The 61,497-nt window shown below is 38.9% G+C and overlaps 3 protein-coding genes across 3 annotated transcripts; 2 read left to right on the forward strand and 1 right to left on the reverse strand.

Annotated features, from left to right (window-relative positions):
• Positions 1-21,523: 21,523 nt before the first annotated feature.
• LOC122832735 lies at positions 21,524-25,322 on the forward strand. The gene is made up of 5 exons (XM_044119779.1): positions 21,524-21,564; positions 23,019-23,318; positions 23,621-23,989; positions 24,153-24,238; positions 24,315-25,322. Exons 2-5 carry the CDS (start codon positions 23,075-23,077, stop codon positions 24,405-24,407), a joined length of 792 nt encoding a protein of 263 aa, XP_043975714.1. The 5' UTR covers positions 21,524-21,564; positions 23,019-23,074; the 3' UTR covers positions 24,408-25,322.
• A 12,973-nt stretch (positions 25,323-38,295) lies between these two features.
• On the forward strand, positions 38,296-40,017 carry LOC122833011. The gene is made up of 5 exons (XM_044120305.1): positions 38,296-38,601; positions 38,678-38,977; positions 39,282-39,611; positions 39,814-39,899; positions 39,976-40,017. Exons 2-5 carry the CDS (start codon positions 38,734-38,736, stop codon positions 40,015-40,017), a joined length of 702 nt encoding a protein of 233 aa, XP_043976240.1. The 5' UTR covers positions 38,296-38,601; positions 38,678-38,733.
• Positions 40,018-45,964: 5,947 nt separating this feature from the next.
• ercc2 (excision repair cross-complementation group 2) lies at positions 45,965-60,652 on the reverse strand. The gene is made up of 21 exons (XM_044119735.1): positions 60,493-60,652; positions 60,346-60,408; positions 60,106-60,219; positions 58,288-58,404; positions 57,243-57,359; positions 55,906-56,029; positions 55,737-55,833; positions 54,647-54,780; positions 53,618-53,786; positions 52,296-52,414; positions 52,138-52,207; positions 51,950-52,019; positions 50,797-50,898; positions 50,657-50,720; positions 49,198-49,319; positions 49,024-49,116; positions 48,861-48,933; positions 48,707-48,777; positions 48,134-48,277; positions 47,172-47,315; positions 45,965-46,425 (listed from the first exon to the last, which is right to left on the reverse strand). The coding sequence occupies exons 1-21, from the start codon at positions 60,550-60,552 to the stop codon at positions 46,333-46,335; spliced, it is 2,160 nt and encodes a 719-aa protein (XP_043975670.1). The 5' UTR covers positions 60,553-60,652; the 3' UTR covers positions 45,965-46,332.
• Positions 60,653-61,497: the final 845 nt, after the last annotated feature.

Raw genomic sequence — 61,497 nt, forward strand, 5'->3', positions numbered from 1 at the left:
GAAATATGCCGGGGCCACTTGCGTTTCTGCTCAGGTGGGAGAGTCCGAAGCAAATCATGCAGGGTGCGATTAAAACGCTCGCATTGCCCATTCCCCTCAGGATGATAAGGGGTAGTGTGACTTTTCTTGATTTTATAAAGTTTACAGAGCTTTTGAACCAAATTACTCTCAAAATTTCGTCCTTGATCAGAATGAATCCGGCTCGGAGGTCCAAAAAGTTGAAACCAGTGTTTTACCAATGCCTCTGCAACCGTGCTAGCACGCTGATCTTTCGTGTGTAAACTTTGAGAAAACATCAGTCATTACAAGGACATTTTCCCTACCATCTGTAGCAGGTTCTAAAACTGTGAAATCTATTGCCAGAATCTCATTAGGTCTAGATTCTTTAATTGTGCCCATATAAGTTTTAACTTTTGGCAACAAAGCTTTTGACACCACACATCTTTCGCAGTTTTTACACCACTTTTCAACATCCGAGTACATATTGGGCCAATAGTACCGGGAGCGAACTAACTGCAAAGTCCGCTCCACCCCCTGATGGCCGTGGTCATCATGAAGTGACCGGATGACACCTTCCTGCAAACACTGAGGTAACACAAACTGTTCAACCTCAGTCTGCCCATCAGGAGCGTGAACGCAGCGATACAGGATGGATTCTCGCTCCCTAAGCCGATTCCACTGACGAACCAATTCCCGGGTGACCTTATTAAGTTCGCTCCTCTCTTTAGCATCAGGCACCCTACCCCTGGTCCAAAATTGCATTAAAGAACTGATGGTCGGGTCCTCATGCTGCAATGTACAGAGATCAGCTCTTGAGAGACCAGGTAACGCACAGATCTCTTCTTGTGCTCCAATAAACCCTCCATCCACACCAGAGCCAGCCTCCAATTCTCTGTGTGTAACATGTTGACGGACAATGCATCTGCATTAGCATTTTGAGAACCAGGGTATTTCAAAGTCAAATCAAAAGCTGCTAGTTCAGAAACCCACCTCTGCTCTGTTGCTCCAAGCTTTGCCGTTGCCAGATGACTTAATGGATTATTATCTGTGAAGACTGGGCATTTATTACCCAACAGATACTCTCTAAATTTTTCTGTAACAGCCCACTTAAGAGCAACAAGTTCTAATTTCATAGAGCTATAATTGTTCATGTTCCTCTCAGTGGGCTTCAAACTGCGACTTGCAAACGCTATAGGACGCAATTTACCCCCATGATCTTGAGAGAGTACTGCTCCTAACCCTGCATGACTGGCATCTACTTCCAAAACAAATGGCTTCTGGAAATCTGCGTAAGCAAGAACAGGAGTTGTTATTAATGCAGATTTGAGCTTATGAAAACTCTGCTCACACTCCTCATCCCAGAAGCCACCCAAAGGCTTCTTCGGAGTTTTGCCTCTTTTCCCAGGAGGAAGCAGCCTAGCAACAAGACGGTTCAAGGGGGAAGCCATGCTTGAAAAACCACCAATAAACCTCCGATAATAACTGGCAAACCCCAAAAATGAACGCAGTTCTGCCAGAGTATTAGGTTGCCTCCAATCACGTACTGCTGCTACCTTGTCTGGATCAGTAGAAACCCCCTCCTCTGACACTACATGACCCAAATATTTAACTCTCTTCTGAAAAAAATTACATTTTGACAACTTGACCTTTAGCCCCTGGGTTTCCAATCTGGAAAATACCTGATTTAATCTTTCCAAATGTTGTTCAACGGATGATGAAAAAACAATTACATCATCCAAATACAACAACAGTGACTGATAACGGCAATCTCCAAACAAGCGCTCCATAAGTCGCTGAAAAGTACTGGGTGCGTTACACAATCCAAATGGCATGCGATTAAACTTGAACAGCCCAAATAGAGTGCAAAAAGCCGTTTTTTCCTTGTCCTTCTCAGCCATCTCAACCCGACTATACCCACTTGCCAAATCTAATGTTGTGAACCATTGTGCCCCCGCTAAAGCATCCAAGGATTCGTCAATTCTGGGTAAAGGGAATGCATCCTTCCTGGTTTTAGAATTTAATTTTCTATAATCCACACACATACGCAATGTTCCATCCTTTTTCTGAACTAAAACTATTGGTGAAGCATATGGACTACTGCTTTCCCTAATAACATGACTTTGTAATAGCTGTTTTATATGATTGCGAACTAAATCATACTGAGAAGGGATAATGCGTCGATAAGGTTGTCGCACTGGTGTTTCGTCCAGCAGGGGGATCTCGTGGGTTACTAAATTTGTACTACCCACATCCAGATCACTTCTGGCAAACACTTTATTATATTTTAACAACAATTCCTTTGCCTGTTGTTTTTCTTTGCACTGCAGATTTTCAAACTGAGGCAAGTCCAAGTCTATGTTAGTTTCAGTGGTTTCATGACTAGCAATAAATGCCATACAACTATGCGAGTCAACGGAAACTTGAATCTTAGAATCCTCTGTCACCAGAGTAGCAGTTTGAACAGTGGCCACAACTCTTCGAGGTGTTAACCACACATCGGTTTTTCCTACATTAGTAATGGGAATGAAAGCACCACCCTTCTCTGCCTTCACTAAAGAGGGTGAAACCAACAGACCCTCTGGGAGACTGCCCCCCTCAGGACCAAGAGGTTCAACAAATAAATCCATTGGTTGGGGTAAAGGCATCTGTGGGCATGTCACTGGCACATAACAGAGACTACCAGCTGGGACACACAAAGGTTTCTTACCCTGCACTCTGACCTGATGAGGGTTGGGAGAGTTGGCCATCGCTTCCATCATTTGACAGTATCTCAGCATTCTTCTCCATCCGCGTGGTGCTGACTTGAGTATAGGAGCTTCCCAAAGGTCAGATCCCCATTGTCTATACAGTTCATGATAAAGAGGGTCAAACACATTCATTCCCAAAACACCAGGTACATCCAGTTTCTTCTGTCTCATGTAACTGTCTGTTGGGTCCTCAACTATCAATATACCTCGACGAGGAAGCAACACCCCCAACACAACAACATCAAGCTCCACGTAGCCAAGGTAAGGAATTTTTAACCCATTTGCGGCCTTTAAACCCAACCAACCACAGTCCTTTAGTTCTTTTTCCGACAAATGAGAAAAATTGTTTTTGAAAAAATTCTCTGTTACAGTGGTTACCATAGAGCCACTGTCCAACAAACAATTTGTCCTCACTCCAGCAAAATCCACCTCCCCCTGCAGACATTCACCAACTAGATTACATGCACTTGATTTATTGTCAATAGAGCCATGAAAACTGCCCACCAATGTTTGGCTCTGCACACTGGCGGGTTCTAGTTTTCCGTTTGCTTAGGCTCAGTGTTAACAGTAGCAGTACAATTTCTGGCAATATGCCCACTTTGTTCACATCTGAAACAAATTGGTTTACCATCGGCAGTTCGTCTAGGACGAAAATTGCGAATTCTAGGGGGAGGTAAAGTTTGAGGGGTCAAAGCCTTCATGACCAGTTCTAATTGGGCCTGTTGCGCTTTTAACAAAGAGACCAATTCCCCATATTCAGAAGAGCGAGAGATAGAGCTTTCACAGGAGGCCGACATTTCATTGAGGACTGGATTGTTAGATTTATATTTAGATGACTGATTTTCGTATTGTGCCATCCACCTAGTGGCCTCCCCTCTAACATCCCGAATAGTCCACTCCGGATTAACATGAATCAAATCTCTTAGTCTCATTGTGACGGAGGAGCCGTCATGAAGTAGGTTTTTTTTTCTAGATGGTGGCTTGATGGAGGCAGTCACATGATGACTGCCTGATGTCATCTGATTAGTACCAGGTGTTTTCTATTAAATTGTGTATTGTATTTTTGTTTACAAGTTTATTTATTTATTTCTGTTATTGTTATTATTCTTATTCTTATTATTTTGTATACTTTAAGAGTTTATTTGAGTTGGAAGTAATCGTTTAGTTCTTGATTGTTTGGAGTGTCTGTGGGCGGAGCCTGTGGCTTTAAAAGCAGGGCTCTGTGCCACAGGCAGTCAGTCTGTGCTTAGACTCACGCTGGAGGTGAGACTGTTGACCCAAATCCGAATAAAAATCCTCTAAAAATGATCTCCGACTTGGACTAGTCATTATGTCCGACTAAAACATAAGAGAACCCCGTCACATATGGTGTCAGGAGTGGAGAAGCAAGTGTAGCAAAATGAGGCACAAACCTTCGATACCAACCAGCTAGTCCCAGGAATGACCGCACTTCCTTCTTGGTTTGAGGACGAGGGCACTTTTGGATCGCTTCTATTTTGTCCATCTGTGGTCGCACCTCTCCTCTCCCCAGCTGGTAACCCAGGTATCTGGTCTCCTGTTGTGCCCAAACACACTTTGAGATGTTAAGTGTCAATCCGTTTCTCCAACCCTGTACCGCGACCTGTTCACCCTGGACATCAACGTTATGCCAGAGACCCAAGCCAAGAGGTTAAAGGTACCACCAGTTCTCTGAATCCACCATCTAATGGTAAGCCATTGATTTGCTATTATTGTCAGCAGCTGGGCCACAAGGCTTCAGTGTGCCCAATAAAGAGGACTAAGTTTACTGGGTCCTGCTATGCACCTAGAGTGGAAAATCATGCTGCAGTCAAAAACTTTGAAACTAGAACTCATAAAACTGTGACTGTGAATGGACAGCGGGTGACTGCATTAATAGACAGTGGTAGTTCCACATCACTTATAAAAAAGAGTCTTGTACCTGTTGGATGTGTGAACTATGAAAAGAAAACTGAGATTCTGTGTGTGCATGGAGATTGTCATGTTTATCCAAAAGCAGAAGTGACTGTCATTATTGATGATCAACCATATTTGCTGACTGTTGGTGTGGTGGAAAATCTACCTTTTGATATCATTTTGGGTACTGATTTACCTGTGATGTTTCATCTTTTGGAAGAGGTACAAACTGAGGGGGGCAAAGTTGGCAAAGTTTCTTGTCCTGTGATTACTCGTTCTCAGGCCAAAGAACAAGTTGAGTCCCTACCTGATTTTGATGAGAGTTTGTTTGAGATTCCAAAGAGGCCTAGAAAATCCAGAAAGCAGAAAAAATTTGAGGAAAAAACTAATGCTAAGTGGAGAGGAAGAGAAACTTTTGTGATAAAGGATGGTGTATTGTATGCTTGTAATGAAAAACAACGGTTGGTAGTTCCAACTTGCTGTAGGGCACTAGTCATGCATTTGGCACACACCATTCCATGGGCAGGGCACTTGGGGCGCCACAAAACATTTATGCGCATCAGCTCACATTTTTTCTGGCCGTCAATGTACAATGACATTAATGCATTGTGTGCTTCTTGCCCCACATGCCAGAAGACTCGTCCTGCTCGGAAATCAGATCGGGCGCTCCTCCAGCCACTACCTGTCGTCTCCACTCCTTTTCGTAAGGTTGCAATGGACATTGTTGGACCCCTAGTGAAGAGTGGGCGTGGTCATCAGTACATCCTGGTAGTATGTGACTATGCTACCAGATTTCCAGAGGCTTTTCCACTGCATACCATTACTGCTCCTGCAATAGTTCGAGTTCTGGTCCAGCTGTTTTCAAGAGTTGGAATCCCAGATCAGATTTTGACAGACCATCGTGCCCTGACCTGGATCAACACTATGAAGGACCGTAACCATCGTCTGACTAGGTGGTACTTGTCCTTGCAACCTTACAAATTTACCATCTGTCATAGGAGTGGAAGACTTAATAAAGTGGCAGACTTTCTTTCTAGGTTGCCGAATTTCGCCAACCTTGGAGAGGAGAGGGGTGGTGTGACGGAGGAGCCGTCATGAAGTAGGTTTTTTTTTCTAGATGGTGGCTTGATGGAGGCAGTCACATGATGACTGCCTGATGTCATCTGATTAGTACCAGGTGTTTTCTATTAAATTGTGTATTGTATTTTTGTTTACAAGTTTATTTATTTATTTCTGTTATTGTTATTATTCTTATTCTTATTATTTTGTATACTTTAAGAGTTTATTTGAGTTGGAAGTAATCGTTTAGTTCTTGATTGTTTGGAGTGTTTGTGGGCGGAGCCTGTGGCTTTAAAAGCAGGGCTCTGTGCCACAGGCAGTCAGTCTGTGCTTAGACTCACGCTGGAGGTGAGACTGTTGACCCAAATCCGAATAAAAATCCTCTAAAAATGATCTCCGACTTGGACTAGTCATTATGTCCGACTAAAACATAAGAGAACCCCGTCACACTCATTCTAAGAGCCTGCTCTCTCACACCATCACAGAACTGGTCACGCAGGTCTTTAGAGGAGTGTGAAGCTGCTTGTGCATCGTTTTTTATTATCTGATCCATCAAGTCCATAAGAGCATGAGAGTAATCAATCAATGACTCCCCTTCAAATTGCTTACGATTAAAAAATCTGCGCTGTAGAGAAATTCTTGAATGCATACAACCATAAACATCTTTAAGAACATCAAAAATACATTTCACATTCTCCTTTTGAGCTGCAGGTAAAAATTTAATTTCAGTCCGAGCAGCGCCCTCTAGATGTTCATAGATAATCTGCGCCCGTTCTTTTTCTGTGTTCCCTCTTGTTTGCACATAATCTCCCATCAATTCGATCCATTCATCCAAAGTCAACGATTCTGGACTGTCCAGTTTCCCAGAAAATAGTGGCAGTTTCTTGTCCTGCTGCACATAAATAACAGGATTGTGTCTTACAGTTTCTGTAGCCCCTGAAGACGTTGATGGTCTTTCCAAGTCCGAAACCGCTGCTGTTGCATCAGCCAACTGGCGTTCCAGGTCCTTTATTCGCTGCGCCAAGGCCTGCTTATCAAGCTCATCCCTGGCTCCAACGCCACTGGATACATCCATATTGATGCCTCGTCCCCAGCGGAAATTCTTACGCCGCTGCCCCTGCTGTCCTTTATAACTTAAACCGTACAATAATAAATTTAAAGTGGAGGGGGAAAAAAAAAAGGTCACTTCCTGAACTTATTTGCTCACAGCGCCAAATGTTATAGGCTCAATTAGCCAAAGCGCAATAATCAACAACCAGATTTAAGTTAATTATTGATATTTATTGTTGCATAGATAAAACGGATTCCCCGCTAACTTTATCCGTCGTTGTCAACCCCGGTAATGGGGATCACGCCAAACGAGATATAACAATTCAGGGAAGTGCCAAAAAAACAAGCAATTAAACAAAACCAACAAAATAAATGAAAGGTTGTTAGCCCGCCCTCACAAATACTACAAAAAGAAAACAATCATAACTGGGTGGACTAACAACAAAGAAAAACCAAACGCTAAAAGGACAGCAGGAGGCAGTGCAAAAACTGTGTTGCATAAATCAACACTCCCAGCTCAAACCGTGGAGTAGCCGATCTGGTGTAACCCTGCGGCGTCGAACAACCACGCCCAGGTAATGATACCGTCCAAACACCATCGGCAATCAACTCCACAGCCAGCAAACATCCAACACACAGCTGGTCTGACACACAGGAAATTGATACTTTGCCACCATCCTTCTAGCTTCCCTTTTATGGAGGCTCAAGCAATAGAAAGAGCGACACCTAATGGTGCCACCTGTTACAATTGGTTAATGATACTGATCCTTGCCCGGATGTGTACTTGGAGGGAGAGAGAGAGTTCGACAGAGAGGGGTGAAGGAGACAGTCTGCACGATCGTTCCTCCCAGTTAGCATATGCTAAGCCTAAACTTTTCCCAGCTACGGAAAGACAGCTGCAGTTAAGTGTTCAGCAAGGACATTTATAAAAGCAGTGGACTTTAGTTATGTGCTGCGGGACATTTTTTCTCTGTTTATTCAAGACGTCGCAGCTTGGACAGTTGTGAAAACTGATGTGACATACACAGAGCACGCTAGGTTATGAGACAGTGAAGTGAGCTGGATTCCACGTGGTGAGCTACACAACTGCTGAACTGTGTGACCGAGGAGGCGAGAATCGTCTTGGACGCCGAAGGAGTTGAGGTTTTGTTTGGAAAAGACGACCGAGATCGACTACACGGTGGGGACCGGGAGATTCAGTGCTGCGGGAGTCCATGCAGGAGACGTGCGGAGCCACGAGCCGCGACAGGCCCATGCTGTGAGCACATGAACGCTCTACTCTTCGTTTCCAAACGCAACGAGTCAGGTATCGATTCATTTTCTTTTGTTTGCTCATTGAGTGAAGCGGCCAGTGTTTAGTTTTCAGGCCACAACGCACCCGAGCGACGTACAGGCCTGCAACGGGTAACTTTGTGGGACATTTTAGTTATTATAAAGCCGGCATAGCTTAGGTTTTGCTAATGACTTTGGTGATTTTGCATATTTTGTTTATTTCTTTGCTTGTGTTTATGGTTTGTTTTCAAATGTAAGATATTTGCTTTATATTTTCATAGTAAAAAGAAGAAAGACATTTACTGTTTCAATTCATTATTTTATTAACAGATTCTTCTTGGAAAAAAGGGCATATTACAAAACATTTATAAGGGAACTCATAACAAATCCGATAATAACGACTGCAGTTTTATCACCTTTTAATGATAAGAACTCAGGGCGTCCCATATTTAGTTAATTACATGATTTTTGAATGTTTTGCCAGTAAAGTAGGCAAAGGGGCGCTACATTTGGAGATGCTGAAAACAAAAAAGCAGAAACTAAGTTTGGTGAAAATAACATAAGTTTAACAAGTAGTAAACGACTTTTGATTTCTGCCGTATACTTAGGGGAGGTTTAAGTTTTCTGAATGTTCCACGTAGCTGCTGGATTGGTCAAGCAGTGGCACGCCTATTTGAATACATTAAAAGTAAGACACAACTATATGATAAAAGTTCGAACTGCAGTAATAAAGATTCAGATTGCTGCTTCTCTATTTTCATCAGCTCTCTCCAAAGACATGTCTTTGCCTTCTTTTCTTTGTCTTTCCTCTTCTCTATTTTTTTCTCTCAGGTAAAGAATGTATGTCTCTGTACTCTGTAGTTTTCTTGTTAATGCCTACACTGTTTGAGTGTGGTATTAAACATGCTAATTCTGTGACGTCATCACGCACTGTTGTTTTCCTTGTCGCTACGCGCTGCTCGCCGGGACGACCCGGGACCAGGAGGAAGAGTAAGACAAGCTTGTTCCAAAAACTAGCTTAATAGTTACTTTTCCCAACACAAGCGACTTTTAAAAAATGAAGCCCAAAGCCGCTTATAATAATCGGACTTGTCGACAGAAACTCAAAATAGTTCCAGTTTTTCCACCAACAAAATGTAGGCCCTGCATTGTTTACATTTCTGTTGCATAGAGACGTCGGTCACTCAACAAGACGAGTAGAGGAAATACGATTAAATTACAAAAGAAGATAGTAACGCACAGTGATTTTGATAAGTAACTGTAGTCTGACTACTGGATTTGAAATAGCAACGCGTTATATTACTCGTTACTGAAAAAAGTGGTCCGACGTCAGTAACGCGTTACAAATTAACGCGTTACTGACATCACTGATTATATGAAACTGAAACAATTTATGTAAAGAAAAATGATGAGGACAGGCTGAAAATTTGTGACTGATGAAGTTTTGACTGACTACAATTCTGACTAGTTGTTTTGTGTTTTGTCTGCGTTGCTTTACATGTTGGTGTGAATGAGAGTGTAAGAGAAGACGAAAAACAACAAACTGTGCTTAAGTACTGAGTAATTGATCAAATCATTAATCATTTGATATCTAAAAATTATGTAGCCTGTTGATTTAAAATACAAAGTTTAGTGAAATTTTGATATTTAAAGCTACTTTAGTAGATGTACTTAAATTGATGAAAGTAAATGAAAATAATATTTTCTAGACTGAAGTTTAGAACCTTTTAATCTAGGCAAATAACAAAAAGCATCAGCAGAAATAAAAGTGTTAAATATAGAGGAACAAAATATTATGCACAAAAAGATACCTAGAGATATGCAATAGCGAAGCCCTGAAGTAGAAAAAATGATTGTGGATAAATAAAAGGGCGGCTTTGAATACTGGTTGAATTTTTCATTTAAAATAATAAACCTTTATTAGATACATTAGCATGTAATGCATCAACCTGGGGGGATAATACATTATGGATTTACCTTTAATATAATTTATTTAGATTACTGAAACTTATATTACTTAAACAAATGAAGAATTTTTGAAGAACATGTCTGATCTGTGCCAAACATAACCCACAAGGAAACTGGGAAACTTAAGACCAAGAAGAGGAAAGTTTCCAGAACCTAAATATCCGTTTCAAGTGATTCATATGGATTTCATAGAACTAAATCAAAGTGACGGGAAAAATATTGTCTGGTAGACCCACCTGCATCATCCAGTCGGCGCGTCCTGTGATACTCATGGTTGGATGCCCTTGGAAATATAGCACTCTAGGTTCCTCTGAGATGGGAGTTAAAGCTCCCAGTTAACGTTAAAGCACAGGGGATTCTGCCAGACGTACCCAGCAGACCCTCACAACATGTTTGGGCCTGCCAGGTCTGACCGGCATCCTCTCCCACCACCGGAGCCAACTCACCACCAGGTCGTGGTCACTGGACGGCTCCGCACCTCTCTTCACCTGAGTGTCCAAGACATACGGCTGCAGATCTGATGAAACGATAACAAAGTCGATAATCGAACATGGTGTTCGTTATGGACAATCCATTACGAGCACAGAAGTCCAACAACAAAACTCAGCTTGAGTTCAGATCGGGGGGCCGTTCCTCCCAACCACGCCCCTCCAGGTCTCACTGTCATTGCCCACATGAACGTTGAAGTCCCCCAGCAGAACAAGGGAGTCCCCAGGTGGAGCACTGTCCAGTACCCCCTGTAGGGACTCCAAAAAGGGTGGGTAAACTGAGCTGCTGTTCGGCCCGTAAGTACAAACCACAGTCGGGACCCGTCCCCCCACCCGTAGGCGGAGGGAGGCTTTCCCAAAGAAATCCTGCTGGCTTGTTAAAAATGCACCACAGAAACCCGACCCGACTGTCAAACAGGTAACTTTGACCCAACCAGGCTCACAGTTTGGGTCAGAACCTCAGAGGTTCAGCTAATATTTTAGATTTTCATGTCTCTTCATTCATTGTTTTATGATATAAATGCATTTTGCTGCAGCAACATAAAGGGGCTGGTAGTGTATAATATTCTAAATAAAATATGTTTTGGGTTAAATGGGCCTAAAATATCTCAGTTCTTTGAAATAAACAACTTTTTCCGTTGAAGATCTAAAGTTTAGATTTACCCTGAAAAACCTGGTTATGTTGCAACAGAGCTGATAAAGTTGCTGAAGTTTCCATCCAGATTAGCATCACTCAGCTTGCTCACTGCAGCACACAGAGGCCGAACTATATATACTTTAAATAATTGCAAAATAAGGTAAAAATATTGTTCGTTAGAATGGATAACATTTTTTAGATACATAAATAGCACATTTTTACAAGAAAAATGTCAGAAAATATTGCCTGCTTGCATAAGCTAAATTTAATGTTTAATGTCATAAAATAAAACTCACCTTCATATCTGTGAATGTATAATGAGGCATACATCTTTAAAACCTATAACTTATTACAAAAATTAAAGATACAAAATGAAATATAATATTGGAGTGCCTATTTTCTTACTTCTTGGTTTTTATTCACTGTTAACTTGTTTTTCACCCCGCTACAAAGTGCTACACTGGCATTGTATTTAGTGGAAGCCAGTGCTAAAGTTCTAATTTAAAGAGTTTTTTTATCTGATTGTTCAAACAATTCTTTTCTTTTAAAGGTTTGTGAACTCGCACAAAATCTAAGGATGAGACTGAGACCAGCAAATGTGCAGAGAAAGTTTTAATTCATCTGCAGACGGAGAACAGCACACGCAGCAAACCCGAGTGAGTTCTGACTTGGGGCTGAACGCCCGATAATTTATATAGGATACATCGCACATTACGTGATTACACACCCTGGCTCAGAGCCAGATAAAAAAATCTATAAGTTGCTTTTCTGTGAGATTCAGTTGAGCAGGTTTGCATGCACATTCACACCCCAACCACAGAAATATGCCCTTAGCGAAACATAGTGGATTGACCATTTGATAACCTCTGCTTTCTTTCTGTGCCATAACAGGTGTTTTCCCCAAAAGGCCTCTCTGTGGGTGGCTGAACAGACACTGCATAACTGAACTTCAACAGAACTTCTGTAAAATAGGAACATTGGTAGCAATTTCTGATATCTCTAACCACTGAACATCCTGTTCTAACTTATTTGTGGAGGTTCAGAAGTGCATATTTCCTGTTGAGCTGCAACTGAGTGCAAACCTTAATAAAACATCATAAAGTGTACATTCAAAATGACTAACATTGTTAATTAATTTATTTCCTTCACAGGTTTTATTTGTCTCATATAATATGTTTTCTCATTTTAACAAGTTTTGTATCTTCTGACTTTTCTCATTTTAATACGTTCTCATCTCGTTAGCACAATTTTTCTCATTTTTTTCTTATTTTAATGAGCATTTAATCTCTGTATTAAGACATTTCTTGATTTAATGACATTTTTTACATATAACATGTTTTCCTATCTAACAAGTTTCTCATCTGGTCTTAATGAGTTTTCTCGTTTTAACGACTTTTGAATATCATTGTATCGAGATCCTGAAGCTATTTCCAAACTCTGGCTGTTAAGCGCTTCCTAAAACTCTTATGTGAGCATTTCTCCCTGATTATCCAAACTGAGATCAATATGGCCGCTGTCCTCTACAAGTAAGATACTGACTGCTCATTGGTACTTAACAGAACTCAGTTTCCATCAGCAGTGTGTGTTTGGTTGTTCTGAATGTTGTGATGATTATTCTGTGTTTTCTGCTCCTCAGTCCAGCCGCCTGGTGGACAGTCGAGGCCTGAGCTGCAGCACACAGAGCCTGAACAGACGGGGATCGCTCGGTGGGACCAGCTAGCACAAAAATAACACAAATCATTTAAATACAAGGAAAACTGATGGATTGTTTTAAAACTGGACTCAAAAATGCTGCTGTGAATCAGCATCAAGAGGATTCCCCACCATGAGTCTCCAAAAGATGGTCGCTGCAAACTGGGGGTCAAAGGTCAAATTTGACTGTAGGACAGTTATCCTGACCTGCAACAAGGTTTAAGTGTTTCTGCAACATTTCCTTTTCTTGCTCCTGTTTTCTGAATTGTAAGAATCAAGTTTAACTATTTTAAAAGCTAAAACTTTAAAGCAAAACAAAATAATCTATTATTTTTAACAACCAATAAAAAATCTAGAAATCTCAAATAGTTTCATTAGAAACGTTCATCATGAAGAAAAAAATTTTAAAATTCTGTGTTTATAAAGTAGGTTATTAACTTTAACATATCAATTATCAAGTTATTTTTGATTTGGGATCAAAGTTGCAACATTTGTTCCATTTCCAGCTGCTGCTTTACTTTTTCAAACTGCACTGAATCAAACCCTTTGAAAAACCTGTTCCCCTCCTGGCCTGTGGGGGCGCTGCACCAACAACCACTGAAGGAAACAACATAAAAACCTCTGCAGAAGACACTGAACGCAACTTCCTTCTTCGTGAAATGTAAACAGAGATGGAGTAGCGACAGATTTTAGAAGTTGGAGGATTTTTACTGATTTTGGTTAAAGACCACGAGCCGTTTCTCCTGGTAGCGCTAGGCTAGGCTAGCATGTTTGTTTTGGTTGTATTTACCCAGAATGCCCTGCACTGTAGACCACTTACTAGGCAAACAAACTAGAGTTCGATTAAAGCGGACCAAACAGGACTGGTGTGAATTTATGACATTGTATTTCGGCCATTGATTAAAAAAAAGAAAAATAAATTTCTGCCAAAACCTTGAAAAATTTCTAGAAAAAAAAAAGCCAATTTGTGAGTTTGAAAAGTCAAAAAATTGCAAAAGAAAAACTGAAATTCTGAAATTAATCTTAGAAAATTTCTAGAAAACAACTTGGAAAGTAAAAAATTTAAACTTTTGAAGCTGAAATTTCTAAGTTTCCTTAAAAGTTCAGGATTTTTTTGGTGGAAAGTTATTTATTTTTTTCTTTCTATCTACATTGGCCTTAGTTTGTTTCCACATAAATGGACCTCAGTTTAAACAACATAATGGAGTCAACTGGCATCAGAAATCTGACAGATCAGGAGGATTTTTAACAGAAGGACAATTTTTTAAATTAGGTTAAACACTAAGATGGTTTCTCTTTTGTTGAGTCAATTTCTGTTTTTTTTTTTGTTTGTTTTTTTTTAGATTAAATAGATTAAATTTGGCAATCCCTGACTCTGGTCCTGATCTTTAAACCAAATAGAAAAATGATTTACTGATTCTTTCTCTACACAAATAAAACAACTTCACTGCATTTTTATTAACATTTTGCATGTTTTATTTGTAAAACATTAAAGGTTTGGACACAGCTGGTTAATCGTTTCTAGCAGGATTGAACATTTGAAAAAGTTTATAAAATCGTAACTTTATTGTCTGTTTTAGTGAAGAATTTAAAGTTCAAAGGTCAAACATGTTTTTGTTAAAGATGGAAGTTTCTGCTCTCCATGTTCTGATTTCTTGTGTTTATGAATGATTTTATATTTGCTGTTAAATCACTGCTGTTTGTTTGGGGAGTTGAAGTTATACTGTTAGTTACCATAGAAACCGTATTTAAAAATAAAACACATTTAGGGTTAAAACTGAAGAAGTTTACTCTGGTTTAGAGGAATGTTTGTGTTTTATATCTGCAGCTTTGTAAAACGTTAAATAGGATTAAAGAGAATTTAAACCATGACATGAAGATTTTTGGTTTATTTTCTGTTTACTTATGATGTTATTTTTAAAAATCAGCTTCAAAAGCAAATATTTTTATTTATGTTGTTGCTTTTCTTTTGTAGAGCATCAATGCCCCTCCCCCACCTAATGCTGCAAGTCATCTGACTGCAATGAAGTTTTCCAGGTTGACTGATTGGAAATATTTCCATTAAAATGAGAAAGATGTCTTTTCTTTTTTAACTTAGCTTTAGTGCTAAGCTAAAAATTAGCTTAACTAATAGATTAGTGGAACTGACTGATAATTATGACAGAAAAGAATAAAAATGTAACTCAGAAGTTCTAGTTTAATTTATTTGGGGATTTTGAAGAGTCAGTGACTTTTTGCTTAGTGACGGATATTTCATCATTCAGTACGTTGAGTCAGCCAAAGCAGATGGAAACTGTGATACTATCACAAGATGATAAACATGCAAAAACAGGTTATGACTAAAATTATGAAGGTAAAACATTAAATTAATCCAACACAGTAATCAGTAATGCCAGAAAACCTGCTGGCTTATTAAAAATGCACCACAGAAACCAGAACCGACTATCAAACAGGAAACTTTGACCCAACTGGGCTCACAGTTTGGGTCAGAACCTCAGAGGTTCAGCTAATATTTTAGATTTTCATGTCTCTTCATTCATTGTTTTACGATATAAATGCATTTTGCTGCAGCAACATAAAGGGGCTGGTAGTGTTTAATATTCTAAATAAAATATGTTTTGGGTTAAATGGGCCTAAAATATCTCAGTTCTTTGAAATAAACAACTTTTTCCGCTGAAGATCTAAAGTTTAGATTTACCCTGAATAACCTGGTTATGTTGCAACAAAGCTGATAAAGTTGCTGAAGTTTCCATCCAGATTAGCATCACTGAGCTTGCTCACGGCAGCACACAGAGGCTGAACATCCAGATTAATATTTAGATTTCTCTCTCTGCCTCTGTAACTGGATCCTTTCTGCGTTGAGCTGCTTTTAAGTGATCAGGCCGTGACTCGGTTTGTCTTTAAAAAGATGATTTCTCTATTTATTCTGACGAGAACAATATAAGAAAACAACTGTGATGTAGGCCGCTCGCTCCAAGTCCTACACAAAACAGAAGTACGTAACAAAAATTAACTTAATAGATCTATAAATAAACTGGATGTATTTAGATGAAAAATAAATAGTACAAACCTCTCCCACAGGACAATATGACAAAAAGGGGCGGGGGGGGGGGGCTAAGGGACGCAAACATTTTAAAGACAATACCACAGAAGAAGAAATAAAAAGGAGAGGCTTCTGCACTTAAAGTAAAACAATGACAAAGATTTTAAGCCAGGTAGGGAACAATACAAATAAACAAAATAAGACATTTTGTGTAATTAGAACAAAAGAGAAATACAACCAGTTTACACCTTTATGAAGCCTTTCTGCTCTGATGGTCAAAGACTAAAACTGAAATAAAATGACAGAAAAATGTTTTATGAATAAAATCTATTTAAATGTTTCATATTTATAATCTGAAGATGTTCCATCAATCCTCCTGGAGGACAAACTGACCACTTCTCCTTCCTCTGCTTCTTTCTCCTACTGCTCTCCATCCTTGAATGTCTGCAGTTTTTGCTGACATGAAGTTTTTGTTCTCTCTCTGTTTCTTCTCTTCATAGCAGCTACACCTGGGCTCATTTCTGTTTAGCTGTGATCCCTTCCTGGAGGGAAGCTGAGCTACTGCTGCCAACAACATCAGGTTCCCCTTCAGTGGATCACACACCTGGATCCACTCCGGCCACATGCAGAACAAAGACTGAACTAAACACAGGAACAACAGACACTGGTGAAACCTGTGAATCCCAGTAGGCCCAGTATGAACCCATCTACATTATCGGATCATAGGAAGGAGGCGTTGTCTCTGAAAGCAGCCAAAGAGCTGAACTGTGACGTTCAGGAAGTGGCAGATAAAAAAGGTTAAAGTAGGAAGTCTTCAGAGTCTGGAGCCTCATCCTGATCACATCAAGAGACGAAGCTTCACTCCACATCCAGAGGAAACATGGACCAAACAGCTCTGATGCTGCTTCTGTGTCTCTGCAGCTCAGGTAGGACTCCACTTTCAAACAAAAACACTAATATTCACCAGAGTTCAAATTAAAATGATCGACTGATAAACATGTTAAATTTTACAAACATAAAACTGGAAACTGTTTCTAGTCTCAGATCATAGAGCTGCTGCTACACAGTTAGTGATGTTTATATTGTCTACTTGCTGCTAAGGAGCCAATAAAATCAAGAATTGTTGGTTTTTGTGTTTTTATGATGTAAAACACTTTGAACTGCCTTGTTGCTGAAATGTGCTATAAAATAATCTGATTGATTGATTGATAAGGAGAAGCTGCAGAAACTCTGCAGCAGCGCTGAATCTGCACAGTAAACAGGTGGAGCCACATAAAATGGCTCCTTCTGCATGAATTCTCTCATCTTCCTCTTGGCTCCACAGGTTCTCTAGGAGGTTCTGGTCAGGCCCGTTTGCTGACCAACCAAGCCCAGTAGCACCACGGTCATTGGACCAGCTTCTGGTACCGCTGGTTGTGTTGGTGAAAACGTTTGAGCTCCGTCTGACGTGGGAGTGTCTCAGGCAGGATGTCGAACTCGCCTGCTGCAGATTAGAATCAATCAACCAATCGATCAGTTTATTTGTAAAGCACATTTCAGCACCAAGGCGGTTCAAAGAGCTTTACGTCATAAAAACACAAAAAGTCCTAAAGACACCACACAGTAAACCAGTAAACAGTACATTTTGTCAAAGTGTCGTCGTTACACATCAAAATGTTGTTCAGTGTTTCATTTATTATGTTTCAACAGCAAATCTGACCAGCTGGGATTTTAGTCCAGATTAAAGGAACTCAGTGTTTCGGTTGTTTTGCAGAGTTAATTGTTGAAACAGCTTTTCAATAATTTAGCTGATGAATGAAAGGTTGGAGATCGGCCTGTAATTCTGCAGTAATTATTTGTTTAGATTGTTTTTATTTTTTATATCAGTGGTTTGAAAACTGCTGGGGGAAAACACCTGATGAGAGCGAAGAGTTTACTATTAGAATCAGATCAGATGAAATGACAGGCAGAACTTTCTTAAGAAAAGTTGTGGATGTTATTATCTATGGGCATAACATGGATATTAGATTCTGTGTGGCAGTGAATGTTGACCCTCTAATATTTTTTTATTTTTATTAATTTTTTTTCTCTGAAGAGTTTTTGAGGCGCTAGTGGTTTGTATTTTTGTGATAGTAGGCAGACAGGAAAGAGGGCGAGGAGAGAGAGGAAGACATGCGGCAAAGATTGTCGGGACCGGTCGAACCCATAACCTCCACATCGAGAACAAAGGCCTCCAAAGCGTGGCGTGCTAACCTCCTGCTCCACCACAGCACGCCCCAGATAATATTTATATAATCTAATATTTTTAATTTTCTCTGCAGCGTATTTGGCAAATTCATTGCAGGTCAGGTTGTTTGTCAGCCTGTCAACTGTGGCAAATAAACCTCAATCATTGATCATGTTTTTGTTTATAATTTCTGCAAAGAATGTTTCCTTTGATTTAATTGTTGACACATTTCTCCATGGAGGTTTGTTCCTACCAGACACGACCTTCACTTTAATGTAGGCAATGAAATCAATGACATCTGAAATTTTATGATGGAAGTTATCTACCAGCTCATCTACAAGGTTTGATGAGCTGCTCTGCTTCTGGTTGCTCTGCATTCAGAATCAGAACCAGAATCTTCTGGATTTAACAAGTTTTTACAAAAAACAATAAATTTGACTTTGGTTGGTTTCAGTACAGAAATAAAATTTAAATGGGTAGAAAAGTTGAATAATAAGAAACATTTCAGGTCTTAATACAGAGCGTAAATAACACTTAGGTCTGGGCTTTAACTAGGCCATTCCATCATAAAGATGGTTAGATCAGAACCATCCATGATAGCTCTGCCTCTAACAGGAGGAAAAATCAAGAGAAGATAAAATAAACATGATCAACAGGATCCTGTCAACACATCCTAAATCTGTCTTTGCTTTTTGTAACCCAACATGTAAATGTTGTTTCTTCCAGCGCTGTCTGATGAAGTCAGACTGGTAGCAGGAAGGAGTCGTTGTGTTGGCAGACTGGAGAAGAAGAATCTGGGAGACTGGGAACCAGTGGATTATTGGAACAGGAACTGGAACTTTACATCAGTAGCTGGAGTTTGCAGACAGCTCCACTGTGGATCTGTGGTGACGTTACGAACAGATGAGGACAACAATATAGAGATCGTCTGTTCAGGTGATTTCATATCCTGTCCATTGTCTTCCTGTTCTGCTTCAAACTCCACTTTAAAAAATTCTCACTTCCAGCTCAGTCTGGGCTTCTTCCCCTTCACCTGGATTCACTCTGGTAGATTTTCTACTGGACCAATCAGCAAACAGAAGAAGAAGTTTGAACCATGATTAATTTTCTGTTATTTTTGTCATGTTCCGTGTTTTTCTGTGTGTTTATTTTGAGTTTTCTGTGTTTCTGAGTCTCCGTGTTGTCCTGTCGCCCTTTGATTAGTTCCCAGGTGTGTCTCGTCCCCTGATTACCTCATGTGTATTTAGTGTCTCCTGTGTCTCTGTGTATTTGTCGCGTCCTTTCTGTCTGCCTGGTTGTATGCCACGCATTATTTCTGTTGCTACCAGTGTGAACCCTGGCTTCTGCTCAGATGTGCCGCCAGAATTTTGTGGACTGTTTGGAGCTGGAATTATTATTAAATTGTCTTTTCATCCACTTTACCTGGGTCTATGGCGTCTGCCTCACCACTTCACCACCATTTCATGACAATTTTAGAAACATACTCTCTGTAGTTTTAGCAATGGCAGTGGAGGAAGTTCAGTCCATGGTGGCCACACTTCCACATATTGAATTAACATTAACAGTCGCCTCATTCGGCTCTTCTCTGTTTATGGTGGACAAAATATTGTAAGGTAACATCTGCTGGTTGTATTGTCTTCATTCTAAATGCTAGTGAACTCTCACCAAATGAAGCTGTTTGGGTTGCATGCACAAGGTTGGGAGATGTTTTCCTGCAGCTGCATGAGAACCAGACCGTCTCTCCATCAGCCTTTCAGTGAAAATGCTGAAGAAACCTTTTTTCTTTCTGCGTCCACAGACTCAGTCAGGCTGGTTCAAGGGACCAACCGGTGCTCAGGCAGACTGGAGGTGAAGACCAACCAGTCGTGGTCCTCAGTGTGTGAAAAAGACTTTGACCTGCAGGATGCAAAGGTGGTCTGCAGGGAGATTGGCTGTGGGCCTCCTTCAGTCCTCCAGGGGGCGCTCTATGGAGAAGCAGAGGCTCCAGTGGGGAGCAGAGAGTTCCTGTGTGAAGGCAGTGAGTCTGCTCTGCTGAACTGCAGCAGCAGGAAGAGTTCAGGTAGAAACAGCTGCTCACCTGGTCAAGCTGTTGGACTCACCTGTTCAGGTAGAGGAGGATCTGCAGACCTGCTGCTGTTCACTGCTTCACTTCCTTCATTAATGAACTCTCTGTCTCTGTTCACATCAAGAAAACATCAGGTTGGTGGGAGAGGCCAGCCGATGTGCTGGGAGACTGGAGATGAAACATCAAGAAGAGTGGAGACCAGCGGCTGTTTGGGATCTTTACTGGAACATAAACTCAGTTGCTACAGTTTGTGATGAACTGGACTGTGGTTCTGCTGTTTCAGTAAGAAATTCAAAGGAAACTTCAAAGAGACCAGTTTGGTTGATCTGGTCTAACTGTTTCCAGTCAGGATCTGCATTAAAGAACTGTTTACCTAATGATAAAAACAGTTATGAGAGCCTTGCGCTCATCTGCTCAGGTAACTCTGAACTCTCATATTTATTTCTTTTAAAATGTTTCTTCCATCAGGTTCCAGATGTCTGCAGAGAAACCGTCACCTTTAACTAAGAACCTGAAACCTTGAGGAGAGGGAAACTAAAGTAATTTAAATATCCAGATAAAGTTTTCAGTTTAGCCCATATAGATGAACAAAAACTCATCATTTTGATAACTTTTAATCTCTGCTGCTTTGAAGTCGATGCATCAAAATCCCAGGAGGAGTTCAAGGAAATCAGACATTTTCAAAACCTGAAAATTAACAGAAAATGACTTTTGATCCAAAATGGTGGATTTCCTGTTTTTAGTGAAAATAGCAGGAAAACCTTTTGTTTGTTATGGTTGTTGGCCTGGATGAACTAGGGGGCGCAGTTGAGTCATTTTGCCAAATTTATTTTTAAATCCACTGAAATATTAACAATTTCACAGAGATTAAAGTTCAACATTTAGTGAGTATATTAACATGTTTATGTCCCAAAAATATGATAAATTCAGCAGAAAAAAAAATTAATGATAAAATTCCAGGTTCAGTCGGTTTCACTTCACCTTTGATGCTCTGAGATTTTCTAGTTTGGTTTTCTTGGCCTTTATTTTTATCAAACTCAGAGATATTTCCATGTGAATCTGGAAAAATAAAGTTCTGAAATATTTTAAACCTTTTTTCTTTCTGCATCCACAGACTCAGTCAGGCTGGTTCAAGGGACCAACCGGTGCTCAGGCAGACTGGAGGTGAAGACCAACCAGTCGTGGTCCTCAGTGTGTGAAAAAGACTTTGACCTGCAGGATGCAAAGGTGGTCTGCAGGGAGATTGGCTGTGGGTCTCCTTCAGTCCACCAGGGGGCGCTCTATGGAGAAGCAGAGGCTCCAGTGGGGAGCAGAGAGTTCCTGTGTGAAGGCAGTGAGTCTGCTCTGCTGAACTGCAGCAGCAGGAAGAGTTCAGGTAGAAACAGCTGCTCACCTGGTCAAGCTGTTGGACTCACCTGTTCAGGTAGAGGAGGATCTGCAGACCTGCTGCTGTTCACTGCTTCACTTCCTTCATTAATGAACTCTCTGTCTCTGCTCAGGTCAAGACATCAGGTTGGTGGGAGAGGCCAGCCGATGTGCTGGGAGACTGGAGATGAAACATCATGAAGAGTGGAGACCAGTGGATGTTATGGATCGTTACTGGAACATGAACTCAGTTGCTGTAGTTTGTGCTGAACTGGACTGTGGTTCTGCTGTTTCAGTAAGAAATTCAAAGGAAAATTCAAGGAGACCAGTTTGGTGGATCTTTTCTGACTGTTTCCAGTCAGGATCTGCATTAAAGAAATGTTTACCTGATGATGGAAACAATTATCTGAGCCGTGAGCTCATCTGCTCAGGTAACTCTGAACTCTCATATTTATTTCTTTTAAAATGTTTCTTCCATCAGGTTCCAGATGTCTGCAGAGAAACCGTCACCTTTAACTAAGAACCTGAAACCTTGAGGAGAGGGAAACTAAAGTAATTTAAATATCCAGATAAAGTTTTCAGTTTAGCCCACATAGATGAACAAAAACTCATCATTTTGATAACTTTTAATCTCTGCTGCTTTGAAGTCGATGCATCAAAATCCCAGGAGGAGTTCAAGGAAATCAGACATTTTCAAAACCTGAAAATTAACAGAAAATTAACTTTTGATCCAAAATGGTGGATTTCCTGTTTTTAGTGAAAATAGCAGGAAAACCTTTTGTTTGTTATGGTTGTTGGCCTGGATGAACTAGGGGGCGCTGTTGAGTCATTTTGCCAAATTTATTTTTAAATCAACTGAAATATTAACAATTTCACAGAGATTAAAGTTCAACATTTAGTGGATTTATTAACATGTTTATGTTCCAAAAATATGATAAATTCAGCAGAAATAAAAATTAATGATAAAATTCCAGGTTCAGTCGGTTTCACTTCACCTTTGATGCTATGAGATTTTCTAGTTTAGTTTTCTTGTCCTTTATTTTTATAAACTCAGAGATGTTTCCATGTGAATCTAGAAAAAGAAAGTTCTGAAATATTTTAAACTTTTTTTCTTTCTGCATCCACAGACTCAGTCAGGCTGGTTCAAGGGACCAACCGGTGCTCAGGCAGACTGGAGGTGAAGACCAACCAGTCGTGGTCCTCAGTGTGTGAAAAAGACTTTGACCTGCAGGATGCAAAGGTGGTCTGCAGGGAGATTGGCTGTGGGTCTCCTTCAGTCCTCCAGGGGGCGCTCTATGGAGAAGCAGAGGCTCCAGTGGGGAGCAGAGAGTTCCTGTGTGAAGGCAGTGAGTCTGCTCTGCTGAACTGCAGCAGCAGGAAGAGTTCAGGTAGAAACAGCTGCTCACCTGGTCAAGCTGTTGGACTCACCTGTTCAGGTAGAGGATGATCTGCAGACCTGCTGCTGTTCACTGCTTCACTTCCTTCATTAATGAACTCTCTGTCTCTGCTCAGATCAAGAAAACTTCAGGTTGGTGGGAGAGGCCAGCCGATGTGCTGGGAGACTGGAGATGAAACATCATGAAGAGTGGAGACCAGTGGATGCTATGGATCGTTACTGGGACATGAACTCAGCTGCTGCAGTTTGTGCTGAACTGGACTGTGGTTCTGCTGTTTCAGCAATAAATTCAAAGGAAGCTTCAAAGAGACCAGCTTGGAGGATCTTTTCTAACTGTTTGCAGTCAGGATCTGCATTAAAGAACTGTGTACCTGATAATATAAACAGTGATCAGAGCCATGAGTTCATCTGCTCAGGTAACTCTGAACTCTCATATTTATTTATTTTAAAATGTTTCTTCCATCAGGTTCCAGATGTCTGCAGAGAAACCGTCACCTTTAACTAAGAACCTGAAACCTTGATGAGAGAAACTAAAACTGGTTTAAATATTACTGACAGACTATAGATCTATCATAAAGGTGCTAGTAATCATGTATAAACATGTTAGTAACCATAGCAACCAGTCTGTGATGAGCTCCTGTCTCTTTCTCATGCATGCCATCTTGTTTTCCACCTCAGATTAGATCCAGTTGTCTCTGTGTTTCCTCTGCGTTCCCAGGTCTGCTGGTTGAGCCGCTCATCTTCCTCTCTTCCTCCACTGACGGGGTTTCCACAGGCAGAAAGCAGGGGTCTGAGCTCCTCATTGGATCAAATTTCAGCATCATGTGCTCCATCAGACCTCAGTATGAAGGCGGCTCCTTCCAGCTCATCTTCAGCACCTCTAACTACACTCAGAACCACACCCTGCCAGCTGTTAATCACTCCGCCCTCTTCCTGTTCTCTGCTGCTGGCCACGCCCACCAAGGAACCTACCGCTGCGTTTACCACGTCTACGTTTTCTCCTATAACTTCTCCTCTATGAGCCAGCCTCTCAACCTCACTGTCTCAGGTAAACTCATGGAGTCCATCAGGAAAAGTTCTGCTTCAGGTGAACCAGCAGCTGTCTGCCTCATTCATGAGGTCAGAGAGGAGGATTGATGATATTAATGTTCATGATCAGATCTACAGGCAGCATGAAAACAAGGGTCTATATGATTATTTTCTAACTGGACTCATCTGATGAAAGCTGATCCTGAATCTGTTTCATTCAGTTTCAGCCTATCTCATTGCTTTGATCATCAGACTGGTTGTCGTCCTGCTGGGTTTGCTGGGATCAGTCCTGGTCCTCTACTTTAAGGTACTGCATGTATCATGCATGATGTGTTCAGTTGGGAAAGTTCTTGCATTGAAGCTGAACCATCCTCTGTTTCCAGGCCAAGAGAAACCAGAAGTCTGGACCAGAAAACAACCATCATGATGAAGGATCCAGAGCTGAAGGCAGCTTAGAGGAGGAGACTGCAGTCTGAAGGAACCAGGAGAAAATTATCTTCATTTCACATCCACAGGAAGGAGCAGAGAGATGTTTCAGACTCCTAGAAATCTATCCGTCTATGTATCTATGATAAAATGTCTCTGTGCTCCTGCAGCAGGAAGGAAGTTCAACATTCAGAAATTTGTATCTGGACTAAACCTACTTAAGTAAAACTTATATAAGAAGGGAACACAAAACATTCAACATACAAAATATAACAGAAAACCCACTTCATCAAAATCTGATCTTACTCAACCTTGCAAGGATAACATATGGTAGAATATTTAGGGGTCAAAGGTCAGGTAGCCAATTTATCAGACAATGTGGACAAGCTGCCTCCGATCTCCTACTACGATGAAGTTAACTATGTAGTCAACATGAAGAGTGTAAACGCCGTAAACGAGCTTCACTGCCTGAAATTCATGGACGCATATAATTAGTATTTCAACAGCTTTGTTAAGGAGATAAAAACTCTCTGTGTGAATAATGAGGTTCTGGTGACCAGCAGACCAAGTACATGTAGCAACAAACATGTAGGCTACATGTCTGCTTATCTTGCAGATGGGATGGAAAATTTTATGGTTACTATGATTATGAATGAATCGATTCATAACAGTGTTATGGTTCTTGTGTAAAGCATGTGCTCATGGGAAAGTTTTCTGAAGCTGTTTCTCTGAACTCTGTATTATTAGAAAGTTGTATAATATTTTCTTCTTTGCATTATTATAACATCCTTAAATGTTTAATATGCTTTATGAAAGAAAATGTGTATGTTTTCAGTCTGTTTTGTAGCTAATTAGATTGTTAAACTGTGAAAGTAACGAAACCTTTCCTATAAAACAATAAGCTGTGTTTTGCTCGAGGCTCTTTCTCCTGACTGTGTTCAGTGAACAGAGACTCCAAATGCTGTAAAGCCTTCAAATAAATATTGACAAAGAATTTATATATTCTCTCTAGTTTTTTATAGTTTTTCCTCAGTCTGTTAAATATCATTTCAACAACAAACAGGATCCAGCGAGTTGGAGAGGTCGAGGGCGACGGGAGGTAAACTTCAGAGTCTGAGGTATGAAGAAATGTAAATCAATGAAAATAGGTGCAAAAATAGCTTAATGAGAAATGTGAAGAAACATAAATGACAAAGAAATAAAAAGGAAATGATTAGAAAAAGAAATATGACAAACGTAAATGTGTGGATGAGAGAAGCTGAATGCAGAGTGGAAGGCAACAATGGCACATTTTATTAGGGTATTTCAGGACATCAGCAAACTGTTTGGTTTGTGTTTATCATCCACAATGTGGTGGAGTGGTGGAAGGGGACAGCATGAGGTCTGCAGTACCCACCTTGTCTCTGTGGTCATCAGGGGTTTGTCAGTAGATACTCTGTGTGGCCTCAGTGTCCCACTGAAAGTATTGACCAGGTTCATTCGCTGCGGGAAGCACAGAGGGATTGTGGGGAATCATACCTGGCTGTGAAAAGGAGCTGGTATATTCCAACATTGCTGAGCCCAATGTCCACACACAAACGGCCACAGATGTAACATACGGCCACAGATGTAACATACGTCACGCTCTCTTGGCCCTCCGCCCCTTTGCTCCACGGCCTCGCTCCATGCCTCTCCGTCCACGGCCAACCCCACGCAACCCTCCTCCATGTTCCTGTTTTGAGAATATAAAGAAGGGTAAAGAGGAGCAGGTGCTCCCCCATTTTGATGAGTGTTTTGCCAGTAGTTAGAAACCCCACCATGTGTAGGTGAAACTTGTGAGGGGGGTTGCAGGACCATGCAACCATAACATGGTCCTGTTTATCTCTTTTTTTACTTAGTTTTTGTTTTGCTTCCTGCAGTTGGAGTTTCAGTAACTGAGTCTCTAAATTCTTGGTGTCAGACTGTTTTTTCTTTAACTCGTCCTGCGCCTTTAAGAACTGATGAAGCAGGTGTCTCTCCAATCTCACATGTTCACACCCTGCAAGATCTGGATTGTTTTTTATAGATTGCACAACCTGTTCAGGGACGCCTTTTAAAACTGCTTCTCTAAACATTTTAGTGAAGTTTGTGTGTGGGCCTTTAGGATTAACTAGTTTTCTTGAGCCTGGTTTCTGCAGATTTATTTATATACTCTTTGGGATCCATGTTACAATCCCACTCAAATTTAGTAATAGGAGCTGTGGTGGCTGGAGGAAACTGCAGTTTTATTGCTCGAGCCAAAGGCGTGATGAATTGGTGAACTGCAGTTGAATTATTTACATTTTGTGTCCCTGCTGCATTCTCCTTATCTTTCATGACCATTCCAGACATAGATCTGCTCATTATTGCTCTAAAATCACCCATAGCCAGAGTCATGCCTGATGTTAACAGGTCTAACTCTGCCAGCCAAAGGCTCCCACTCTGCCTGAGTTCTGTCTCTGCCTTCTGACTGTTTTTTTATGCAGCCTCTTTTAGTGAAAACTCCTGCCTCTTCCTGCTTTTCCATCACGTCTATCAATACTTTTTTAGAATCAATTATCCCTTGCAGCAAGTATTTTCCCAATGGCTGTCTGTTTAACACGTCGCCTTCTTTCTTCTCCACCAGACATTTCATCTTTTTTGCAGTTTTCCTTCTTCCCCCTTATTCTGAAATTCGTTATGCTCTGCCAGATAAGTTATTAGTCCGTCTATTTACTCACCAAGTGTAATCCAAGGTCCTATGCCCCACTTTGAATCGTATTTCTCCTTGTCGACCTCATCCGCCATGTTCAGAGCCAGAAATCATCTCTTCTCTCTGCCTTTTTACTCTTCGCACGGCAGCGAGAAAACCAACACAGCAGATAAAATTAAAGACTTTTCCCCAAATTACAGTTCCCAAACGCCAACCATGGTTTCAAAGCACATTACAGTAAACAGAAAAGCGACGTATGAGCAAAATCGTCTGCTGGACGGCAGAGTCTGACACACACACCGACATTTACATAGAACACAGAAATGGATCCACACTCTTTAAAGCTTCCTATTTTAGTCCTCGATGACAACACTTTTCAACACTTTTACTTTTTTATACGTATATTTCTGTACTTCTACTTTTACTTATATTTCATCTGAGGATCAGATGGTGATAAACCTTAAACTGTTATCTTATATCTTTATCCTATGCGGACAGCTTTCACCACTTTTGCGTTTCTCAAGCTGACTCAGATTGGCTAACGCGTTATTTGTCGAGGGCAGTACTCCTTGGGGGTAAACCGACAAAACCCAGCCTGTACCTCCGTCACGTCCGACGCAAGGGGAAGACGGCCAATTCTTACTGCTTTCCAATCACCCAAAACACTTTTTTAATACATAAATAAACTTAACCGTATTTTGCTCCTATGAATAATAAAAGACTTTGACCAACCAGCAGAAAGCAGTACGAACATGACTGACAAATCAGACAACTCAAGGAACTCAATATGAACAACGGCTGATATATGGAGTTTAGACAGCCCAAAGAAACAGCACAAGGGTTCATGTTTAAGGAAGAAAGTTTCCTGACCTGATTATTCGTGTCCAACGCCCGTGTGCTGTTCCAGAAAGCTGTTTGCCTTAAACGTCTCGTCCAATCTCTGCTCGTGTCTCAACATGGAACCATCCTCTGCTACCAATTGTTACAATTAAAACCGGATGGACCAGAAAGGTGTGAGCACACGAACAGCAAATCAGCCAACACAGTGTCACCCTCCGATGGCGGCACTGCGTTCGAAGGAGGTGAGGCAACGCAACAAGATTTGGTGGAATAAGCTTTATTGGTGCTGCAGTTCACCAATACACCGACACCCATCTCTCTACTGCAAAGCACAGCAGCTGGCTTTAGCTTTTGGCCACTTCCACCCACACCAGGTGAAGGGGTGACAAAAAAACAATAAATTATTTACAAACCCAACACAAAATAAATGGTACAAATAAATATTTACATGCATGCAACTTAGAAACAACTAATCCTAAAGTCAATCAAGAAATTAAATCAAACTTAATATAACTTTAGAGCATTACCCTTCTTTTCTCAAATGGTATGCTCCACCCTTCTAAGGAGACACACCTGGAAGGTAAACCCCAATTAACACAACTGAAATACAGAAATGAAACAAAAAGCATCTATTCTATAAATAAATATCAATTAACAGGGATGGAGCCCCTGGTCTCCATCACACACAGAATAATCATTTTACTTCTTTTATTCTTTTTTAGTGCTAAAAAAGAGAGACACTTACCCTCACAGGTTAATTTGTTGTGAAGTGAAATATCAGCGGGTTTACACAGCATCTGATCAAAAACGGACGATCCATTCCTTATATGTGAGACACACCTAGTGGTCGCCTGATGTCTTACATCAGCTAAGTTTCTATTTCTACAAAAGCCTTTGTGTAAAAGTGAAGGATGCCATGTGTATAAAAACTCGTGTGTGTATTGTTGAGGAAATATAACTACTTTGAGTGTTTAATATAGTTAATCTCACAGCCATGTGCATTTAGGTAGATTGAACATTCTTATCTGGACAAAAACTAAACAGATGTAAGCTAGGAGACAGCAAGGAGGCAAGAGATAAACATTCTCTTGGAGGAGTTTAACCAAAACACTATTCTCTTGAAAGGCTTTAAATTAGGAGGGCCATAAACCATATCTCCCCGGCTCAGAGGTCGAAGGTCGGGGGTTTCTCAGAGAAGAGGGCTGCATCTGGAGTTGGTTACAGCCTGGTACTAACGTCTAATTTTAATACATCTTTAAATACTAATCGCATGTTTTTGATTAAAGTATATTACCCAAGTTAGAAGTATTAATCTAGTAGATGATTAATGTATTTGAAAATGTATTATCAGTGACAATTTCGGAATCAAAGGAAAATTGTTTGAATTAGAAAAGGAATTCTACCTCATTTTGTTCTGTGAGAGGACAAAGATTTAAGTTTCTGGAGATGCTGAAATCAGAAAAGCAGAAAACTAAGTTTGATGAAAATAACTTATAATTTTAACAAGTAGTAAACGACTTTTGATTTCTGCCTAAACTGAGGGGAAGGTCTAAGTCTTTCCAAGGTAGCTTTTGGTTGGTCAAAACAGGGAACGCCCTATTTGCATATATTAACAAAAAGAAACGCCTTCATTAGAAAAGTGAATGCTCAAGAATACGAATTCAGATAGCTGGTCGATTCTGTTTTTCTTGACAGCTCTCTCCAAAGACGCGTCTTTGTCCTTCTTTCTGTTTGTCTTTTAATTCTTTTCTCTCAGGTAAAGAATGTATATCTCTGTATCTCTGTAGTTTCCTTGTTAATTCATACGGTGTTTTCCTATTGGATTAAACTCTGTAACACTGTGACGTCAGCACGCCTCATTGTTTTCTTCCGGCCGTGAAATCATCCGCTCAGGACCCGGGAAAGAGGAAGAAAAAGAGAGCCAAGCTTTTTTCCAAAATTAAGCTAACTTAGTAAATTCTTCCTCAATAGTATATGTGCCCTTGATAAGTGTCTCTACAAACCTCAGAGTGAATTTGGAGAATGTAAAAATCACATTCTCCTCTTTTTCTCTCCTCGAGTACAAAATTGAATCACTTGTCTCTCTCTTCTTTTTTGTCTGTTTGAAAGCGTTTAGGTTGAATGAACCTGCCACCCTTCTACTACCATGGAATCACTTCTGTATTCAGCCTGAAAGGGCGAGTGTATGGGTGAGCAGACCAGAGCCAGACAGCTGGAAAACCGACCCGCCTCAACACACTGCTGTACACACCGTCCTATTAGAGCTCTTCACAAGAAGCATGCAAAAGTAATAAAACAAAATGACACGGAGACCTTAAAGAACACAGTAGCACAACTTTGAACCTGAACAGTCAACTGAACTCAGACTCTGACATCAGAGCTGCTCTACTGTTAAATTATTGGGCCTGTTGTGAACCGTAACTCTTTACCTGATCTCTGACACCAACAACAACAAACACACACAATATATTTGGAAATATTTATAAAATAAGGTAAAAACATTTTTTGTTAGAATGGATAAAAGTATCTAGGTACTTAAATCGCACATTGTAACTAAAAACATGAACATATTCCTACTAGCATAAGCTAAAGTTGAAGTTATACTGTTAGTTACCATAGAAACCGTATTTAAAAATAAAACACATTTAGGGTTAAAACTGAAGAAGTTTACTCTGGTTTAGAGGAATGTTTGTGTTTTATATCTGCAGCTTTGTAAAACGTTAAATAGGATTAAAGAGAATTTAAACCATGACATGAAGATTTTTAGTTTATTTTCTGTTTACTTATGATGTTATTTTAACAAATCAGCTTCAAAAGCAAATATTTTTATTTATTTTGTTGCTTTTCTTCTGCAGAGCATCAATGCCCCTCCCCCACCTAATGCTGCAAGTCATCTGACTGCAATGAAGTTTTCCAGGTTGACTGATTGGAAATATTTCCACTAAAATGAGAAAGATGTCTTTTCTTTTTTAATTTAGCTTTAGTGCTAAGCTAAAAATTAGCTTAACTAATAGATTAGTGGAACTGACTGATAATTATGACAGAAAAGAATAAAAATGTAACTCAGAAGTTCTAGTTTAATTTATTTGGGGATTTTGAAGAGTCAGTGACTTTTTGCTTAGTGACGGATATTTCATCATTCAGTACGTTGAGTCAGCCAAAGCGGATGGAAACTGTGATACTATCACAAGATGATAAACATGCAAAAACAGGTTATGACTAAAATTATGAAGGTAAAACATTAAATTAATCCAACACAGTAATTAGTAATGCCAGAAAACCTGCTGGCTTATTAAAAATGCACCACAGAAACCAGAACCAACAATCAAACAGGAAACTTTGACCCAACCGGGCTCACAGTTTGGGTCAGAACCTCAGAGGTTCAGCTAATATTTTAGATTTTCATGTCTCTTCATTCATTGTTTTATGATATAAATGCATTTTGCTGCAGCAACATAAAGGGGCTGGTAGTGTTTAATATTCTAAATAAAATATGTTTTGGGTTAAATGGGCCTAAAATATCTCAGTTCTTTGAAATAAACAACTTTTTCCGCTGAAGATCTAAAGTTTAGATTTACCCTGAATAACCTGGTTATGTTGCAATAAAACTGATAAAGTTGCTGAAGTTTCCAACCAGATTAGCATCACCCAGCTTGCTCACGGCAGCACACAGAGGCTGAACATCCAGATTAATATTTAGATTTCTCTCTCTGCCTCTGTAACTGGATCCTTTCTGCATTGAGCTGCTTTTCAGTGATCAGGCCGTGACACGGTTTGTCTTTAAAAAGATGATTTCTCTATTTATTCTGACGAGAACAATATAAGAAAACAACTGTGATGTAGGCCGCTCGCTCCAAGTCCTACACAAAACAGAAGTACGTAACAAAAATTAACTTAATAAATCTATAAATGAACTGGATGTATTTAGATGAAAAATAAATAGTACAAACCTCTCCCACAGGACAATATGACAAAAGGGGGGGGGCCTAAGGGACGCAAACATTTTAAAGACAATACCACAGAAGAAGAAATAAAAAGGAGAGGCTTCTGTACTTAAAGTAAAACAAAACAATACAAATAAACAACAAAAAGACATTTTGTGTAATTATAACAAAAGAGAAATACAACCAGTTTACACCTTTATGAAGCCTTTCTGCTCTGATGATCAAAGACTAAAACTGAAATGAAATGACAGAAAAATGTTTTATGAAAAAAATCTATTTAATTGTTTCATATTTAAAATCTGCAGATGTTCCATCAATCCTCTTGGAGGACAAACTGACCACTTCTCCTTCCTCTGCTTCTTTCTCCTACTGCTCTCCATCCTTGAATGTCTCCAGTTATGGACCTTACCAAGCTCCGCCCACAACTGATCACATGACCGCAAGTCTCGCTAGCAAAGCCTCGTGGTGCGTTGTTTCTATGGAAACACGACTCCATTAGTGCATCATTTCTACAATATATCAGCTACTAGAATGGACAGAGGAACTAACAAGTTCATGTCCTCAACTGGGAGGAGGTTACTGGTTTCTCAGTCACAAGATGGTTGCAAACCTGAGGCCAGCAGGTGTCAGTCAGTCATGGTAGATCTGAACTTTGACCTCAATTTGAGAAGCTACAAACTGATAGGAGGAACCAAAGAACTCTATAAAGGAAAAGGTAAATCTTCTGAAGTTGGGATATAATTAATTTAATTTCACATAATTATCGCGGTAGAAGCCATTAGTTTGTTAAAATGTTATGAAATAAATTTGCTCTATTTGTGAATGATGTAAACTCACAAAGGAACGAGGTAATTAGTCCAACGTTTAGAAACTACAGCGGCTGTAATGAGCCACAGCAAAAGTAAATAAAGGTAAAATAATCCGAACAGGTGATCAACTCAAAACCACTCCTACCTTTTTACTCTCTCTTTGTAGTTTAAGCACACCTGTTACCGTGGCAACCGCCTTTGCCCCGCAAGACTAGGAAATATTACGTTGAAAACATAACATCCTGTCCGTTACCATATCAAGTTTCCAGGCTTGATATTTATTAATCGTTGCTTCCCTGAACACAGCGATGGTTGGTTGACCAGCTGTACTTGGTGCTAGAGTGGCTAACAGGAGGAACCGTTTAGTCCAAACCCTTTTCTGTTAAAATAAAATATTTAGTGAATATCAGATACAGTACACATTGCATATTGATCTGTTTAGCTAACGCTAGGCTGTGTAGCAGACAGACTTCAAGGTGTAGAAGTTGTATCAGTGCTGCCATTATGCTGTACTTAGCTAACGGGAAGCTCGTGTTTGAGAGACGGCCAATCACGTGACCACGTAGAATGGACATCAGCCAATGAAAAGCGGCCCCTCTGGTAAGGTCCATTGCTGACATGAAGTTTATGTTCTCTCTTTGTTTCTTCTCTTCATAGCAGCTACACCTGGGCTCATTTCTGTTTAGCTGTGATCCCTTCCTGGAGGGAAGCTGAGCTACTGCTGCCAACAACATCAGGTTCCCCTTCAGTGGATCACACACCTGGATCCACTCCGGCCACATGCAGAACAAAGACTGAACTAAACACAGGAACAACAGACACTGGTGAAACCTGTGAATCCCAGTAGGCCCAGTATGAACCCATCTACATTATCGGATCATAGGAAGGAGGCGTTGTCTCTGAAAGCAGCCAACGATCCGAACTGTGACGTTCAGGAAGTGGCAGATAAAAAAGGTTAAAGTAGGAAGTCTTCAGAGTCTGGAGCCTCATCCTGATCACATCAAGAGACGAAGCTTCACTCCACATCCAGAGGAAACATGGACCAAACAGCTCTGATGCTGCTTCTGTGTCTCTGCAGCTCAGGTAGGACTCCACTTTCAAACAAAAACACTAATATTCACCAGAGTTCAAATTAAAAATGATCGACTGATAAACATGTTAAATTTTACAAACATAAAACTGGAAACTGTTTCTAGTCTCAGATCATAGAGCTGCTGCTACACAGTTAGTGATGTTTATATTGTCTACTTGCTGCTAAGGAGCCAATAAAATCAAGAATTGTTGGTTTTTGTGTTTTTATGATGTAAAACACTTTGAACTGCCTTGTTGCTGAAATGTGCTATAAAATAATCTGATTGATTGATTGATAAGGAGAAGCTGCAGAAACTCTGCAGCAGCGCTGAATCTGCACAGTAAACAGGTGGAGCCACATAAAATGGCTCCTTCTGCATGAATTCTCTCATCTTCCTCTTGGCTCCACAGGTTCTCTAGGAGGTTCTGGTCAGGCCCGTTTGCTGGCCAACCAAGCCCAGTAGCACCACGGTCATTGGACCAGCTTCTGGTACCGCTGGTTGTGTTGGTGAAAACGTTTGAGCTCCGTCTGACGTGGGAGTGTCTCAGGCAGGATGTCGAACTCGCCTGCTGCAGATTAGAATCAATCAACCAATCGATCAGTTTATTTGTAAAGCACATTTCAGCACCAAGGCGGTTCAAAGAGCTTTACGTCATAAAAACACAAAAAGTCCTAAAGACACCACACAGTAAACCAGTAAACAGTACATTTTGTCAAAGTGTCGTTACACATCAAAATGTTGTTCAGTGTTTCATTTATTATGTTTCAACAGCAAATCTGACCAGCTGGGATTTTAGTCCAGATTAAAGGAACTCAGTGTTTCAGTTGTTTTGCAGAGTTAATTGTTGAAACAGCTTTTCAATAATTTAGCTGATGAATGAAAGGTTGGAGATCGGCCTGTAATCCTGCAGTAATTATTTGTTCAGATCGTTTTAGTTTTTTATATCAGTGGTTTGAAAACTGCTGGGGGAAAACACCTGATGAGAGCGAAGAGTTTACTATTAGAATCAGATCAGATGAAATGACAGGCAGAACTTTCTTAAGAAAAGTTGTGGATGTTATTATCTTTGGGCATAACATGGATATTAGATTCTGTGTGGCTGTGAATGTTGACCCTCTAATATTTTTTTATTTTTATTAATTTGTTTTGTCTGAAGAGTTTTTGAGGCGCTAGTGGTTTTATTTTTGTGATAGTAGGCAGACAGGAAAGAGGGCGAGGAGAGAGAGGAAGACATGCGGCAAAGATTGTCGGGACCCGGAGTCGAACCCGCAACCTCCACATCGAGAACAAAGGCCTCCAAACGTGGGGCGTGCTAACCTCCTGCTCCACCACAGCACGCCCCAGATAATATTTATATAATCTAATATTTTTAATTTTCTCTGCAGCGTATTTGTCAAATTCATTGCAGGTCAGGTTGTTTGTCAGCCTGTCAACTGTGGCAAATAAACTCAATAATTGTTCATGTTTTTGTTTATAATTTCTGCAAAGAATGTTTCCTTTGCATGTTTTAGTGTAGAGTAATATCTTCACAGTCTTTCTTAATAGATTTCATAATAAACAAAGTTGAGTTTTCCTCATTTAAATTTGGCCCTACAGCAAAATTGTCTTGCAGATTTAACTGTTGACACATTTCTCCATGGAGGTTTGTTCCTACCAGACACGACCTTCACTTTAATGTAGGCAATGAAATCAATGACATCTGAAATTTTATGATGGAAGTTATCTACCAGCTCATCTACAAGGTTTGATGAGCTGCTCTGCTTCTGGTTGCTCTGGATTCAGAATCAGAACCAGAATCTTCTGGATTTAACAACTTTTTACACAAAAACAATAAATTTGACTTTGGTTGGTTTCAGTAAAGAAATAAAATATAAATGGGTAGAAAAGGTGAATAATAAGAAACATTTCAGGTCTTACTACAGAGCGTAAATAACACTTAGGTCTGGGCTTTAACTAGGCCATTCCAACATAAAGATGGTTAGATCAGAACCATCCATGATAGCTCTGCCTCTAACAGGAGGAAAAATCAAGAGAAGATAAAATAAACATGATCAACAGGATCCTGTCAACACATCCTAAATCTGTCTTTGCTTTTTGTAACCCAACATGTAAATGTTGTTTCTTCCAGCGCTGTCTGATGAACTCAGACTGGTAGCAGGAAGGAGTCGCTGTGTTGGCAGACTGGAGAAGAAGAATCTGGGAGACTGGAAACCAGTGGATTATTGGAACAGGAACTGGAACTTTACATCAGTAGCTGTAGCTTGCAGACAGCTCCACTGTGGATCTCTGGTGTCGTTACGAAAAGATGAGGACGACCATGTAGAGATCGTCTGTTCAGGTGATTTCATATCCTGTCCATTGTCTTCCTGTTCTGCTTCCAACTCCACTTTAAAAAATTCCCACTTCCAGCTCAGTCTGGGCTTCTTCCCCTTCACCTGGATTCACTCTGGTAGATTTTCTACTGGACCAATCAGCAAACAGAAGAAGAAGTTTGAACCATGATTAATTTTCTGTTATTTTTGTCATGTTCCGTGTTTTTCTGTGTGTTTATTTTGAGTTTTCTGTGTTTCTGAGTCTCCGTGTTGTCCTGTCGCCCTTTGATTAGTTCCCAGGTGTGTCTCGTCCCCTGATTACCTCATGTGTATTTAGTGTCTCCTGTGTCTCTGTGTATTTGTCGTGTCCTTTCTGTCTGCCTGGTTGTATGCCACGCATTATTTCTGTTGCTACCAGTGTGAACCCTGGCTTCTGCTCAGACATGCCGCCAGAATTTTGTGGACTGTTTGGAGCTGGAATTATTATTAAATTGTCTTTTCATCCACTTTACCTGGGTCTATGGCGTCTGTCTCACCACTTCACCACCATTTCATGACAATTTTAGAAACATAGTCTCTGTAGTTTTAGCAATGGCAGTGGAGGAAGTTCAGTCCATGGTGGCCACACTTCCACATATTGAATTAACATTAACAGTCGCCTCATTCGGCTCTTCTCTGTTTATGGTGGACAAATTATTGTAAGGTAACATCTGCTGGTTGTATTGTCTTCATTCTAAATGCTAGTGAACTCTCACCAAATGAAGCTATTTGGGTTGCATGCACAAGGTTGGGAGATGTTTTTCTGCAGCTGCTTGAGAACCAGACCGTCTCTCCATCAGCCTTTCAGTGAAAATGCTGAAGAAACCTTTTTTCTTTCTGCATCCACAGACTCAGTCAGGCTGGTTCAAGGGACCAACCGGTGCTCAGGCAGACTGGAGGTGAAGACCAACCAGTCGTGGTCCTCAGTGTGTGAAAAAGACTTTGACCTGCAGGATGCAAAGGTGGTCTGCAGGGAGATTGGCTGTGGGTCTCCTTCAGTCCTCCAGGGGGCGCTCTATGGAGAAGCAGAGGCTCCAGTGGGGAGCAGAGAGTTCCTGTGTGAAGGCAGTGAGTCTGCTCTGCTGAACTGCAGCAGCAGGAAGAGTTCAGGTAGAAACAGCTGCTCACCTGATCAAGCTGTTGGACTCACCTGTTCAGGTAGAGGAGGATCTGCAGACCTGCTGCTGTTCACTGCTTCACTTCCTTCATTAATGAACTCTCTGTCTCTGCTCAGATCAAGACAACTTCAGGTTGGTGGGAGAGGCCAGCCGATGTGCTGGGAGACTGGAGATGAAACATCAAGAAGAGTGGAGACCAGTGGATCTTGGGGATTATAACTGGAACATGAACTCAGCTGCTGCAGTTTGTGCTGAACTGGACTGTGGTTCTGCTGTTTCAGCAAGAAATTCAGTGGAAGCTTCATTCAGACCAATTTGGTTGATCAGGTCTGAATGTTTGCAGTCAGGATCTGCATTAAAGAACTGTGTACCTGATGATGTAAACAATTATCTGAGCCATGAGATCATCTGCTCAGGTAACTCTGAACTCTCATATTTATTTCTTTTAAAATGTTTCTTCCATCAGGTTCCAGATGTCTGCAGAGAAACCGTCACCTTTAACTAAGAACCTGAAACCTTGAGGAGAAGGAAACTAAAATAATTTTAATATCCAGATAAAGTTTTCAGTTTAGCTCACATAGATGAACAAAAACTCATCATTTTGATAACTTTTAATCTCTGCTGCTTTGAAGTCGATGCATCAAAATCCCAGGAGGAGTTCAAGGAAATCAGACATTTTCAAAACCTGAAAATTAACAGAAAATTAATATTGATCCAAAATGGTGGATTATCTGTCTTTACTGAAAATAGCAGGAAAACCTTTTGTTTGTTATGTTTGTTGGTCTGGATGAACTAGGGGGCGCTGTTGAGGAATTTTGCCAAATTTATTTTTAAATCAACGAAAATATTAACAATTTCTCAGATTAAAGTTCAACATTTAGTGAGTTTATTAACATGTTTATGTCCCAAAAATGTGATAAATTCAGCAGAAATAAAAATTAATGATAAACGTCCAGGTTCAGTCGGTTTCACTTCACCTTTGATGCTCTGAGATTTTCTAGTTTGGTTTTCTTGGCCTTTATTTTTTATCAAACTCAGAGATGTTTCCTTGTGAATCTAGAAAATTAAAGTTCTGAAATATTTTAAACCTTTTTACTTTTTGCATCTACAGACTCAGTCAGGCTGGTTCAAGGGACCAACCGGTGCTCAGGCAGACTGGAGGTGAAGACCAACCAGTCGTGGTCCTCAGTGTGTGAAAAAGACTTTGACCTGCAGGATGCAGAGGTGGTCTGCAGGGAGATTGACTGTGGGCCTCCTTCAGTCCTCCAGGGGGCGCTCTATGGAGAAGCAGAGGCTCCACTGGGGAGCAGAGAGTTCCTGTGTGAAGGCAGTGAGTCTGCTCTGCTGAAGTGCAGCAGCAGGAAGAGTTCAGGTAGAAACAGCTGCTCACCTGGTCAAGCTGTTGGACTCACCTGTTCAGGTAGAGGAGGATCTGCAGACCTGCTGCTGTTCACTGCTTCACTTCCTTCATTAATGAACTCTCTGTCTCTGCTCAGGTCAAGACAACATCAGGTTGGTGGGAGAGGCCAGCCGATGTGCTGGGAGACTGGAGATGAAACATGAAGAAGAGTGGAGACCAGTGGATGTTTTGGATCATAACTGGAACATGAACTCAGTTGCTGCAGTTTGTGCTGCACTGGACTGTGGTTCTGCTGTTTCAGCAAGAAATTCAAAGGAAGATTCAGAGAGACCAGTTTGGTTGATCATTTCTGACTGTTTCCAGTCAGGATCTGCATTAAAGAACTGTTTACCTTATGATACAAACAGTGATCAGAGCCATGAGTTCATCTGCTCAGGTAACTCTGAACTCTCATATTTATTTCTTTTAAAATGTTTCTTCCATCAGGTTCCAGATGTCTGCAGAGAAACCGTCACCTTTAACTAAGAACCTGAAACCTTGAGGAGAGAGAAACTAAAACTGGTTTAAATTTTACTGACAGACTATAGATCTATCATAAAGGTGCTAGTAATCATGTATAAACATGCTAGTAACCATGGCAACCAGTCTGTGATGAACTCCTGTCTCTTTCTCATGCATGCCATCTTGTTTTCCACCTCAGATTAGATCCAGTTGTCTCTGTGTTTCCTCTGCGTTCCCAGGTCTGCTGGTTGAGCCGCTCATCTTCCTCTCTTCCTCCACTGACGGGGTTTCCACAGGCAGAAAGCAGGGGTCTGAGCTCCTCATTGGATCCAGTTTCAGCATCATGTGCTCCATCAGACCTCAGTATGAAGGCGGCTCCTTCCAGCTCATCTTCAGCACCTCTAACTACACTCAGAACCACACCCTGCCAGCTGTTAATCACGCCGCCCTCTTCCTGTTCTCTGCTGCTGGCCACGCCCACCAAGGAACCTACCGCTGCGTTTACCACGTCTACGTTTTCTCCTATAACTTCTCCTCTATGAGCCAGCCTCTCAACCTCACTGTCTCAGGTAAAATCATGGAGTCCATCAGGAAAAGTTCTGCTTCAGGTGAACCAGCAGCTGTCTGCCTCATTCATGAGGTCAGAGAGGAGGATTGATGATATTAATGTTCATGATCAGATCTACAGGCAGCATGAAAACAAGCGTCTATATGATTATTTTCTAACTGGACTCATCTGATGAAAGCTGATCCTGAATCTGTTTCATTCAGTTTCAGCCTATCTCACTGCTTTGATCATCAGACTGGTTGTCGTCCTGCTGGGTTTGCTGGGATCAGTCCTGGTCCTCTACTTTAAGGTACTGCATGTATCATGCATGATGTGTTCAGTTGGGAAAGTTCTTGCATTGAAGCTGAACCATCCTCTGTTTCCAGGCCAGGAGAAACCAGAAGTCTGGACCAGAGAACAACCAGTAAAGCAGTAAAACTTGTATAAGAAGGGAACAGAAAACATTCAACAAACAAAATATAACAGAAAACCCACTTCATCAAAATCTGATCTTCATCAACCTTACAAGGATAGCATACGATAGGATATTTGGGGTCAAAGGTCAGGTAGCCAATTCCATTCAGGCCCTGAACTCAGCTTGTGTCCTTGTCTTTGTTGGGGTTATGAATTGTTGTGTGACAAATGTAATATAGTTCCTCCCTCGTTTTTCGCGGGGGTTACGTTCCAAAAGGAACCCATGATAAGTGAAATCCGCAAAGTAGGAACTTTTATTATTTTAACAATTATTATACAATGAAATCCTCCAGAATACATTTAAAACAAAGAAAAAAAACATTTTTACAGAGAAATTTTTAACAAATTAAAGTACGTTTTTTTTTTATTTACAAATAACTACTATACAGAAAAATAATAATTTTAATCATCAATACGAAGTGAAAGCTTCAAATTGCGGAGATCAGCATCGCCCCACCACGACGCGAGTCATTGGATTAGAACGAGAAAAATATGATTCTGAAAAAAAATACAAAGTGCAGTTGGACAAATAGTGATTCACCTGTATTTCACTGCTCCTCCTGACTCCGCTTTGTCGCGTTTTTGTCGTCTAAAGCCCGCGGTGCAGGTGTGTTTGTTCGGGAGAAGAACATAGTTATTGGTAGCTGTTGTCACTCTTTTTTCTTCTGGGCAAAAAGGTTCTTATAAACCGACATGCCACCATCGATTATGTTAAGTTTGGCAAGCTGTTTTATGTACGTGTACATATTAAACCACAACGTTATTGACACACAGATAGAGAAGTAGCAGAGAGACTGTTTAGCCAATCAGAATGCAGAACACAATGCACGATGCAAATCCGCGAAGCAGCGAGACAGCGAAAGGTGAACCGCGAAATAGCGAGAGATCACTGTATAGTTGATCCTGGCTTGTAATACTTTGTCCTGCCTGTAGGTGGTGTATGTCTTCACTGCCATGATAACCCATCCAATACATCCAGTTCCCACAAGGACGAAATTGGACCGGGGTGACTTTTGGACAGCTGTCACGGCGGAGAATTGAACACAACAAACAAAGAAGGCGGTAGGAGCTGATTTGGTGGATCACATAAGCTGTACATTGACTGTAGTAGCATGGCTTCTACATCAGGAGGAAATAGTGGAAATGAAATGGAGTGGATGATAGCGAGGTCAGCAAAAATGAAAAGAGCAATCAGAAAGAGACATGAAAGGGCAAGAAGTTGGTCGGATGAAAGTGAGCCAGGAGCGGAAGGCAGTAAAAGGACAAAAATAAACCAAAGAGTGAGTTCGCGAGAACAAGATAATAGTAATACAGAAGTAGAATACAAAGTTGTGGTGGAATTTCAGCAAGAAAGGGGTTATATTCATCCGATAAAGATAACCAAAGCAATAGAGGTAGAGATAGGAAAAATCTAAACGGCTAGAATCATGAACAACAGAAAAGTGATAATACAAGTTATTAGTGAGACGCAACAACAGAATATAATCAAAATGAAAACTTTGATGGGAGAAAGAATTAAATCATATATACCAGGTTATATGGCAAGGTCAGAGGAGTAATTTCAGGAGTCCCACTTGAAATGACAATGGAGGAGGTGAAGAATGAAATCAAAGGAGGGAAAATAACAAATGCCACCAGGACTAAAAGTAGAAGAGAAGGGGAACTCAAAGATACTATGGCTGTGATATTACAGTTTGAAAACAACATGCCAGAAAACATTCAGCTAGGATTCATGAACTATAAAGTTAGAGAGTACATCCCGAAACCGCTCAGATGTTTTACCTGTCAAAGAATGTAAGGGAAAAATTAGATGTGCAAGATGTGGAGGTCCACATGAATTTGGAAAGTGTGACAAAGACGCTAAAATCAAATGCTGTAACTGTGGAGGTGATCACAGTGCAGCCTATGGTGGATGTATAGTTCAAAGGGAAGCTAGAGAAGCCCAGAAAATTAAGATAACAGAAAGAGTTTCTTATGCAGAAGCATTAAAAAGAGTAAAGAAAGATAGTACAAGAGGAATGAAGCTGGGAGAAACAGACCAAAGTTACACTTCTGGGAACACAAATCAAGGACAGAATGATCAGAGACAAATACTAATGCCAACAACAAATACGAATAATATATGTTCACATAAATGTAAAATAGAGGAAAATACAATGATGGTGAAAAAAGAAAACTTTGTAGCATTTATATGTCATATTATTAATGTTACAGTCCAAATGAAGAAAAGTGATAAAATAAAAGCAATAGTAACAGCAGCAGGGAGGTTCCTAGATATGAAAGAAATTCAAGCAGATCAGATTCATACCATTTTGAGTGCCACTGAAATAACAGAAAATGTTCAGGATTAGGATACAAGCTTTTCTAATGGTTCTTCATATTCTTCAATGAAATGCCAGAAATTTAATAGCCAATGGACAAGAATTTAAAAAGTATATTTATGATTTAGAAATAATACCAGATATAATATGTATACAAGAAACATGGTTAAACTCAAACTTAGATTTTAAAATTCCTGGATATAACATAGAAAGACAGGATAGAAGTAATGGTAGTGGTGGAGGATGTGCCACCTAATTAAGGAAGGAATTGCTTATAAGAAAAACTCATTAAATAAACAATTAGAATGTGTTAATATAGAAATATTTAATTTAAGGAAACATGGAAATATTAAAATTATTAATTATTATAATCCATGTAAAAATCTAGATAATGAAATATTTAAGGAAATAGGGAAAATACATAGAAGAGACGTTTGGTGTGGAGATTTTAATGCTCACAACAGTCTATGGGGTCGCAAGAAAACGGATCATAATGGAAAAGGTGCAAGAGTAAATATACATAAAAATACAGTTTCATGTCCAGATATTTCATTAATATCTGACTGTCTTGTTAGTGCATGTGAATGGGATGGAAATGGGGAATCTACATTAGGGAGTGATCACTTTCCAGTGAGTACAATAATTAATGATAATATAAATAGACAAGAAGAGTTTACATTAATAAGATGGTGCTTTAATAAAGCTGATTGGTTTAAATTTAAAACAAAATGTGAGGAAACAAGACATATAGTAACATTAAAAGGTAATATTGAAGAGTGTACAAATCAAATAATAGAACATATTCTAAATGCTGCAAATTATAGCATACCAAAAATAAAAGTGAAAGGTCAGAAGAAAGTAGTTCCTTGGTGGAATAATGAATGTAGTCAAACAATTAAAGATCGTAATAAAGCTTTTAAAATACTACAGAAAAATCTAACAATCGAAAACCTTATTGATTATAAAAGGAAAAGAGCAAAAGCTCGGAAAACTATAAAGGATGCAAAAAAGAAAACGTGGAGAGACTATTGTTCATCAATAGGTTCAGAAATAAATTTACAGAATGTGTGGTCAATGTTTAGAAAAATGATGGGGAAAAAGAACAATGTTAATATTCCATCCTTAGAGCAGTGGTCCCCAACCACCGGGCCGCGGACCGGTACCGGTCCGTGGACCAATTGGTACCGGGCCGCGCAAGAAATAATTAAATATGTCCGTTCTATGTATTGAGTCTGGAGGAGCTTTTATTTTGAAAATCGTACACCGGATGCCGAGGGTTGAGTCTTGCGCCAGCTCACAACTCGTGCACCCCCCCCCCCGCCCCCCCGGTTCGATCCTCACAACGCACGCACGTGCAATAAATTAAGGAAAGCATTGTTTATCTATCTTAAGAATACAAAATTAAAAAATAGAATCTAATAGATGTGAAGTAACGCTGCTACACACTCATGTACAGTAGGTGGCGGTATGCACCTTAAAGTTGCTTGTGATCCGCCATAATAGAAAAGAAGAAGAAGAAGAACAGTTCCCACAAGTCTGAACCAGATGTGATCCATCTTAGTAGGGAAGTGCATGCACAATGCATAGTGGACCCAAGGCTTCGAGACCAACAGAAAGAAAACATGAAGACACTCTTAACCAATGTGTGAGAGAGAGAAACATGAACAAAATGACTGCCGTCGAGATCGATCTATATGAGACGGACAAGCTGCCTCCGATCTCCTACTACGATAAAGTTAACTATGTAGTCAACATGAAGAGTGTAAACGCAGTAAACGAGCTTCACTGCCTGAAATTCATGGACGCATATAATTAGTATTTCAACAGCTTTGTTAAGGAGATAAAAACTCTCTGTGTGAATAATGAGGTTCTGGTGACCAGCAGACCAAGTACATGTAGCAACAAACATGTAGGCTACATGTCTGTTTATCTTGCAGATGGGATGGAAAATTTTATTGTTACTATGATTATGAGTGAATCGATTCATAACAGTTTTATGGTTCTTGTGTAAAGCATGTGCTCATGGGAAAGTCTTCTGAAGCTGTTTCTCTGAACTCTGTATTATTAGAAAGTTGTAGAATATTTTCTTCTTTGCATTCTTATGACATCCTTAAATGTTTAATATGCTTCATGAAAGAAAATGTGTATGTTTTCAGTCTGTTTTGTAGCTATTTAGATTGTTAAACTGTGAAAGTAACGAAACCTTTCCTATAAAACAATAAGCTGTGTTTTGCTCGAGGCTCTTTCTCCTGACTGTGTTCAGTGAACAGAGACTCCAAATGCTGTAAAGCCTTCAAATAAATATTGACAAATAATTTATAAATTCCCTATGGTTTTTTATAGTTGTTCCTCAGTCTGTTAAAGATAATTTCAACCACAAACAGGATCCAGCGAGTTGGAGAGGTTGAGGGCGACGGGAGATCGGATGCATCGACCAGCCTACGGAGGTAAACTTCAGTCCACCTCCTAGTTCAGGGGTGGGAAACTCCAGGCCTCGAGGGCCTGTTTTGTCTCCTGCAACTCTTAGATGTATCTCTACTTCAACACACCTGAGTCAAATAATGAGGTCATTAGCAGGACTCTGGAGAACTTGGCTGCACTTAGGAGGTGATTCACCTATTGGATTCCAGTGTGTTGGACCAGGGTTGGATGGAGAGAAACCGCGACACGTTGGGGGGGAGGGGGAGAATCCACGACACGTTGGTCCGGTTCCTGCAAAAACAGGACATTTCCTCACTTCCTAAAAATTTCCCGGGACGCCCGGTACAGGACGTGAAATACGGACATGTCCCGGGAAATACGGACCCTACTGGTCACCCTACTGTGTATCTCATTTTAGGAGAGAGAAGGAACTGACGCCTCAAGCAAACGAAGTCTTTCGGAAAATCCCACTTGCTGAAGTACGGAGCCCCCTAGGGGACATGGAGAAAACAATTCTTTTGCGTTACCTCAAAATAAACACACTCTGGTCTGTTTGTGTACAGTCACAAATGTCAATTTAAAATGTCAAATATATACACATTTAAAGAGCGTCGGTGAAAATGTGTTTTCAACTCTTTGGTGCAGAAAACTGATTGAAAATGGATTTATTCTCTGCATTTTTATGTCTGTTTGTGTAAGATTGAGATGGAACTGCACATGAAAACGGCCCTTTACTCAGACTATCAACACAAAAAAGATACAATCAAGACTTTGTTAGTTTGAACTCTGAATCCTCTACGTTAATACAAGCTAGAACTTCAGCATAACTGAACTTGGTCTACAAAATCACTGCAAGAAAAAACAATGGCAGACTCAATAAACATTGATATTGTATGATTTAAACATGTTTATACAAAAAATATTTCATACAAATCAAGTTCCTTTATATTCAATGTGTGATTTTAAACCTGCCTGTCATTATTTGCTGTTTTAGTCTTAAATGTCTTATTTTTTTGTTTTTATTGTTCTGGGATCATTTCCATTAGGTTCATAATGTTGACTAAAATTAAAATGACCAAGTCCACACCGACCAACTGGGTCCAGATCCAACACAAAAATTCTATGTTTTTCTTTAGTTTTATTTAGTTACTTGAATAGTAAAGACAAGATAAAAACAGAAACAGCTGGGTAGAAACATTTTTATAGACAGATATTAAAAAGTTTACAGTCAGAACATTAAATCTGCAGTAGTTTGAGTCTGTATGACAGACACTTTATACACAAACTAATTTTCCACCAGAATCTCTTCTTTTACAGAACTTTAAGTTTCTGTAATTTTCTTTGTAACAAACACATTTTAAAAAAAAATCCATGTTGAAAAAATGAATCAATTTACATAATCTACACGTTGATAAACTGTTTTTAAGTGTTTGTGGGAAGGCTGGTGCAGGAATGAGGCTTCCTCCTTTTGTTTGACTGAAATCTGCCGTTGCCATGGTGATGACATAATCCACTGGATTATGGGCTCTAGGTCTGATGAGCCATCTGAGAGATTTTCTGCAGCATTTCCTCCGACTGCAGCTGCTCCAGAGTCAGCAGAGACAGACCCAGCTGGTCCTCCTGCAAAGACGTTTTAAAATCGTTCAGCTTCAGTTGGTCAGAAATTTATAAAACTAATCAAACGATTTCTGATTTACCTTAATGCATTTGAAACTTTTTTTATTTGCTTATTATCCATTCCAGTGCCAAAAAAAGAAAAACTACTGTTGTTGTCAACTACTGACTTTAAAAGATGTTTGGGCAGAAACATCAACGCAACTAGTTGGTCAGTTATTGTGCTGCTGCTGCATATCAAATAATTGGAACATGAGGAAAAAATGTATGAATTTTCTCATTTATTTCAGAGCTAAATATTTTTATCATCTATTTGTTGTAATTTTGGCTCACAGAAAATAAAAATACAAAATTCAGAGCCTTGGGGAATTTAAAATATTACATAACACCAATAATAAAAGAATATTTTAAAAGCCAAAACTTCTCAAACTCATAAATGTCCACACTTTTTCCTTCCATTTAACTTTCTGATAACATACTTGGATACAGCACTCTTAGCAATCAGCTTCTGAGCTGCATCTAGCTATATTTTCAAATTTACTGATATTTTTGTGGAACAAACCACGGAGAAATGAGAAAAAAAAAAAAAAACATTTCAGATGTCAACTTTTTTTTAGCATTTAAAAGTTTCACAATAAATGAGAAACAATAAACAGCACAATCAATGTTAAGGTTTGACACCGTGATTTCGTGAAAACGTTTTCACAATATTCTAATTTTGTGGAAGCAGTATTCCTGTGGGTCGAGGTTACCTGTCTGAACGGCTGAGCCATCTGACGCAGGAAGTGCTTGGACAGCTGGACGGCTTCGTCCACGGTGAGGTTCAGGCTGCCGTCGTTGATGTGCTCCTGAATCCAGCGAGGAAGTTTCCCACGTTTGTCTGATCGAGCGTATCTCTGCGAACAAAAAGCTCAAATTACTCCCATAAACAACTGATACAAGTTATTACTAATGAGTTTGTCTAAAACGGCCATTTTCTTAAAAACCTGAGTTTTTTCTTGAATCAAGATGGCCGACCATCGTTCTATAACATGTTGGGCTAATTATTTCAAAATATGCTGACACAAAATGTTAACATTATTTTGTGTCTGATGTATTAAAAACTGACTGAATAAACAGAAATTATTAAACTTAGACATTTATAAAATAGAACAAAATGGGAACCTATTAAGTTGCTGAATAGAAAAATAAAAGATGAAAAACCTAAAATATGTAAAATACTTAATTCCATACGAACGGAGAGATGTTCATACGAGGTACTTTCTGTTTTTGCTCTTGATGGAAAATTAAAACATTATTAACTCACAAAAATCTCAAAATCAGCTGTTTATTGGCGTTATCTCCTCTTCTTCTCTGTCCTCCCTTTGGATCAGATCGGTAATCATTAAATCAGAAATTGGTGCTGCTCCATCAAGCAGCTGGGCTGAATTAACAGCATTAACTATGATAACTTTAATAAGCTTGTCAAGTGTTTATATTTCTAAACAGAACCACATAAAGAGCATTTGTTTAATTCCTGGATCAACGGATCAATTGTGAGCAATGGCGCCCTCTGCTGGACATTGATAAAACTACCACACTAAAAAGATTGAAAGGACTCCATAAATTAATCTATCGGAACTCATTTTAATCTAATAAACCATTAACCGTAACTCGATTAATTCTTTGCGCACCGCAAACATTTTCTCTGCATGTTTACAGTTTCGCCGCTCACCTTGTCGGCAAAGATCATGAGGCCGTAGTCCGTCTTGCCTCTGATGGCTCTGCCGACGCACTGAGCGGCGTGACGCATGGCGTCGAACGTCAGGAAGTCGTTCTCTCTGATCTGAAACTGATCCCGCAGATACTCCAGCCGAGCCTGACGGAGAAAAACACGCAACAGGAAACGTCAGCAGGAGGAAACAGTTGATGCCCATCAGTCTGGGAAGGAAGATTTTCTTTATATCAATAAAGACACAGCATAAATATAGATACATGTATGAAATAAATCATTTTGGAAAACTAATGCATAAAAAATTATTGTTAGTTTTGCACTTAATGTTTGAATCCTAAACAAATATGACTTTTTAACATCTTGAAAAACTATTCAGTTGCATTTTCCTGTTTATAATCTTGACCTTAATGTACAGTATGTTATTCTGAATTTCGTTTGTTTTCAACTGTTTAGATTCTGCGAGACAATAAATTATATTTATGTTCTGATTCTGAATCTATTCAGTTTATCTGTCAAAAAAAAAAATTGCTGATTTGAAGTTTAGCTTCTCTTTTAAGATTGAACGATTCTCACCTTCAGGATGCGGCTCTGAGTGTAAACGTACGGGACTCCAAACATGATAACCGCTCTGCCGAAATGGTGAACTGAACAAACAAGAAAAACAAAAATAAAAGCACAATTATTTGTCTGTTGAATCCGTTTCATCGGATGGATCTGAATTATTTACCGAAGTCTATTCCTTCAGAAACCTTCCCTCGGGCCACAGAGAGGAGGATGGCTCCTCGGCCGTTCTCACACGCCTAACGAGAAACAAAGTAAGAAAAATAAATCACATCTTAGCTGTTTTAAACACTAAAACTGATTAAATAAATTCCCAGGATTCCTCTGACCTCCTGGTACTTTTCCAGAGCCATGCTGGTTTCCGCCGCGTCCTGCGTTTCGATGAAGATCAGCTTGTTTTTCTGGATGTTCTCCAGGATCCCCTGCAAACAGAAACCCGGAGTCGATTCCTTTAGCGGAGTCGTCTGGCTGCCTGAAAGCAGCAGCGCGTCGCCGACACCGACCTGTTCGTACCAAGACGCCACGATGTTCTCCATGTAGATGTAGCTGGTGAAAAAGGCAACGATCCCGTCTGGAACGACCGCCGACATCTCCAGGAGGAGGTTGCCATAGTTACGGATCACGGCTGCAAAACGACAACAGATCAGGTGAGAAAGATCAGGGCTGCTCAAAGGGCGGCCCGGGGGCCGTTTGCAGCCCTGGGAACGGTTCTGTGTGGCCTTTGTTCACAATTCAAGAGCAGCACAGATTTATTTTTCCAGACTGCTGATGGTGAAACACTTAAAATAAGTTGAATCAATCAATCAATCAGTCAAATTTTATTTGTATAGCACGTTTCAGCAGCAAGGCATTTCAAAGTGCTTTACATCAAATCAAAAACACAACATTAAGTCAGATTCCATCAATAAATTTGTAATTGATTACGTTTCAAATACAATCTAAACAAGTGGGTTCTTAGTTGAGATTTAAAGGAAGTCAGTGTTTCTGCTGTTTTACAGTTTTCTGGAAGTTTGTTCCAGATTTGTGGTGCATAGATGCTGAATGCTGCTTCTCCTCGTTTGGTTGAAGTGAAATTTTTACTGATCAGAGAAAAAAGAGAAAGAAAATAAATCTAAATTGGGAAGAAGAAGTTTGTTCCAAACAGAAAAACATTTTGAGACTAAAAAATGTTTTTCAGGTTATAAAAGTGAAGCAGATAATTTTCAAAACAAATCACACAGAATATTTCCAGTTCTCATGGCCCCCGAGTTGAAACAGAAAGAGAAATCTGAAACCCATAAAACAAACATCCTTTTTTTGATTCAAAACATTTTTTTCAGTTTTAAGTACATTTATGTATTTTTAAATTTCAGAGCCTTTTACTCAGTTTCAAAATATTTCTGTTCCAAATTTTTTTTTCCCCCAATTTCAAATCATTTTTTGTCTAGTTTTACTTTCAGTTTAAAATTCAGTATTCGGTTTTAAATCTTTCTTGAGTTTAAATCTTTCATTTCAGTTTTAAATAATTTTTTTCAGTTACAAATCTTTTTTTCTTTATGACCCAATTTAACTCCACATATGCAGAGAATTCAGAATAAACTCAGGCAACACCCAAATTATTCATCTTGCAGTAAACAAATTTTTTGCTTTCATATTAATTTGATAGCATTAAATTAGGCTAAATAAGAAAGTTTTAAAAAATACAACCAAAAAAAGGAACACATCATGTTCTCGCAGCCTAGACTGCATTTAAAATGATTTACAGAAACTTTCTGTATAGAAATTAGGCAAATAGATTTCACTAATATATTGTCTATTTAGTTTGTTTTTACAACAGAATTGTTTTTACATTTCTCAAAGGAAAAGAGAAGTTTGTTTTTTTTTGCCCAGGACTATTTCTACTTCACTGTTTTGGCCCCAGTTCCAAACATTTGGACAGCTACTTGCTAAAAACAAAATAAAATAGAATATATAGAAGCTCACCGAAATCCTCTCTCGTCTCGAACTTTGAACTCAGAGCCACCTGGTCATTTCCTCGGCCGACAATCTGTGCAAAAACAAAACAACAACATCAGGAGATTAAAGACAAAATGGCCACCGAGCGTGAACGACGTGTTGCGCACCAGAGGACAGAGGCAGGTTCGTGCCAGCGTCATAGTGAAGGACGCCATGGTAACGGGTCGAAAGTCGAGGATGCGGGGGTAGATGTCCAACGGAGAGAGAGTCTGACGAGGGAACAGAGGAAGAAATACAGTTTAATTACTCAGAAGTCTTTAAATACAGCTTTAATTTAAAAAACTTAAAACAACTCTCAATGTTTAGATTTGAAATTGTTTACTTGAAAATGATTCATACAGCAAAATTCAAGAACTTTAACAAAATCTTTGAGATAAAAACAATACAAATGAACTAAAAAAGGACAGTTTCAATTCACTAATATGTGATATAATTTAATACAGTTATTAATAATAATGTCCTGCTATGGTATTCTACCACAACTAAAATATAACAAACTTTTATGTTTTCAATGTAATGATTGATCCATTGCATTGAAACAATCCAATCAAATCATGTTCAGGTAAATGAGCTTCCTGCTCAAATTAAATGCTAAAACCATGAAACACAAAGAAAGTTACAAAAAGTCTAAAAACAATCTCACAAAGTTTTCTGGCATTTAGCAAATAGAAATAATTTTGGTAATTCTAACCGACCAAAAACAGGGAAAGTTTATTCTGGTTTAAGGGGGCACGTATGCTAAACTCATACGTTGCCAATATGTTGCACATTTTTGTATTTCTATTTGGTTCTCTACAGCTTTGAAAAACAAAAACAAAAACACTAAAACAAATAAGTTAAAGAATACGGTTTTTTGGAAGGGCACTGCGCCGTTACCTAGCAACCCCAGCTAAGCCCAGCAGAGTCACCAGGCAACGTTACCCCCGTTACCTAGCAACCACTGGCCGGCTAAGCAACTTTGACCAAAACCATGAAAACTTTAGTCTGATTTAACTTCAGATAATGATTAACTAAATGTGTCTGTCTTTTTATTAAGTGTGTGAAAATATCCAGTTTCTGCTGAATTACGAAGTTAGATTTTGATCAAGAACTAGATTGAACTTTATTACAAAACTTGGCAGTTTAAATATCAACCTACTTCAGGGGTTTATACAGAAATCAAGCACTTTCCAAACCTTGAAATCACCTGATTGAAATTCAAGCACCCGTAGGAACCTGGAATGGAATAAACAAGTTTGGGGAGGAAAAAGAGAGACGCACCCCTGAGGTGATGATGACCGACTGGAACCTCTGAAAAACAGGTTTGATGGCTATAGACGGGTCCATGCAGCTGGGAAACGGAGAAAAGCAGAGATCCAAAATATTAATTAACTTATGACAATCGATTAATGGTTTATTAAATTCTAATTAGCAGCACCCAGTGATGCTTCCTGTTAATTCTTACCCACCTAAAATGCAGCACAGGGTTGGCGATGGTTGGAGTTCTGTCCTCAAAAGGTTCGATGATGATGGTAAAACCTTTACAAGGAGAAATCTCTTAAAACTAAACATTTGTGCAACAAGTTTACTGGAGGAGTAAGAGCTTTGGTCAGGAGCGTTTCAGTACCTTGGCTGTAGGTGCTGACAAGAGTTGCAAAGTTGGAGATGAGCGTAACGGCCGAAAAATCTGCGATGTCTGCGATCTCCAGAGTTCGCAGCAACGACTGCAGCCTCTCCGCACAGAACCTGCAGACACACAGAGGAGCAGAAGAAGAAAACCACGTTAAATATACAAATATATGTCCGTTATCTGACGCCTCCTCAGCTGAGCTGGTGGGTAAATATTACAACCAACCAGAGGTGAATGTTTTGTACTGAAGTAAACAAATCACTACTTTGATATATTTACAAGTTATTTTTAAAAATATACTCGAGTAAAAGGGTTTTACTGTTTAATCCCATTTAACTTGTAAAAATGATGTCATCATGTGGACAAAATACACAATTATTTGCAAGTTCGGCAACTCAGAGGAATAAAACATTTTAAAATGATTAAAAATAAATATTATAAGATATCATCTTTCCAAATATCGATATTCTAGAAAAACTCCGAAATTTTGAGATTATCACAGTTTTTTCTAGAAAATTCCTGAGATTAATCAAAATATTTTTTTTGAGTTTCTTCTAGTTCATTTCCTCTTTTTTCTAAAAACTTGCTTAATAATTTCAAAAAGAAAATTGAGGTTTTTTTCTAGCAAATTTTCACCATTTCAAACTCAAATTTTTGGTTTTTCTAGCTAATTTCTCAGTATAATCTCAAAATGTACATTTTTTTTTCTAGCAAATTTTAAACTTTTGAAATTCAGAAAATTCCTGAGATTAATCTCAACATTTCTGAGAATTTCGAGAGAAATGTACTTTTACTTAATCTATGATGACTCTAATGCATCGTTGTAATTGGTGACATTTATTGATCCTCTTGTGGAAAAAATAGAATAAATAGAAAAAAAATAATATTTCTGATATTCTTTTTTTTTTTTTTTTAAAAACATCATTACTTTAAATTTATCAAGATGAAAAATCACCAATATCAACGATGTTGATCCGTTTAACTGGAAAGATGTTACAACAGATGTTCATTTCTATCTTGTTGCCGTCTGTTTTTGTCTCCGTGTTAATGATGCCTCGTAGGACTGTGTGGAGTTTAAATGTAAATGTCATCGGCTGGCATCAAAATATCCCAATATTGGTAAATATCGGCCATCAATATCAGCCCTAATTTTTATATCAGTGGAATTGAAGCATTTCTATTAAACTCTAGAGGAGTGACAAGATGAAGCAATGTTTACATTTATTCTTAGCTGTTTAATATTTCTGCAGTTAGTAAGTTTATTTTTTCAGGGTTTATCATCAACACTAAACTCTCCTGTGTGGAGAAACCAGGCTGACCTGAGAGGTTTTCTGTCGATGCAGACTTTGTCGAAGATGTCTTTTAAGAACTGCGGGGCGCTCTCCTGGACGACGTGCTGCACCCGCAGCCGGGCCTTCAGGTACTCCAGGAAACGCCGCAGGAAGCCGACAAAGTGTTCGGCCGTACGGATCGAACCGGGAACGGCCTCTGACGGAGAGGAAGAGAGGAAAACAAGCAGTTAGCTTTAAATAAAACAATCTGATCACCGCAAAGCAGAAAACTGGAAACATAAAAGTAACAGGAGTTCCTCTGAGTTTGTTGTAAAGACTTTCAGGAAGATAAAAACCAGAATTTGAAAATAAACTGGTCTAATGAGTAGGACATCAAGTTTTAATTTATATTTTTAATGCATTGCAATGTTATTGTTTCTACATGCAAACAGATTTATCCGTTCTTTTATTAGTTCATTATTTAACTATGTATTTGTTTGCAGTGGATTTTCATGGTATTTGAAAGTTGGATGTACAAAAGACCACAGTAAAAATGTCCACTGTAAGTTTATAATATAATTTACAAACCACATAAAAAAACAGATGAATTTTAAGAACACAAGCATAAAAAATGTGTAAAGTCTGGAAAAATATGATTAAAAAACTTGTATGAGAATAAAGTTGTACGGTATAACTTTATTCTTTTATTATTAGAACTTATTGCGACTATTTCTGTATTCTTTATTTTTGTATTATAGTGACTATTCTCATAATATTTGACTTTATTCTCACAATTTTACAACTTTGTTCTCACATTATTATGACTTTAATCTGGCATTTTTCCAACTTTTTTCTAGTAATATTCCAACTTTACTTCAACTCCATTATCGGTTACAGAAACGTTCAACTCGGAAGGCGTCCTTCTTTCCCCATGTGAGGAGGAAGTAAAAGGAGGATTCCCACATTTTTAGTTGTAATACAAAAAGTTTTTAAAAATGTGTCTGCATTAAAACGAGCACTGCTGCGAATGTCAAAAGAGCAGCGAGAGAAAAGATAAAGAACGGTGGATTGACGGACCTTGCAGAACCTCGTCAGGTAGAACCGGGTTTGCCAGGTAGACGTCCGTTTCCCTGGCAACGTTGGCTTCCTTCAGCCCCTCCACCAATCGTCTGTACTCCTCCCTCAGCTTGGCAGCATCCGTCTCCTTTATCCTGCAAAGAAACAAAAAACGTTTTTGCTTTGGTAACTACTGGACAGCTGGGAGAAGCTAATTAGCATCTCTAAGCTAAAATAGTTCCTGAACTACGACCCAGCATCCCAGTGGAGACAATTTTATTCAGATTTTTAAGTGCAGAACAAAGATTTTTTACATTTACTAAGGTGCAATGTTGTCGACCATAAACATATTGTTTACAACAAGCAGCTTTCAGCTTCTATGTACCACAAATCTAGAACAAACTTCCAGAAAACGTCCTTTAAATCTAGGCCATTATGGCTGCTTTTGAACCATAATAAATGGAATATTAATCAATATCTTTGATAATTATTGATGATTTTGATGATGGCACTTGACAAAATGTAATGTTTGTTATTGGTTTCTCAAATGTGTAAAAGGTAATAACTTTTTATTCTTGTGTTTTTATGAAGTAAATAAATTTTAGCTGCCTTGTTGATAAATGTGCTACACAAAACTTAACAGAGTGAACAAAAAACTACAAAGTCAAATATTTTCAGGAGCAAAGAGTAAATACAAAAAATATCCAATAAATAAATCAATAAAGTCAAATTAAATATAAAAAATGAATAAACATATACATAAAGAAAGATAAGTAATATAAATATGTATACATACATACTAAATGAATAAAAATAAAAGTACACAGTTAAATACACACACTGAAATAAAGATTAAAAAAATTAAATGCACACTAATATAATAAATAAAATGATTAAAATATAGTAAAAATTTAAAAATAAAAGTGGGTTTATGGGATATTTGAGGAATAACTCTCGTCAGAAAGTGGAATTTACTTTTATATTTTCTATTTATTTCTTTTATTTTGCTTAAAGATGCGCCAATCCAACACCCAGAGTCTAGAATCTGCCATATTTCTCTCCATCGGCAGGTCAGTCTTTTTCTAAACTTTGAAAACATGAAACTACTTACTTGAGTATCGTGTTTTGCAGCGTGTCCACGTTGTTCTGGCAGCGGTCCAGCATCCGCCGAGTTATATTCACACTCATGGAGTCGATGCACACGTTGTCTGAGGAACAAGAAGAAATTCAGACGACTCCATCGTTAGCACTTTAATCGCTTAACGTCATTATCTCCCTACCGATGTTATGGGCCTCATCAAACACCACCACTGACTTCTTGGCCAGCTCCTTGGACACCAGGTCGGCTATCTTTGGGTCCAGCAGGTAGTGGTAGCTGTACACAACGATGTTGGCATGAAGAATCTGAAAACACACACAACCAGCACAGTTGAAGCCTCTCGTGTCAACGGTCCAATCAGAAGCGTTTCTGGCACCAACTAGAGGTCAGAAGATGAACTACATCCGGAAGATGAGATGCAAACTGAGACGACAGAATCAAAAACTCCAAAATATTTATAATCTGAGGTAATCTGGAAGATGAAATAAAAATATTTACCAGCACATTTGATGTCTTATACAACAGATATTTCAGAATAAATGACATCTGACCAAAATTCAAAAGGTTACATGTAATTTTGGGTTTGAAGCTTTTTTGCGACTAAGGAATGAAACAATATTCACATTAATTAATGACGTGCATCATTTGGATACAACTGTAGAAACTTTTATCAGATGGATGTATTTTTTACACAACAAAGAATAAAATTATTACTTTAAATTTTTAATTAAATAACAAATAAATATTTAAATGTAAAAAGAATGCTGTGTTTTCTTACAGTGGAACAGGAAATTGAGGCATTATCGAGGATCTTTTGATCAGTTGTTACCGACGTCTTGGTCTCATGAAGTCAGAAGGTGAACAGCATGATGAGGAGTACAGTTTAAATACCAAATCTGATTGATTTATTGGCTTATTCACAAATCAAACACCTGTTTAAAGTTCCATGTCGGAAAACAGCAATTGCTGCAAAAAGTACTGGAGCTCTGAACGTTTAAAGTTTTATCACAGAAATAACAGCATAAAAAATAATCTACATGTTAAGATTTAAAAACTTGTGCCTGGAGTGGCTAATTTGCATCGAAGCTAAACTTGTGGGTTTAATCCTCTTTTGTATAATTTTATAAGAAATCAGCCATTGGGGGGTTAAAAGGTCATTGCAGTTGTAAATCTTGAATTGTTGAAATCATTAAAATTCTAAATTTTCATAATAAATTGTGCACGAGTCAAGAGTCTCCTGATGCCAAGAGGGGGAGTTTGAAGATAGAAGTCACAGAAGAACTCAATTTAAATTCGACTTCTGTGCAAAATTTGTAGCAAGACTTAAAAAGCTTTTTAAGCTTGTAGCTTTTTAAGATATTAATTCTTAAAAAGCTATTTAGTTTTTTAAGAATTAAACAACTAAATAGCTTTTTAATTTAGTTTCTTAAGAATTTAGTTTCTAAATTCTTAAGAAACTAAAGAATTAATAGATTTTGTTGTCATGTTTGAGCCATTCAAGCGCGTTTGTTAGCATACCGCGTAGCGAGCCAGATAGTACGGACACCAGCCTTTCCTCCTGCCAAAGTCCTTCAGGTCGTCCAGGTTGTAGATGCCGGCAGGAAGAGGAACCTGTCGTCCAACCGCGTCAAATTCCTGCAACAACGAGTAATTATGTCAAAGAAACGGAGAAATGGAGACTCCTCAGAGGTTACAGCTCCAACCCTACTAAGTATTTTTGGTCTAGTTTCTTGTGCAAATATCTCAGCACAATTGAATTAAGTGTGCTGGTAAGTGTGAATTAATTTTCTTGCTGAAATGAAACTTTTCAACAAGAATTAGGAGCTTGTTTTGAGTCAATAATTTCTTAATATTGATGAAAAAATTGCTACTTCTACTGGTACTTATAACAAGTACAACATGGAAAACTGTCTTGTTATAAATTAAACAATCTGCCAGCTGAACTAAAACTTTTTCATCAAAGTTTTAATAATGTAATGAATTAATATAATTCAATATTAGGGAATTATTGACCTAAAACAAACAGCAAGTTTAGTTTTGTCTTATTTCAAGTGTATAAACATATTTGCCTTAGAAACTAGACAAAAATACTTGGTAAAATTTGGTATTTTTGCAGTGTAGGACTTTTTTTTTGTTTTTTGGTGGAAATTTACTCCTCCCCATTATATATTTTCATTTCATCTATAATGACTAATGTTTTCTTTCTGCTCATTAATTGCATCCAAACTGAGAATTCCTACATTTTCCATCTATAAACGCACCAGAGGTGGATTTAGTGAAATTCATTTAGCATCAGATGAATATCAGACATTATGTTTGAAGATAATCTTCCAATTCATTCATTTGGTTCAAAATTATTAAATGTATTAAAGAACCTGCAGCTCATTTTTATTTTCTGTGTTTAATTTCTTAGACTAAATGAAGAAATTGGTCAACAACCAATAAAACCTGATGCAAAAACTGATGTTACAGTAAAAATGTAAGTTGCTTCGTTACTTTTCTAGCTTAATGTAAAAATTTGAGATGAAATCATCTGCTGCTGTGAGTTCAGCCGTTTTCTTACCTCATAGAAGCGACAGACAGGCATGTTGGGGTTGCTGTGGCGCTGAGCGCGGATGTAGGACGCCGTCAGACTGTGGCACTTCCCGTCCACTTCCTTCCCAAAACGCAGAGAGCTGACCTACACGAAGAAAAAACAAAAACTCTTTCATTATCACTATTAAAGCTCCAACGATTAATCAGATGAATCAGTTATTAGAAACAATTGGCAACTAATGTAGTAAATGATTAGTCAACTAGAGAATACAGACTTAAAATAGGCCATTTGCTGATAGAACTACTAAAATTTTCAGTGACGTGCGGTGAGGTTCATAGCTGGTGAGGCACTGACGTCATCAGAATCAGATTTGCAAATAGATGCATAGATTGACAGCAGTTTACAGGTTATGTTTCACTTCTGCATCCTTACACATACAAACTGTAGCTCACAAAACACACATATTATCTCCTGCTTCGACTGAAAGTCCACTTGAGAAAACTTTTTTAGTGTTGTAATGTAGTCATCCATGTCGAAAGTCGGGATAAGCGAGAGGAAAAAAATCTCTATCTCTATTATAATCTATCGCTGCACTTGACTTGCTTCCCGAATCGTTTAGCCTAGCTCGCTGTCACTTACTCGGCAGTTGAGGAGTGAACAAGACGAACGTCTGGGATCTTGAGCGCCCCCTGCCATGAGGCAAGAGAACTGCCTGCCTCACCTCGAACCTGTTCTCTGCCGTTTATAATCGCTCATTACACGAAACACGTTACACAAACACAGTTGGTGACAAAAAGCACTGTACATTATATACATAAGCTAAATTATTGGAAATAAATTCACATATTAAATTTGTTTAAACCATTTTATTGACGCCTACAGCAACATGCTCTCTCCGCTTAGCAGCCAGCGCAGAGCCAGGGGTTGCGCAATCCAAGGTGAGGCAGAGCTCGCTGCTGCCTCACCGGCATCGCTTCCAAGCATTTGAATGGGAAAATAAGAAAATTCAGCGATTTTGAACAAATAAAAATCGAAATTGGTGAAGCTACATGAAAAATAAATATTTTTTAGTACAAACCACCGGATGAATATAACAATTTAAATTACTTTATGATTATGTATTTTCTTTCTTTCCATGATGGCTGGTGAGGCACTGCCTCACCTGCCTCCCCTGACCGCACGTCACTGAAAATTTTATTGTAGAAAAATATAAACATTTTGCATTTAATATTAAAAAATGTCTGTAAATGTGTTCTATCCAGAACTCAGCAAGTGACAGTTTTAACTCTATCTGGTTCAAATTATGTAAAAAAAAAAATATATATATATATATATATATATATATATATATATATATATATATATATATATATACATATATATATATATAAATATGAATATATATATGTATATATATATATATATATATATATAAATCTCCTTTTAAGCACCTTTTTCATCCAGTTATTATTAATTGTTTAATCAAAAAGATAATCACCAGATCAGGCCTACACTGTGCTGATGTTCAAGCCTGTCCTGCAGAAAACGTCCCACATGTTGATTTAGAAGGATTTTTTAGCTGCAGATATAAGTCTGGCTACAAATGATCTAACATTTACTAAAGGAATTATATGTTATTGCATTTTAGGCAATTAAATGTTCATTTTCATATTTAAAAATGTTATTGAATTGGTAGTTTATTTACATCTTTTATTTCGAATAGCGTATAAAAAAAGGCTTTTAATTTAATGTGGCAATTAATTCAATCAACTAGAATAATCATAAGTTGCATCCCTAATCATTACTTTTATAATTATCATTTCTTAGCGGTCCAGCAGTTCGTACCTCTGGGTGGATGCAGAGGTTCTTCCTGGAGGACAGAGACAGAGCCAGGAAGTTGTTCACTTCTCCCGTTTCTTTGGCATAAAACTCCATCAGCTTCCTGAGTTCCTCCACAACCTCAACACACAGAAGCAGAAAGTTTTAAATCATCTTCCTATAAGTCTAGCACTTGTTGCTTCTCTGTAGAAGGGTTTATTACAAAGGAAAATATGCTTATTGCAATTTAATCTGATCCTGACTTACTTTCTCAATTTCAGGAACTGTTCTGGAGCAGTAAATCAACTTGGTCACGTCCAGCGGAAACGCCTGAGAAACACAACAGGCTGTGATGAGGCGATCAGAACCGAGTCGTGACGTTCAGAAGCTCCAAACGTTGGAGATGAAACTCACCCTCTGGTAGGCGACGATGAGAGACAGCAGAGAGATGGTCTTCCCTGTTCCTGACGGCATCTCCAGGACTCCATGACCCTGAACACACACAGGATCAGTTCATACGCTGCAAAAACACTAAATCTTACCAAGTAATTCTAATTCCTAGTTCAAATATCTTAGTACACTTGAAATACTAACTTGCAAGTAACTTTTCAGCCAGAAATATATCAGCTTGTTTTCAGTAAATAATTCCTTAATATGAATTAAAAAGTTCTAGTTCCTGTGGCTGATTATCACACTTTTACCAAGATATTTTTCTCCATAAGTGAAATGATTTACCAATGGAACTAGAATATTTTTAATCAATATTAAGGAATTAGTGACTTTCAACACCTGTACATCCATATTTCCACTGGAACTAGATTAAAAAAAAAAAATGCCTGGTGTTTTCTGCAAAAATACAAAATCCCACCAAGTGTTTTGTCTAGTTCTACTGCAAAAGTATTGAAATAAGATTAAATTAACTTACAAATAACTTTTCAAGGAGAAATAGGAACTTGTTTTAAATCAATGATTAAATTTTTCACATGATTTTAGTGAAATAATCTGCTAATCAACTTTGGTGAAGCCACAAAGAGCCCAATTTTCTATTTTATTGCAAAGGATCGGACAAAGCAAATACAGAAATGAATCATTAGTGAGGTTTACAATACTACTTTTATATAGAAAGCTATAAAGTCATTTCCAAACTAATTTGATTTTCCACAAATACAAAACCACCGAATCAGTTTAAGGGACACACACCAGTAAACAAACTCCGTACAATAAGAAAAAAAAAACGCTAAACAAGATGGATATTTCTTTCTTTTTATAATGAATACTTGATGTCAATAGTTAATAATTAACCAATTATTCCCTCTGAAATTTTACAATAGGGAATATTTTTTGTCTGCGTGAGTTTGTTGGACACATTTACGTAAAAAGAACAAAATAAAAAAAAATTTATCGAGATTTTGACTGGGA

This window comes from Gambusia affinis, linkage group LG06 (assembly GCF_019740435.1).
Source record: "Gambusia affinis linkage group LG06, SWU_Gaff_1.0, whole genome shotgun sequence".
Lineage (NCBI taxonomy): Eukaryota > Metazoa > Chordata > Actinopteri > Cyprinodontiformes > Poeciliidae > Gambusia > Gambusia affinis.

What these genes read in the sequence shown, in the direction of transcription:
- LOC122832735 (XM_044119779.1), top strand. Translation starts at nt 23,075, where the DNA reads ATGAAACATCATGAAGAGTGGAGACCAGTGGATGCTATGGATCGTTAC. An exon ending in CCATGAGTTCATCTGCTCAG is followed by an intron (nt 23,319 to 23,620) that starts GTAACTCTGAAC and finishes CTGCGTTCCCAG; the next exon opens with GTCTGCTGGTTGAGCCGCTC. An exon ending in CAGGAAAAGTTCTGCTTCAG is followed by an intron (nt 23,990 to 24,152) that starts GTGAACCAGCAG and finishes TGTTTCATTCAG; the next exon opens with TTTCAGCCTATCTCATTGCT.
- LOC122833011 (XM_044120305.1), top strand. Translation starts at nt 38,734, where the DNA reads ATGAAACATGAAGAAGAGTGGAGACCAGTGGATGTTTTGGATCATAAC. An exon ending in CCATGAGTTCATCTGCTCAG is followed by an intron (nt 38,978 to 39,281) that starts GTAACTCTGAAC and finishes CTGCGTTCCCAG; the next exon opens with GTCTGCTGGTTGAGCCGCTC. An exon ending in TCTCAACCTCACTGTCTCAG is followed by an intron (nt 39,612 to 39,813) that starts GTAAAATCATGG and finishes TGTTTCATTCAG; the next exon opens with TTTCAGCCTATCTCACTGCT.
- ercc2 (XM_044119735.1), bottom strand. Translation starts at nt 60,552, where the DNA reads ATGCCGTCAGGAACAGGGAAGACCATCTCTCTGCTGTCTCTCATCGTC. An exon ending in CTGCAAAACACGATACTCAA is followed by an intron (nt 54,781 to 55,736) that starts GTAAGTAGTTTC and finishes GTTTCTTTGCAG; the next exon opens with GATAAAGGAGACGGATGCTG. An exon ending in CGAGACGAGAGAGGATTTCG is followed by an intron (nt 49,320 to 50,656) that starts GTGAGCTTCTAT and finishes GTCGTTTTGCAG; the next exon opens with CCGTGATCCGTAACTATGGC.